The sequence below is a fragment of the Peromyscus eremicus genome, chromosome 10, assembly GCF_949786415.1.
Source record: "Peromyscus eremicus chromosome 10, PerEre_H2_v1, whole genome shotgun sequence".
NCBI lineage: Eukaryota > Metazoa > Chordata > Mammalia > Rodentia > Cricetidae > Peromyscus > Peromyscus eremicus.
In genome coordinates, this window is record NC_081426.1 from 96,704,997 (window position 1) to 96,776,533 (window position 71,537).

Consider the following 71,537-nt stretch of genomic DNA (forward strand, 5'->3'; position numbering starts at 1 on the left):
TCTCTCTCTCTCTCTCTCTCTCTCTCTCTCTCTCTCTCTCTCTGTCTCTCTCTCTCTCCACAGTGTTCTGCGCACCTGGCTGATTCCTAGATAGGACAGGAATGTTAGAAGAAGGCACACAAGGGAGGCAACCCGTTGTCCGGGTGCTCTGGCTTAGTTACAGATCCAGATAGTCGCTTTTTCGAAGTGTTCTCAAGTCCTGCAGACGCAGTTTCTCCAGATTGCGGCCTCTGACCACGCCTTCTGACCCACCTCTCACCCTGTGGCCACGCCTCTGAACTCCACCCCGCTTGTCTTGTCGCGCCAACTTCCTGAGTCAAGCGCTGCTAGCACGCGCCTGCGCCCTCTGGCCCCGCCTGGACCCCACCCCTATAGGCTCCGCCTCCCAGAGGCCCCGCCCCTCCCATTTGCGAGGTGGGAGCTGAGCTACACACTGCGCATGCTCCAGCCGCGGCGCCCCCGACTCCGCACTCGGCTGGATTCGGGCATTTCCGCCTCTTTGTTTTAAACTCCGCACGGCTTTTTTCTCCTCCTCTTGGGGGGGACCCAGAGGGAGCGGCGCCCCCTCCCCCTCCCGGCGAGCCCCCGCGTGCGCCCGCTCGCCCGCCGCCCGAGACGCAGGTCAGTGAGCCCGCCCCGCCCGGCCTGGCCCGCGCGCCGGCTCCTCAGGCCGCGGCCTCGGCCCATGGTCGGCAGAAGGCTGCGAGCCCAGCGCCCTCGGCAGGCCCGGGAGGCGGGACCCTAAAAGCTTGCCAGAAGGCCAGGACTTGGGAGGTCTGGACCTTGGGAGGGTAGAACTCTGGGCCATTCTGGATCCCGGAACAACCTGGACCTCGGGAGGACAGGAACCGGGACCAGACAGAACCCTGGGAAGACAAGAGCCTGCACCAGGCTGGACCCTGGACCAGGCTGGACCAGGGATAGGCAGAATCCTAGAGCAGGCAGAACACCGAGCCAGGCTGGATTCCAAGCAGACCGGACCACGAGAGAACAGAACCTAGGGAAGACAAGGATCCCAGACGGGCTGGACCAGGCACCAGGCAGGATTCCAGAGAACAGGACCCCGGAAGAACAGAAGTCTGGACCAGGCTGGTTCCAGGGAGATCAGAACCTCAGACCAGGCAGGACCCAGAGCAGGCCAGAAATACTGGGACTGGGCAGATCCTCATAGTGCTGGGACCTCAGGACAGGTAGAGACCCGACCCTTGTATTGGTCCCTGGGGGAGGGTCAGTACTAGAGACCCGACAAGATTCTAGGAAAGGTCATTGAGGAAGACTGGATCTCAGGACCCGACAGGACCTAGAAAAAACCAGAATCACTGAGATGGTCCAACTCTAGATAGATTACAGAGGAGGGTTAAGACCCTGAGACCACCCCATGGAGGGCCAGGACTCTGGGACAAGGCCATAGGAAGGTCAGGACCCAGGGACAAATCAGCTGTAGAGAGCTGGGAAACCAAGGCTGGCCCAGAGGAATCTGGACCACTATGGCGGTCCTTGGAGCAGTTTGGTGCCCCCGAGGGTAAACCGTTAGAAGGGTTCAGAATATAGATAGGCTTCAGGACCAATAGAACCAAAGGTGGGTCACGTTAGGGTGAAAACCTTGGGACTGAACCACGAGGAAGGTCCTCAGGGAGTACATGGATAATAGTTGGAACTTCAAGGCATGGAGGCCTGGGACTCCAGACATATAGACCTCCAAATCTGCTGAAAAGATCCCTAGGCATTGGGGATCCAGGGGTGGCTCAGCTCTACCCAGCCCACACTGGGCCCTTTCTGTGAAGTGCTTACATGTGGGTTTCTGGTTATTTGAGCCCAAGGATTCAAACCCTGCACTTCGCACATGTCCCCGAGCACCCTGATGTTATGGAGTGGGTGAGGCTCTTAGTATAGTTACAAGGCAAAGTTGGAGCTCTTCATCACTCCAAGGACTCAGGACTTGCTGCTCCATGTCCCAGCCTCCAAGCTACCTCCCCTGCTCTCCCAGCTCCTACAGGACTGTGCCTTTCCCTAGTCTTGGCCACAGGTCAGTGGCTGCACCTTTTACCCCCTTCTCTTTCCCCAGAAGGTCCTGATGGTGTGTACAGAGGCTAGTGGTGTATCCAAGGGGGGAGGCACCCCAGGAGTAGATAGGAAGGTGAAGTTAATGGGCAGAGGGTTGAGGGGACTGTTGTGTTGATGACCAACTAGCACCCACATTCCTGTTTCATCCCTAAAAAGGAAAGAATTAGAGGACCTTGGGAAGAGGTTTTTGTTTCTCTGAAATCCTCCCAGTCTGTCATAGAGAACACAATGTTTGTGGAAAAGTGAAATGTGTTTTTGCTGCTGTGGGAGACATTAAGAGATAATAATATGCTGCTCTTGACTAGGGCAAATACTAAGATGTCCACTGAAAACCTGCTATGTTTCAAGATGAAAAGGCTAGGGGATTCTGGAGTGGCCAGGTTTCCACACAGATCTGGGGTAGTCAACAATGGGTGTGTTCCCTTGCTCTGTTTGATTAGGCTGCACTTAAAAGTGCTGGCTATAGGGTGAGAATAAACTCTGGGCTATTTAGATTTACAAGAGATACTTGAACTGGTCAATTCCATGTTTCATTTTGAGCCACTTTACTTCTTGGTTCCTCAGGAAAAAAACAAGTCTAAGTTCCTTAGCACTGGGTGGGGTGTCAACTGAGTTGTGCTTCTGAATGGCCCAAAGTGGAAAGTTGTATTTGCCAAGTGTCCCTACACTTGGGACCCTTGTAGTCAGAGCTTGCTTCTGGTTTGTTCTTTGGTTATGCCCCTTACTGTAATTTGCTGTGTGAAATTTTAGAAAAGAATGAGAATTTGTTTAGGTTCAATGATGCTCTTCATCTTTCCATGCTTGGACTTTAAGCATGAGCAGTGTTGAAGAGTTATATTATTTATATGTTGCTGTACAACATGTTACCCCAGAATGTAGTGCCCTGAGACAAAAATTGGTTCCAGTAGAAGGTAAAGAGCCCAGGCCTGACCTTGCAGATCTTCTGGCCAAGTCAGGGTACTAGGTCTCCTTTGGGGATTCCACAGGGATCCCAAACCAAGCTCCCTCCTACACTGCCAGCTGGAGACCCAGTTCTTTTCCTGGGGCATCTCAAAGGACAGTAGAGAAGGGGCCACTGATAGAGCAAGGCAGCCTCTGGAAGGAGGCTACAGGCTTTACAGTGTACCCTTGGAAGTGGTATGCCATTACTTCTGAATTGTTTTTTAGAATGAAGACACAAGATCCTGTGCACAGTTGGGAAGAGAAAAATCCCACAAAGTGGGTGTACCAGAAGGTGAATCAGGCTTTGCAGTATTGCTATCAGCCAGAAATTTATCAAGTTTTAAGTATCATATGTCCTATACCGAAGAAAATTTTATAAGTAAATTAAGAGTTGTGTGTAGCTCCGATGTGGTGGCTCACACCTATAATCCTAGTGGGAGCTGAAACAGAAGAATTGCAGTGAGTTTGAGTTTAAGGCAAACCTGAGCTACAGTAGTGAATTCCAGGCCAGTTTGGGCTACAGAGTAAGATCCTGTCTCAGAAACAAAAGTAGTTGTATGTAGAGTGGTATGTTAGAATGAGGCTTCTAAATAACGTATGTCTAATGTCACTATAAAAGTTCAGATGATTGTGATGCATATGTGTATCCTATTTAAGAGGCATCTGTTACAAATAGAAAAGTTCCTGCTAGTTAACTTACCATTTGGAACGCTCTGGCAAATAGACCCCTGTGAACAAAGTGGGGTGTAGGGGCATACTGTCTAACCTCTGGGTGAGGGATTTCCAGTATTCTGAGAACCCTGCCATGTTATTCTGAAATACATTATAAACCAGCCTTCTAGTTTTTCTTAAAACCATCTTAAATAAAAGTATCTTTCCTGGTACATTGGACCTCATACACTTGATTATAAGTGGCTTTTAAAAAATAGTGTGTAAGATGTGAGGTTGGGATATTTGTCCTTGTGGGAATCTATGCTCAGAGATGTCCTGCAGACAGGAGCCCCTTCTCCCCATCCCAGGTCTTGTGAGTAGGCCTGGAAGATGGCTCAGAGTACTTATCCAAAGTCGCTCTGGATGCTCTTGCCCCTGATGGCCACTTCCCTATCATTTCTAAACTTTGGGAGGTTCCACCTCAAGTTCACAAGGTCATTGACTAGAATTGTTAGGGTTTATTTGTGCTTTAAAACAAGGTTTGTCTGGGTCTGTGTTGTTATTCTTTAATGACCATATTTATTATTTGCTGCCTTGTTTGTTTGATGTTCAGAGTTGGATTTAAAGGTGAAGATGTAATTTTTTTAATTTAGAAATACATTGGAGTTGAAGGTCAGTTTCCTGTTGTCTGTTGTTACCCTTACAATCTTACCGTTCATATTGGAAGAATGCTGCACAGTACATTATGCTTCAAAAACTGGAACTATTCCTTAGTTCTGTGAGTTGATTATCATTAAATTTAGCTAGACATGGTAATATATGCCTATAATCCATGCTACTACTAGTGAGACTGAAACAAGAAGATCTTTTGAGTTCAGAAGTTGAAGACCAGTCTGGGCAACAGTGTAACCCTGTTTCAAAAAATAAACTAATTAGTCAATCACAAAGATGGATGAAGCCTTTAAAAACAAGAAAACACTCTTGTCTGCCACATACCTTCTTACAGAATTAAATTATACAAAAGCCAGAAGGATAGGTAATAAGCTTACCCCACTTTTGTTGTAAACTACCCACTGAATTGAGCAGACTCCCACTAACAGGAGCAGCGCTTGCTGGAGACACTGTCTCCCTCAGTCTGTTGTTGGCTGTGTGTTGTATTAAACAGACTCGACAGTGTTTAGTTGGACCTCAAGAATGGAGGTTAATTGGATTTTTCTTTTTAAAAGTTCACTGATATTTGGTGGACTTTGCTATATTATCAGTAAATTCTACAGTAAGAAGCATATAGATGGTGAGATGTTTATAAACTTCCCTAAAGTTCCTGATCAACCCCGTGTCTTATGTGTGTCTCATTGGGCCTTATGGGGTCTTATGCCTAGAAATCTCATGGGTCCTGTGTGGGTTTACTGGCTTTTATGGTACAATGGAACTTACCTGTGAGCCCTATGTGGTTATGTGGTTATTGTAAGGCCTCATGGAGGCCTCTGGGTCACATGAGTTTGTAGTGACTTTCTGTCTCCTGGTTCCACAAACGTATTAGGTGTTCAGCAAACTGTAGCCTAAAGCAAATCATAATCAGTGGCTTTTATAGCTTTGTGCTGAGGATATGTGTCAGCTTGGTTGCTGAAGTCCTCAGGACATGCTCTACAAACCAGGAATGGGGATTAAGCCATACATACCACAACTGTCCTTACTTCAAGAACTTTTACTTTTTTAAAAAAAAATTATAATTTTTGTGTGAGTGTATGTTTCGAAGTGCAGAAACACTGAGCATGTATGGATGTCAGAATATAACTTTATGGAGTCTTGTTTTCTCCTGCCATCTTTATGTGGGTTCCAGGAATTGAACTTAGGTCATCAGTCTTGATGGTAAGTGCCTTTACCCCCTGAGCCATCTCACCAGCCACTACCTTTTGCTTTTTTATCTAATGTTTACCAGAGCAAACCACAACAACAAAACCTAGTGGAACAAAAATGCAAGAACTAGCCGGGCGGTGGTGGTGCACGCTTTTAATCCCAGCACTAGGGAGGCAGAGCCAGGCAGATCTCTGTGAGTTCGAGGCCAGCCTGGTCTACAGAGTGAGATCCAGGACAGGCACCAAAACTACACAGAGAAACCCTATCTGGAAACGCCCCCCCCCCCAAAAATGCAAGAACTATATATAGTCAATGGGCATCTGCTGTGGCCTGGATGTTGTTTTCATTCCTCCCAGTTTTTTTTTTTTTTTTTTTTTTTTTTTTTTTTAAAGATTTATTTATTTATTAAGTATACAGTGTTCTGCCTGCAGGCCAGAAGAGGGCGCCAGATCTCATTACAGATGGTTATGAGCCACCATGTGGTTGCTGGGAATTGAACTCAGGACCTCTGGAAGAACAGCCAGTGCTCTTAACCACTGAGCCATCTCTCCAGCCCTATTCCTCCCAGTTTTTTAGGTTGAAATTATAACTCAAAGATGACTGCATGAGAAATGAGCTTTGTGGGGAGGCAAAGACAGAATAAATGCCTTATCAAAAATTCTGAGAGCTCTTCCATCCTTTTTGCCTCAAAGGACTTGCATGGCGATTGGGTTTGAACAAGCTGGTTCTTTCCTTCTACCATGTGAGTCCCGGGGATTGAACACAGGTTGTCAGGCTTGGCAGCAGGCACCTTTTTGGGCAGAACATAATATCTTATGGGCCATATTTTCCTCTTTTAGTCATTCATATTTTTGCATCTCACAGAACTGGGATAAACTGAGACTCTGACTAGGTAGGTGTTGACTAAAGTTAGGGCATGTGACTCCCATCCCCAGGGAGGCTACTGGGTGGAACCCACAAGCTAGACAATGTGCAGAAGGGGAAGAAGTGTTCTGGGCCCAGGCCTGCCATAGCAGGGACACTGTTTGCTTATAAGGAATATGAGTCCCCTGTATTCTCATTCATAAATTCCCCTGTATTCCCTCATTCATAAACGTGCACAGGGCATATGTGTCATTGGGAATACAGCACATGGCACCCACCCTGCAGTAGATGAAGACAAGTGACCAACCTGCTTGCCTGCCTTCATGGTAGTTTCTATCCCACTGTTATGGTTTGCCATGTCCACGTGCATGTTGTTTTTGTGACCACAGGTGTGATGATGTGCAATGTAGCAAGAAACCAAAATAGATGATTCTTGGAATGCATGGAGAAGACACCAGGCTGGCCATTTGGCCACATGATATAGTAGTGGTACTGGTACTTAGCTCATTTTTGAGTGCTGGAGCCTCCAGAAAACACTGGTATAGAGTTTGGTAGGGTGTGTGTTGCCTTTACCACAGAATGCCAGCCTTTTTTCTCAACACTGTACACTCATGGTACTTGGTACCATGGCCTACTACTCACCATCACTCTCCATTTTGTGAGTCTCATTGGATTTTTAATTTATACTTCCAGTTTAGTAATAAAGTTGATCAGCTGAAATCTACTTAATTTGGACTTTTTCTTTAGTGAATCTCTTTTCATTATTTAGAGCAAAAGTGGACAAAGTTTCTCTCTAAAAACCAAATAGTACTTTGGCATAGCTGGCCCTGGGACACTAAGTAGAGCAGCAACACCCCCCTATCCTGAGGACCTAAGTTTGCTAGCCCATTATAATTCTAATATGTTGTAGATGTGTGCTTCTCAGTTCATAATAGAGCATAATGCAATCATGAATTAAAAAAGGTAATAAATACCCCTGAACATGGCACCACATACTGTGTTGAATGTTAGTATTTCCTTGAAGGATCGTGGGTGCCTGTGATCTGGTGTCACCCTACCAATTTGTTTTAAATTGTAAGATACTCTTTTCATCAGTTTATTGTGTAGGTGGGGACTCAAGACCTCTTCCTGAGACCTGTGGGCCACCATTGCTGGCCAGCCCATAGCAGGCAGCTCACCTTTTTGGAATCTTGTGTCCCATGAGAATGGCATTGTTATGTTCTTTGTGGGCAGTTTTCTTCTCTACAAGGAGCCATGCATAGCCAGAAGCACCCTTTTCTTCCTCACTGCCGAGGAACAGCTGCGAGATGGGGCCCTGTCTTCTATGGGCTGCCTGCTGACGGGCGTCCTCGTCACCTCCATCTGAGACTTTTGTCCGTGGAGCTGTAATTGTTCACATCTGAGTTGTTGAGCAGTCATGTATATGTCTCCTTCAACAGGGTTAAAAGTATTTAGTCTTCTAGGATTCCTAAAAATAGTGAATGGATGGTTTATAAAATAATTTTTACATGTCTTTTGGGAAGATCATATGTTGTTCTATTTTTACCTTTTGTGGTAAGTGATATTTTTCCTTGTATTTTTGCCTAGCTAATTTCCCTAGGATACACCTAACTTGGTCCTGAACGACTCTACCTTTATATACTGGTAGATGAAATTAGCCAATGCTCTGCTTAGGGTCAGATAGGTCTGTTAGTTTTCGTCCATATCTCACCTTGCTAGAGTTTGGTGTATGGCTAGTAGTTTCATAAAGTGAGTTAGAGGGGCTAGAGAAATGGCTTAGCAGTTAAGAGCACTGACTGCTCTTCCAGAGGACCTGGGTTCAATTTCTAGTACCAGGAAATCTGACTGCTCACACAGACATGAATGCAGGCAAAACACCAAAGCACATAAAATTTTTTTAATTAAGTAAAATGAATTAGAGATCCCTTCTTTAGCTGTGTATCTGGGAATCTGAACTTAGAACCTGGTGGTGCAGGATAGACAAATGCATGTTCTGGCCCCAAATACTTTTAACACCTGAAAGGGTGTTTTGTTTTTTAGCTTTCGTTTTTTTGAGACTGTGTTTCTCTGTGTAGCTCTAGCTGTCCTGGAACTCACTCTGTATACCAGACTGGTTTTGAACTCAGAGATCCACCTGCCACCTCCCAAGTGCTGGGATTAAAGGCGTGTCCCACCACTGCCCGGCAGCCCATGAAGAAAGTTTTGTGACTACTTACTCAGCTTCTATAATAGAGAATATTTTGGGTGTTCATTAGTCTCAATTCAGTTTTTCACCACCACTCATGCCCCACCCCCTCAGGAATTTATCCATTTTGTACAAACTTCATTTTAAAAAATTACATGTAAACCAGGAGGGGTGGCACACACCTTTAATAATCCCAGCACTGGAATTAAGTACAACTAGAAAGCCATGTATGGTGGCTTATACTTATAAGCCCAACACTTGAGAGGCTGAGGCAAGAGAATCACTGCAACTTTGAGGTCAGCCTGAGGTCCATAGGGAGTTTTAGGCCAGCCAAGGCCTAAAATATGTGATGGAACCCTGTCTCAAAGCAATAAATGAATGAATGCCATAATCTGATTCTTTTGTCACAGGAGCACCAAATTTCAAGGGACAGCATTTTTATATGGTCAGTGGCCTCCATAATAGGCAGGGGCTAGTTTAAGATAGTCCTGGCCTTGAGCTGGCTCCACCTCTTCCTCTAAATGTTTCCTCCCTTGGTTTACCTGATAGGACATACTCACTTTCTTTCTTTCTTTTTTTTTTTTAAAGATTTATTTATTTATTATGTATACAGTATTCTGCCTGCACATATGTCTGCAGGCCAGAAGAGGGCACCAGATCTCATTACAGATGGTTGTGAGCCACCATGTGGTTGCTGGGAATTGAACTCAGGACCTCTGGAAGAACAGTCAGTGCTCTTAACCTCTGAGCCATCTCTCCAGCCCCATACTCACTTTCTTCTACCTTCCCATTTCCCTTCTTCATTTTGTACAATTTCCTGGGTTGATTAGTTAATGTAGTTCTGAGGCTGGAGAGAAAGCCTGGTGGTTAAGAATGCATACTTGTCCTCCCAGAGGATCCAAGTTCCTTTGTTAGCACCCACATCAAGCAGTTCGTACAGCCTGTAACTTCATCTTCGGGGGATCCAATTCCCTCTTCTGGCCTCTGCAAAACACTCATACACATCTTACATACATTCCCGCAGACAGACACAGACACACACATACACAGGTGTGTGGGTGCATGCGCATGTGTGCACATAAATAAAAACTTTAAAAAAAATCAAGTTCTGGAAAATTTTTAAAGTTGAAATTATCTGAGTTGCATTTAAGAGTAAGTTCATTCCAGGACATGTTAGGGTACACCATGTCCAGGTTGTAATCAGTCCTTAAGCTACAAATACCTGGAGCTCAGGTACTGTTCTAGTTAAGCTTCCAGGTACATTACCAAGCCCTTTACCAGCATTGCCTGTTCCTACGTGGTAAGACCCGTGAACCAAGGAATTCACAGCCAGGCTCCTAGGAGCCTTCAAAGTACCTCAGTCAAGAAGCAAACTGCCTGCGTAGTTATTCTTGGGAGGTCCCAGACCACTCTACCAGGATTTCTCCAGCTGCTGCCATCTCCACATCCTGGCATGAATATCTGGCTCACTGGCCTCAGCCCACTGAACCTAACCATGGTACAGTGCCCACATGGGCCCAGAGAAAATTCAGTGAGTGGGTGGCAAGTTTGTGAGTAGGAGAGACAGTGACTTAGTCTGGGTGTGAGGATGTAAAAATGAAGTGAGTAATGAAGTGCTGCTCATCGTCCTCCTGAGGTTTCTCGGGTCATCCCTGAAATCCACTGTCACCTGGAGCTTCCACAGATACCTCATTCTGCCTCTTGGGCCCCAAAGCAAGTAGTGGAGCCATCTTCTCTTTCCCTTACACCGTAAGCTGTGTATTTGCTCTGGACTGGGCAGGAACTCTGGGAGGTGTCTCCTCAGCAGAGCCACCTTCTTCACCATCATTTTAAAGCAAGTAAATAAACAGACACGTTTAACCAAACAGCACTTGAGAATTGCTAGAGGGTGAGACAAGATGCTCCCATGGTAACACCCTTCTCTGCTTCTCCACAGACTTCACAATGTAGCCCCGATTCCAGGCTATCATTCACAGGTAAGCATAGCTGAAGCTGATCTTCTTTTCTGGCTACCTATGACTCAATATAGTGACTGCCTCGTATTTCCTTGAAGTTTGGTCTCTAGCAACTGTCTGTAGAGTTATTTGGTGGTTCTTGATTGTCTTCCAGCATTTCTAGTGTACCCTGTTCCGTGGTTTAATATGTAGTACTTATCTAAGATGTAGTAAGGGTTTAATGTGTGATTGTGTGCAGGATTGGCATCAATGTGCTTTGAATTAACAGTGCCATTTTTGTGCTAGAAAATGGAAAAGGAACAAGGGACAGAAAGAAGGTGCAGAAGCCAGCCAGAACTCAGAGTAAGGAGGGATCATCGCATCCACTTGGTGGCCTGAAGCCTCCATGCCACCGGGTGAGGAAGGACTCACAGACATCCAGAGGAGGTGAGGTCTGGGATTCTCCCAAGGGGCCATGCCATCTGAAGAGTGAGGAGTTTGGTCCTATTTATGCTCTGTATGCAGGCTCTAGAGTACCATTAATTCAGGGTGTGGTAGGTATGTAATATTGATCAGTCAGTTGACTAAGAGAGGTGCGTAGCTAGAAATGGTACCATGAGCCAGATGGACTTTTCTAGGGCTGTTATGGCCATGCTTAGCCCTGAGTACAGTATCTAAAAGGCATAGAGGTGGCCATACTATGCTAAGAGGCCGTTGGTGAGTCTGGAGCTCAGCGGGGTCTAGGTGATGACTTGGTGTTGTAAGTTAGTTTCATGTGGCATTGAGTGAATATCTAACTGTTCCCTCTCATAAAAAGTACAAGGGTGTATAGACAAATTTCTAAAAAGTCTTATTAAATAAGAAACACAGAGCCAAATACAGGGGTAATAGCCGAAGAGATCAGAGAGTTAGTGAATAGCCACGACTAGCCTTAGCTTACCACCTCGCAGTAGCTTCCCCAGAGAGAGCTTCTTCCTGTCTAACCTGTGCTTTTATTGCCTTCCTTTTCTGCCTTTTCACTGGCTCTAAGCCCAGCCACATCACTTCCTCGTCACTGCCTGTCTATACAGACCTCCAGGTCTCTATGGTTGGTACTGGAATTAAAGGCGTGTATCACCACGCTTGGCTATGTCCTTGACCACACAGAGACTCTGCATGCTATGTGATCGGATTAAGGGCATGAGCTACCACCGCCTGACTTCTGTTTATGGCTCACTATAATCTCTGATCTCCAGGCAAACTTTATTTATTAACATACAAATAAAATATCACATTTCAGCACAAATAAAATATCAACACAAGGGTGAGGATGGCTAAATATCTAAGGTAGGATTGGACCCAGATACCAGCTGTGATGTTGAAAGGCCATGTGGTAGATCCAGGTCAAAGTGGCTGGTGATTAACTTTGGATCCACAGGACTTAATCTAGACTCTTGTTGGGCTCTGTGTCTTTCTGGTAGACAGTATAGTGGCTAGTGGCAGTCCCTTGGGTTGAGGTTCAAACCCTACTAACCACTGAGGCCTGAGGTGGGTCATTATTTAATGATAGGATGAGAAAAGATGGGTCATGTGTCCAACAAAAAGGATGGTACATCTATGAGTAGAGGGAAGGCAAGCTGGGAATAAAACAGATACCTGTGTACTAGTCAGACAGGCTGTGGTCCAGCTAGTCCAACAATGGCTGTCTCCCAACAGAAAGTCCAAGAATCCAGTAGTTTTTCAGTCCATGAGGCTGGATATCTTAACTGATCTTCAGTATACACTAGAATCCCAAAGAAGTAGGCTCCAGTGCCAGTGAAGGAATGGATTTACCAGCAAGAGCAGGCAGACAAAGAGAGCAAGCTTCCTTATTTGGGGCCCAGATTAATGGTGGATCTTTCCACCTCAAAAGGAAAATGGGCCGGGCGGTGGTGGCGCACGCCTTTAATCCCAGCACTCGGGAGGCAGAGCCAGGCGGATCTCTGTGAGTTCGAGGCCAGCCTGGGCTACCAAGTGAGTTCCAGGAAAGGCGCAAAGCTGCACAGAGAAACCCTGTCTCGAAAAACCAAAAAAAAAAAAAAAAAAAAAAAAAAAAGGAAAATGGGTCTTCCTACTTTAATTAAGAAAAAAATTCCTCACAGGTATATTCAATCACTTGGGTTTTAGTTAATTCTAGATGTAGTCAAGTTGACAACCTAGATTAGTCATCATTGTTACTTCAGTGTATTTCTCTTGCAGAAGCCAAAGATGTTGACCAGGAAGATTAAACTCTGGGACATAAACGCCCACATCACTTGCCGCCTGTGCAGCGGCTACCTCATTGACGCAACTACAGTGACTGAGTGTTTGCACACATGTGAGTACAGCCAGTTCTACTCTGATCTAAATGGGGTAGGGGGTGCTCCAGCACATTCCTTAGGACTTTAGTGTGGGCACAAGGGCAACAGGGCCAGGAGAAGAACAAAGATCTTGAAGGGTGATTGGAAAACTTACCTTCAACTAGGGATGCTACAGGTAACTCCCTGGAGGGAAGTTTCTGTCAGGAAAGCTGAACCAAAGAAAACTACCTTTTTTTTTTTTTTGTCTGCCAGGTTGGCCACTGGTGGAGTGATACTGTTTTCTAGCAGGGCAGTACTTGTGTTGTGAAATTTCAAGTGAAGTCTTTTCTTTTTAACAGTCAAGCACCTGTGGGATTTCAAGAGTCAGTATGGTACCTATTGCCTGTTACTCATTCTGATTGTCAGGCCTGGACTTATGCAGGACAGGATTTTTTTTATTATTATTGTTGTTATTTTAATTATTTTTTAATTTTTGTATCTATGAGTTTAGCCTGTGTGTATGTATGCGCATTACATGCTTGCAGTACCAGCAAAATCCAGAAGGTGGTGTTGGATCCTGTGAAACTAGAATTGCAGACAGTTGTAGACCACCATGTGGATGCTAGAAACTGAACCTAAGTCTTCTTCAAGAGCCAAGTGCTCTTAACCACTGAGCTGTTTCTCCAGCCCCCTAAGATTTTTTTTTCCCTGTCTCACTGAAAGACAGATCTCCTGTGTGGATCACCTAGAGGCATGACTGCTGCATGAAAGTGCACATAGTGACCAACACATATGACTTGTATACATTTTGCATTTTTGAAGATGTTTTCCATTTTTAAAGAATTTTTAGGCTAAGATTAATTGTATTGTTAAAAACCGGTGGTACAGTTTTGTGTTAGGCAGTTTTACTGACTTTTACCTAGTTTTGCTATATAAGATAATTTTATCATCTTTTAAGTCAAAATGCAGATTTTTAAATATTAATTATATTATTATGATCTTGCCACATAGTGACTTAGACAACCACTCCTTAGTGTTTTCTTCTCCAGTTAGTTCCTAGGCCAGGAGTGTGTAACAGGTGGGTAACGCACAGTGCAACCCAAAGGCACTTTCTTTTCAGAGGTCAGGAACAATGTAGAGGAGGTTTGTGCAAGTGCCCTCTTAGCACTCTTGGAGTTGGCTGGGCATAGTACCAATTAGCACCTCTCTTGTGGGTTGCTGTCGTTCTCTCCCTTTGGATAGTCTGCAGGAGCTGCCTGGTGAAATATCTGGAGGAGAATAATACCTGCCCCACTTGCAGGATCGTGATTCATCAGAGCCACCCACTACAGTATATTGGGTGAGTAACAATGTGGGCTGGTGCTCCCTGGCCATGATGTCCTTACATCTGCATAGTAGTGGCCACCTTGTTTCTGGCCCCCAGATAATACACTGCAGGTGACCAGGGCCATGCCAATGGATATCTAGTAGCACCTGCTCTGGAGGGACCATGAGAACAATTGAATCTTACAAGTTTTCTTAAACTAAAAGTTGAAAGTAGAAGGGACCCCGGACCTCCTTTCTTTAGAGTAGTAACTTGCCCCTGGGCTGGAACTTGAGCTGAGGAAGCAAGGGCCTGTAAGTGGAATTTCTGATTTCAAAGGTCATGCTGAAGGAAATTAAGGCACTGACACATATGGCATGAGGGAATCAGAGAAAATGAACTAAAAGGAAGAGGTGTTTGTTTTTCACTTTAAAGTTGTATAGCATGTCACAGTCATAGCTCAGTCACATGTGCAGCTCGTAGTAGTAGCAGTTCAAGTTGAGCTTTCTGACCTTGGAAGCCCCTCCAGACTTCTAGACAGCACTGCTGATGCCACTGTTTCTGCTGCCCACACTGAGATGAGAGTGTTTTCTGTGTGCCTAACTTCATTGCTGAATCATTTATTCATAGAATCTCTGGAGAAGACCTCAGGGTCTACATATCCTATGTGGTGGACCTATGGCAATGTCTAGCAGTTCTTGGTGTTAAGTATTGTCCTGAGTCTTTGCCAGTGTCCCACATGTGGAATGGGTGGGGGACATCTGATTTAAGGAACTTCTGTCCAAATTCCCATTGACTCTTGAACCAAGTTCCAATGCTCTGTGTTCTGGACAACCCTGTATAATGGTATGTTTTTAGTTTTGTCACTATAGTGGCTCTAGGCACATCTCAGCCCACTACCGTAGTTATCCCTAAGCTTGGTGCCTTCCCATGCATCAACTTACTGTTGAGACTTCCTTGTGATACCACTTGTCTCAGGCTCTGTTCTGCGTTTTCTGTCCTCATGGGATAGTACACGCTGTGTCACCTGCTTTCTCTCTGGGGTGTAGTTTTGTAGAGCTCAGAAGCAGGTTCCCCACTTAAATTGTTGCTGACAGGAGTGGTGAGGGGGCTCTCTTAGGGCTGAGAGTTGGAGGCTGGGGACACTGCTGCCCTCTTTAGGGTTGCTGGAGTTTGCTGTTGGAGGAAGAACACTAAAGAGCTATTTTGTGGGCAGATCCTCTCATGGAAGTTTAGATTGTTATGCAAACAAAAAAGAGAATTAGGGGTGGAGCACAGTAATGGACCTGGAGAGGCTCTTAGTCTCTTTCTCTCTGGTTTAATTGACATAGGGTTTTATGTAGCCTTGAACTTCTGATCCTCCTGCTTCTACCTCCCAAGAACTTTGATTATAAGTGTTCTACCACACACCATATATACAATGCTGGGGATCAAACCTAGAGCTTTGTGAATGTAAGGCAAGTATTCTCATTTGAGCTGTAGCCCCAACTCTCTTAGCCCCTCTCTCACTGGTAATGTCAGGGTTCCATCTGAAATTGTCTAGGGTGATACCTATGCTGGTGCCATCCTCTGCTCCTGACTTGGTTTCACCTAACCCCACCTCTTGCCTGATTCTCTACTTACAGGGACCAAAGAGAGGAAGCCCGTGGGCCCTTCAATGTCATGTAGAAGGGATTTTCTTGGCTTCAGAATTTACATCTCAAGATTTAGGGTGGAAAGATGTGTAGCCAGAACTAGCAAGGATGATCCAAGCAGGTGGTAGAGACATTGTAGAGTGTTAAAACATGCCACTATGAACCTGGAGTGTGATCATGTTCACTTTGCAGAAAGCTCCACTTTGAGAGCCTTCCATCCAAAAAGTACCCTGTGTTATGTTTCTAACTAGCCCCCTTGCTAGGCCTCTAAGGTAGGCAAAGCCTGGCATTCAAATATGGAGCTCTGGCCACTAATTCCACTCAGCATGGGGTCTAGCAGAAGCTAAGTGGGTGTGGTAAAAGATGTCAAGGGCATCAAATGCATGGAGGGCCATGTCTTAGTTTGCTTCTCTGTTGCTGTGATAAAACACTAACCAAAACCAACACCGAGAGGAAAGGATTTATTTAGCTTATACTTCTAAGTAATAGTTCATCACTGTTAATGTAAGAATCGGGGCTTACTGGCTTATTCTCCATGGCCTTCTCAGCCTGCTTTCCCCATACAGTCTTGGACCCCTGATCAGGAGTGACAGTTACACAGTGGGCTGGACTCTTCTATATCAGTCACTAATTAAGACCCTACCCCCACCCTTGGCCACAGGCCCAGTCTGGTGGGGGCAATTCCTCAGTTGAGGTTCCCTTTTCCCAGGTGACTCTAGTTTGTGCTAAATTGGCAAAAAACCAATCAGCACAGACCCCAGATTTGCACCTGAGTGGACCATGCATCCTGGTCTAGGTAGTAGAAAGGAGGTTTGGAGCTCTGTGTGACCACCTTACAGTATACAGTTGGGGCTCATAGCCAAGAGCTTCCAAAGCACAGTAAGTTGGTTCATGCAGTGAGTGATGATCTTAAACAGTTAGGTGGCTACAGTTGCACTAGGACTTGCCCATGAGTAGCCACTGGGCTGAGTCCAGGTTGGCTAGATTCCTATGCATTTGTTGAAGTGTAATCATTGGCCAGTTACTGGATTTATACAGGCTTATACAATAAGGATTAGAAGTTAAAATGGCTTTGAAAATTAAGAAATTCTCTATTTATTCAAGAAAAGAAGTTACTTGACATAATTATTTTTTATGCTTAAAAATAACAAACTATAATAAGAGCCATATTGTAGATAAAGAAGCTCTGCACCTTCATGTTTTCCTGTGTCCAGGAAGTTGAGCCTAACCCTTTGTCCAGAGTGACCTTTTCATTCCAGGAGGCTGGACCCTAAATTAAATGATGCATCAATTCAAGTCCTAGATAATTTTTAGAACATGTTTTTCATTGCAAACTAGAAGGAAAAATCTAACCTCAAGTTAAGTAGAAGATATAAATATAGCGTTTACGTTGGTTGACTCCCCCCACCCGCCTGTTTTCTTTTTGCAGTCATGACAGAACCATGCAGGACATTGTTTACAAGCTGGTGCCAGGCCTCCAGGAAGGTGAGTTGAAACACTGCTCAGCCCAAGTTCATAGCTAGGGCTTTGGCTCTTGGACCCAGGCCCCTTCCTCAGCAGCATCCCTATTTCCCACATGTCTGTTCTTAGTTCTAGATTCTCCATTGTCTTCCTGTGATACATAGGCTGTGTTAGTTTTGGGAAACAGCAACGCCTCAAGATAAAATGCTGAGATCTTCAGAAACATTTACAATAGTTTTATAAGGATATAGCCAAGTACATGAAGATCTCTGTATACTGTGATCACTGATTTTTGTTTATGCTACTTTGCTGAAAGTGTTTATCAACTATAGGAGTTTCCAGGAGGAATTTTTAAGGTCAGTTATGTATACAATGGTATCATCTGCAAATAAAGATACTTTGACTTCTTTTCTTCCAGTTTGTAACCTCTTGATCTCTTTTATTTGTCTTATTGTTCTAGCTAAGACTTCTGTTACTGTATTGAAATAGATATGGAGAGAGTGGATAACCTTGTCTTGTTCCTGATTTAGTGGAAATGTTTTAAGTTTCACTCTATTTAGGTTGATGTTAACTGTGGACTTGTTGAGGCCTATTATGTTGCAGTATGCCCCTTATGTCCCTGATCTCTACAGGACTTTTATCATGAAAGGGTGTTGGATTTTGTCAAAAGCCTTTTCTGCATCTAATGAGATGATCATGTGGTTTTGTTGTGAACCACCCCTGAATCTCTGGGATGAAGCCTACTTGATCATGGTAGATGTTCTTTTTGATGTGTTCTTGAATTTGGCTTGCAAGTATTTTATTTATAAATTTTGCATGTTCATAAAGGAATTTGGGCTGTTTCTTCTGTTACTATTTTATGGAGTAATTTGAGGAGTATTGGCATTAATTCTTCCTTGAAAGTCTGGTAGAATTCTATGCTAAAACCATTTGGCCCTGGAATTTTTTTTATTTGATTGGGAGACTTTGTTTTGTTTTGTTTTTAGTTTTTTTGAGACAGGGTTTCTCTGTGTAGTTTTGGTGCCTGTCCTGGAGCTCGCTCTGTAGACCAGATCTCGAACTCACAGAGATCAGCCTGCCTCTGTCTCCCGAGTGCTGGGACTAAAGGTGTGCGGCACTGCTGCCTGGCTTGGTTGGGAGACTTTTAAGAACTGCTTCTATATCACTAAGGGTTATAGGTCTGTTTAAATTGCTTATCTGATGTTGATTTAACTTTGGTAGATGGTATAAATTGAGAAATTATCTATCCATTTCTTTTAAATTTTCCAATTTGGTGAAGTACAGGTTTTTAAGGTATATTCTTATGATTCTCTGATTTTCTTTGGTGCCTGTTGTTATGTTCCACTTTTCATATCTAATTTTGATAATTTGGATCTTCTCTCTCTGCCTGGCTAAAGATTTGTAAATCTTTTTATTTTTCTCAAAGAGCCAACTCTATTTCATTGTTTTTTGGTTTTTGTTGTTGTTGTTGTTGTTTGTATTTTTGTTTGTTTCTATTTTATTGATTTCAGCCCTGAGTTTGATTATTTCTTTCCATCTACTCCTTTGTGTATTATTCCTTCTTTTTGTTCTAGAGCTTTCAGGTATGCCATCAAGTTAGAAATATGAGATCTCTCCAATTTTTTGTTTGTTTGTGTGTTTTTTAACACAGGGTTTTTTTGTGTAGCCCTCAATATCCTTGAACTAGCTCAGTAGATCAGGCTGGCCTCAAACTCACAGAGATCCCCTTGTCTCTGCCTCCCAATTGCTGGGACTAAAGGTGTGTGCCACCACTACCTGTCTCAATTTTTTAATATAGTCACTTAGTGTTATGAACTTACCTCTTAGAATAGCCTTTATTGTGTCCCATAAGTTTGGGTATGTTGTTTTTTCATTCAGTAGTGACTTGTTCAGTTTCCATGAGCGTGTAAGCTTTCTGTTGTTTCTGTTGTTGATGATATCCAGCTCTAATCCATGGTGGTCAAACAGGATGCAGGCTGTTACTTCAGTTTTCTTATATCTGTTGAGACTTGCTTTGTGTCAAGTTTGTGGTCAGTTTTAGAGGTACTGAGAAGCTATATTTGTTTGTGTCAGGGTGAAATGTTCTGTAAATATCTGTTAGGTTTATTTAGTTTATGAGGTCAGTTAGCTCCAGCACTTCTCTGTTTAGTTTTTGTCTGCATGACCTGTCTGTTGGTATTGAAGTCACTCACTCTTATTGTGTGAGGGCCAATATGTAATTTTAGTTATAGTAGGGTTTCTTTTATGGAGTTGAATGCCTTTGTGTTTGTCCATAAATGTTAAGAATTGTAATATTACCTAGCAGTGGTGGCATGCGCCTTTAATCCCAGCACTTAGGAGGTAGAGACAGGTGGATCTCTGTGAGTTCAAGGCCAGCCTGGTCTACAAAAAAGAGTTCCAGGACAGCCAGGGCTACACAGAGAAACTCTTATTTTGGGGGAAAAAATGTAAATCCTCTTGATGAATTTTTCCTTTGTTGAGATATATAGTGCCCTTCCCTATCTCCTTGGATTAGTTTGAAGTGTATTTTATTGGCTAGATTGGCTTCTTTCTTGGGTCCATTTGCTTGGAATATCTTTTTCCATCCTTTTACCCTGAGGTGATTTCTGTCCTTGATGTTAAGGTATATTTCTTGGATGCAGTAAAAGGAATGGTCCTGTTTTTGTATCCAGTCTGTTAGTGTGTGTCTTTTTATTGGGGGAATTGAGACCACTGATGTTGAGAGTTATCAATGAGCAGTGTCTATTGATTCCTGTTATTTTGTTGTGGTGGTGTAGAACCCCACCCCCACCCCTTTTGATTTGCTGGTCTTAGATTATATATTCTTTGTGTTTTCTTGAGTGTGGTTAACCTCTTCCAATTGAAGGTTTTTTTCTAGTGCCTTTTGAAGAGCTCTATTTGTAGATAGGTACTGCTTAAATATGGTCTTATTGTGGAATGTCTTTCTTGTGATTGAATCATTTCTTGTGATTGAAAGTTTTGCTGGGTATAGTAGTCTGGGCTGGCATCTGTGGTTTTTTAGAGTTTGTAGAACATCTTCTCCAGGTCCTTCTGGCTTTTGGAGTCTCCATTGAATAGTCAAGTGCTGTTCTAATAAATCTGTCTTTATATGTTACTTGATCATTTTTCCCTTGCAGCTTTTAATATTCTTTCTTTGTTCTGTATGTTTAATATTTTGATTATTATGTGTCATGGGGAATTTCTTTTCTTATCCAGTCTATTTGGTGTTCTGTATGCTTCTTTTACCTTAGATAGGCACCTCCTTCTTTAGGTTAAGGAAGAGTTCTTCTATGATTTTGTTGAAAATATTATCCATGCCCTTGACCTGGGTTTCTTCTCCTTTATTCCTGTTATATGTAGAGTTGGTCTTTTCATAGTGTCATAGATTTCTTGGATGTTTTTGTGCCTGGAGTTTTTTCAATTTAACATTTTCTTTGACCAAGGCATCCAGTTCTTCTACCTTGTCTTCAGTGCCTGAGATTCTCTCTTGCATCTCTTGTATTCTGTTGGTGAGGCTTGCCTCTGAGGTTACTGTTGAGTTTCTGAATTTTTCATTTCCATGTAGCATGAATCTTAAAGAGTCTTATTAACAAAAACAAGCCCGGAGCCAGGTATTGGGGTGAACGCTGAAAGATCAGAGAAACAGAACAAACCACAGCTACCTCACCTTGCCACTTCCTCAGCTGATCCTGTTTCTTCAGAATGGAAGCCTCTGAGTCCTCATCCAAATGGATCTCAGCTGAACTGTTGCTCAAAAGCCTAAAAGCTTAACCAGCTCTAGTTCCTGGTCCTCACGCCTTCAATACCTTTCTACCATCACTTCTTGGGATTAAAGGCGTGAGTCACCATGCCTGGCTGTTTCCAGTGTGGCCTTGAACTCACAGAGATCCAGATGGATCTCTTCCTCCAGAAGGCTAGGATTAAAGGTGTGAGTGCCACCATTTTCTGGCCTCCATGTCTGTCTAGTGGCTATTCTGTTCTCTGACCCCAGATAAATTTATTAGGGTTCACGATATATTGGGGAACACAATATCACCACATTTCCATATCCCTCAGTTTGGGTTTTCTTTATTGATTCCATTTCTGCTTTCACATCTTGAATAGTTTTCTTCATTGCATTCCATCATTCATTTATATTTTCATAGATTTCATTAATGGATTTATTCATATCGTCTTTAAGGTCCTTGAGCATATTCATAAAGGCTGTTTTAAAGTCCTTGTCTTGTTCTTCAGCTATATCACATTTCTCATGTACTACTGTAGTAGGGTTGCTGGGCTTTAGTGGAGATATATTGTCCTATTTGACCACCACTGATTAAAGCTGAATATCAACAACAGAAAGTTTACAAACTCATGGAAACTGTACAACTCACTACTGAATGAAAAATGAGTCAGGATAGAAATTATTATGTTTTTATCTTGATGTCTAGGCATCTGGGTTTGGAATAATTGCATTTCTAGTTTGTTGATATCTAGTATTGTCTTTGTTGAGTGGGCTTTCCATTTTTTTGACTTCTGTTGCCCTCTCTAGATCTTAAGAGTGTGTGGTGGCTGTAGGTTTCCTGGTAGGGAGTGCTTCTGAATCCCTGTAAGGTGTGGCCACTGGGGGTCCCTGGGTAGAACTTGTTTCTAGGTATTGGGAGCTGACACTCAGGAATGGGGATTGGATAGAAGGGTGGGGAGGGATGGATGGAGAGGGTTTACAGGAGGGGAGAAAGCTGGGTCTGCCATAGGGCTCTGTGGAGTCCATAGTGAATGGAATAAGAGAAGACTGGCCCCACAGGTGGTCTGCTGCTGAGCTGGGAGATGAAACTGTGACTACAGAATTGGAATTGGAGGATGCCAAGGAGAGTGAAGATCGCCTGCCTGTCTCTCTGGCCAGTGTAGTCAGTAGGTTTCCAGGGAAAGACTACCTCAGGTGTTGGTGGGTGAGACAAAGGGATGGAGTGAGGAACTGAAGCAATAACTTTTAACCACAATTAAATCAGTATTGTCCCCCAAAAGGATTCCATTCTTCTTATCAGTGAGCTTACATTAAAAACAAAAACAAACTATACTTCATTGTCATTACTGTATTTTGATTGACAAATGTTCTGTGGCTAAACTATATCTCCAGTCCCTTAGTACTGAATTTTGAATTTCATCCACAAGAAGCTTTGTACATGTGGGGACACGTGTGTTCCCTGATGTATGTGCTGTGGTTGGATATAGAAGTCGGGACAACTTGTGGCAATCAGTTCTTTTCTTCCACCATGTGAGTCACAGTAGCAAACTCAGGTTGTCGGGCTTGGTGACAGGCATTTTAACCACTGAGCCATCTCTCTGGTCCAAGAACATTTCTTGGGCTGAGCCCTTCCTTTCCTCCACTCTAGAAGGACTCCTTTTCTGACCAGGTTCACAGCTTGCACATCTTCATATGTGTACAGTCAGGTTTTGCAAAGCATCTGTTCAGGCTGGACATGTTCAGAACATGTTCTGGGCTCTCTAGAGGTTCCTGATCTATAGGGAAAGATAAATGTGCAGATGAAAAGCTTAAAAAGGCCAGGCATGATGGCACATGCTTTTAATCCCAGCATTCAGGAGGCAAAAGCAGACTAATCTCTGTGACTTAGAGGCTAGCCTGGTTTACACAATGAGTTCCAGGCCAGCTAGTGCTACCTAGTAAGACCCTGTCTCAAAACATAAGTAAAATTTTAAAAAGTTTAATGAAAAATTATTTCTTGGTTGACTACATGTAAAGTATCTTTTATAGAGTTACTTGTAAATTTTTGGTTTGAACAAATCATTTTAAGTTTCCTTTGCCATCTGTATTCTGAGTAGTGACCAGGATCTGATGCATGTCATTTGGGTCTGAATTTTAGTCTCACGAATGGAGCTTTTGCTGAAAGTCAGAAGCTGCTTTTGTCTCATGTAATTGATAATTTCCTCCAAGTACAAGATATCAATCTGGTCTAGCCAGTGGGGGTTGTATGCTGACCATCTAAGGACAGACCATGCTGCTTTATTGGATAATGATCCAGAGGAGCATAGTAATCTGAAACCCTGGACAGCTTCATGACTTAGATGCCTGCCTTTAGGAATAAACTTTCTCTGTAGTCTGGAGGTTTCTGTTTCCTCTTTTTCTTACATTTCTTTCATGGCCACTGCTGCCCACAGCCACTGGAGGCAGTCTTCACCCAGTACAAGACAGACATGGCCACTGGCCACTGCCCGTCTCTGATGTGACCAAGGAACCTTGGCACACAAACACAGGTTTCCAGGACAGGGTTGTTCTGGGTCTGTCCTTGTTTTCCAGGTGTGTCTACCACCTTCAGCCTAGTGAGAATTCTTCTGCACTTGATGGCAGCCGTATGGTTCTAGATTGTGACCATCATGGCTACAGGGACAGTGGGAGCACTCGGCAGTATGTGTGGATTGCCAAGCTGCCTGTGCCAAAGTGGTATATGTACATAGAAATGTACTAGCAGCCTCAGTGTTAGTGATGATGTATGAAGGGTTATGCTCCAGGTGATGAATAACCCTACACCATCTTAGAGGGCTGAGGAGGTTGGGTCATAGTGCTGGAACAAGATCCCTGCAGCTCCAGAGCCTGTCTTGTTGCACCAGTTCGGCACACCTGTGTCCTGTCTCAGTGTTCTCAAACACCTGCAACTAAGGCATTAAGGTTTTTCATTCTGACCTGTGCTTATTTTCTTACTAGTATCATTCTTCAGACTCATCTAACTCTGCAAGTTTCTTTGTGTAACATTAGTGAGCAGTTTTACTATTTAAGTCCTTTCCTACTGAATATTAAAATTGTCTCCATTCTTAATAGCGGAAATGAGGAAACAGAGGGAATTCTATCACAAACTGGGCATGGAGGTACCAGGTGACATCAAGGGGGAGGCGTGCTCAGCAAAACAGCACTTAGATCCCCGCAATGGTGAGTAGCTGCATTAGACCACCATGCAGTTCAGAGGCTCATTTATCAGGCTTTCCCCCACAGAGCACTTTGTCTCAAGGCTTAGGTGGTTTTGACCATTTTTTCTGATGGTTGTTGAAAAGGCTCTTCATCAACCCTGGTAGCTGGACATGTGGGTTAGACTACAAGAGATACTAGAAAATGCCTAGGGGTCATGTGGAAGAGAACAGAATTGGACAGAGGGCCTAGGAAAAAACTATAGAAGGTAGATATCCTTAAGATTCTGACTTTGCTTGCTTTATGATAAAAAGGCCAAATGGTAGTTGGATTTGGGCATAAAATTAATTGGTACTTTTAAGTCTGTATTTAATAAATTACTTAAATCTTGAGTACTGGCACTTTGCTACTAGGACCATGTAAGTTCCTGAGAAATCTCAAGACCAGCCTGTATATGCTTAAGAGCCTAAGGGGAGTTGGTGCTCAGGTTCCTATGGGAGCCAGACTAGACTTGGGTGAGAGTGGGTAGGGTGGATAAAAGTGAGAATCTATTCCTGAGTATTTATCCAAACAGTAAGGTTCCATGAGCCAGACTACTTACAGAAGTAAGGTTGCTGTGGTGAGTGCTGAGTGGACCCAGAGGCTTGTCTCTGCTGTGCTCACCAATTTTGGTCACTGTCTCCATCTTCTGAGTCCCTTAAGACATATTAGTCCAAATCTACGAGTCTCTCAAGACACATAATCCAAAATCTGCCTCACCCAGCTGCAGCCATAGGTCCTCATACCACAGAGTTGCTTAGATCCTTAGCAAACATGCAGAATGGTTTTAACTGCTATCACTGGACATACGTATGCTCTCAATAGAATGAATATCAACATCATTTTTAGTATACTGTGAACTTTTACAAATATTATAACATTTTGGATTTCTTAATATGGGTTTTGCTAGTCCAAAATGCTTGGAGCCAAAAGTGTTTCAGTATTGGATTTTTTTTTTCATTTTGGAAAAGTTGCATATAATATTTTAATTCTACCTTTTTCTACATACAACCTGTCATATGGGGTTAAGTATAAAAGTTTACACTTACACCTCAAAAAGTTTTACATACTAGAACTTTTGAATTTTGGAATAGAGATATTTCAACCTGTACAACATTTTCTATTTGTGCTAAAAGGTGAAACCAAAGCAGACGACAGTTCCAATAAAGAGACAGCAGAAGAGAAGCAGGAGGAGGACAACGATTACCACAGGAGTGACGAGCAGGTGAAAACTGGCATCAGTTCATTCCCGTGTTCGCATACTTCAGTGTCTCATGAAGTTGTAACAGGATAAAACATCATAAAGTTTTCCTCCTGTTAATTCCTTAACTTTTCTTTATATTCCTATTGTTTATTTGTTTTAATTACCAAAGCAACACATGGTAACTGTAAAGCATTTCAGACATACAGAATTACAATTCATAGTCAGATTATGTTTTATACAGCCCACTGCAAACACTCACTATTGGTGGTTTGGTACCTTCTCTGCTGTGCCCCCAAGGGAAGTGACCCATCAGCACGATGAAGGGAAGTAAGCATGCAATGTTGAGGACTTTCCATGTCTCATTTGCCACATTATCAGCTAAAACAAACAAACAAACAACCCAAACCAAACAAAAACCATATCATCACAGAAGTGCCATAAAAGGGTCTAATAAAACTCCGTATCCCTGTCTACAGAACTTCCTAGTTTGTGAGTTCTAATAGTTGTGATGCTTTTGATGAAATAGGATCATTGTCTTACTAAAACAAGGAGTAAGGAAATGCCATGACTAATTGGCTCTGTGTTTAGAAGTCCTCTCCCAATGGCAGGGAAACAAGAATGAGGCACTTAAAGAGGAACAAAGATGCTATTATTCCTAGGTAATGCTGTCTTACATAAAACCTAAGACAATCCACTAAAAACAGAACTTACTTTGCTCCATGGGTGATTGGCTCAGCATGAAATAATTAGCATATGTTGGGAATTGGCAAAGAACCAACACACACCACCAACAAAAATTTTGGTATGATTTCCTTGGAAAAGAGAGCTCCTTTCCCCAGTCTGACTTTAAACATGATGCCAAGGTTGACAGGAAACAGCCACTATACAGCTTACTGGGAGATGAATGTGCATCAACAGCCATGAGATTGCTGTACATGGTGGGGGTGATCTTGGCCCTATCAGAAGACATAGTAACTGAAACAGTATATTTGGGGCTAGAATGGTGGAATCTTATTTTAACATGTCCATTTCTGCAGTTAATGATAGTTAGCACCACAGAATAGGGATAGGTTTGCAGATAAATGTGGGATAAGCATTCTCCTGTGGTGAGAGGACCACTCTGACTACCCTTGTGTACACAGGCACTACAGTCACCTTGGAGTGAGTGGCCCCTCGTCTCATCTGTTTTACTGATTCTGAGCATCAGTAACAGAAATAATAACAGTAGGTATTGTCTGTAGGTACCTTGGAACAACTCTCAGGTAATATCCCCAGGTTTCACAGGCCCTGCTCTGTAGGCCATGTGCCTGCTAGCCTTTCTGGAGCAATCGTGTTCCTTGCCTGGACTCATTACTATGCTTTTGGAAGCCACTGGGTCTCTAGACCTTGCCCAGGCCTGGGTGTTGCTTGTGTCAGTTTTCTATAGTTGGCATAGAATTGTTGAGAGTATTTTCTCTAATCTTTTACAGTTTAAAAAATTGCTATTGTTGACTGTTGTTAATTTTTGCCTTTTCCTTTTTATACCAAATATGCTACTTGTTTGTTTCTTAAAGCATATGTGAAGAGTGAATTTTGTTTTTCTTTTTTGTATTGGTCTAGCCTTTGGAGCTAAACTCTGTGTATATTCTTGATCTCACACAGGCTGTACACTTCCTGGGTGCCTTGGGTACATCCCTGGCACTGACAAGTTGTGCCTTATAATCCTATTTCTGGAGAGGCATGAAGGCCATCATCTTACCATTCTAGATAAGTGTTCTCAAGTGTCCACCTGAATACCCTGCTTTGGCTGTAGTACTTTTTATTTCCTTTCTCTCGTATTTAGAGGATGCTGTCTGTGCTGATCTCTGCATGGAGTCCTTGCTCCTCCAGTGTCCAGGTTCTGGTTTGCTCTTTTGTTGCTGTGGTAAACAACATGACCAAAAGCAACTTGGGGAGGAAGAGGCTTGTTTCATTTTTCACTTTATGGTCCATCATCAAGAGAAGCCAAGATAGGATCTCAAGGTAGGAACCTGGAGGCAGAAACTAAATCAGAGACCACAGAGGAACACTGCTTATTGACTACCTTCCTCTGGCTTGCTTACCTAGATTTCTTATACAACTCAGGACCACCTCCTTAGGGTAGCACTGTCCTCAGTGGGCTGGGCCTATCTCCATTAATTAGCAGTCAACAAAATGCCCCACAGACATTCCCACAGACCAATTTGATGTAGACATTTCCTGAGTTGAGGTTCTTTCTTCCCAGATGTGTCAAAAAGACAATCAAGATTAGCCGTAACAAGTCTGCTCTTCCTCAACTAGACATACAAACATATCACTATTAAACCATAGCCTTTCCCTGTTTGTTTGTCCTAGGATCTTACGTTGATATGAGAGTATAAAATACAGTACAACTTTAAAATCCCATGGTGTTTAAGAAGTTTCATCACTTAAAAGTTCAGTGTCTTGGGGACTGAAAATATGGCTCAGTGAGTCTCTTTAAAAGTCAAAAGTCTTAATTCTGCATTCCTGTAAAATCAGAGTTGTTTCATTCTTGTTTCAAAAGGAAAGAACCAGGTTATAGAAAGAATCACAGTTGCTGGGTGGTGGTGGCACATGCTTTTAATCTCAGCAGTTGTGGGCAGAGGCAGTCAAATCATGACTGGCCTGGTCTACAGAGCAAGTTCCAGGACAGCCAGGGCTACATAGAGAATCCTTATCTTGAAAAACAAACAACAAAAAAATAATCACAGTTAAGGGAAAACCAGAGTCCAGCAGTGTAGCTCTAAAATCTTATAGTTCAATGTCTGGCATCTTGGTCTCAGACTCTTATGGGTTCCAAAGGGCTTGGGCAGCTCCACTTCTTTGACTGTCATCCGTGGCACACACAAGTTGTCTCAGGGTAGGTTCAGGCCAACTCTATTCCACACTCGCCTCTCTTCCCACTGTCCTAGTATCTCCAGTTTGCAGAAGTCTACTGCAACTGAGGCTGCATCTTCATCAGTAGCTCTCCTGGCCTCTCACCTGGGGGGCTCCAATACTTCTACTTGGTACTAAACCTCAGATTCTCTCCATGACTCTTCCAGTCCTGGAGTTTCCACTGTAACTGAGGCTGCACCTTCGCTAATTGCCCCCCACCACACACACACTCTCTGGCCTCTCTTTAGGAAGATGCCAGCCCTGCCACACTGTGCCAAGCCTCAATTGCTCTTTATGACCTGTACATGCCTGAAAAACCAGTATCATGTGGGAGACACTTCCACATCATATGCTGAAGTCTGCTGCCAGCTTAATGTGCAGCCTTGGTCTCTCACAATGTACCATAGTTTCTGTGTGTGACTCTAAGGAAATACTTGGAAGATTTCACCTTCATGATGCTGGTCTCTTATTGACCACAGCTGATATTTTTAGCCCCAGCTAACCAGCAATGATTGTCCCAGTAAAGCAAAAGGTTTCACTTCAGTGGTGCTGGTCTCCTGTTAATCACAGTTGTTCTTCAGTTCCAACTGACCAGAAATCACAAATTCTTAATGAAAAATATCATATAAACATTAAAGACCAGGCATGGTGGCTCATGCCTTTAATCTCAGCACTCAGGAGGCAGGTGGATCTTTGAATTTGAGGCCAACCTGGTCTGTATAGTGAGCTCCGGGACAGCCAGGGCTACACAGTGAGTCTTCGTCTCAAACACAAACACACACACACAGTCTTCCTCTCCCTCTCATGGAGTCTTTGAGCTACTCTCACATTTCTCTCTGAAACTTCACTAGCCAGGCCTTCACTGTCTGCATTTCTCTCAAATTATCTTCCAACAGCTCACGAAGCCCTGAGCACTCAATGGCTTTTCCAGCCCAAAGCTTCAACATTTTCTGCCTTCATCCCATAAAACAGTCCAGGACATTAAAGCTACAGAGTCAGGTCCATCACAGTACCAGTTCCTGGTACCAGTTTCTGTCTTAGTTAGCTCTCAGTTGCTGTGATAAAACACTGACCAAAAGTAGTTTGAGAGGCAAGGATATATTGGCTTACAGGTTCTAAGTCCATCATGGAAGGCAGCCAAAGCAAGAACCTAGAAGCAAGAACTGAAGTAGAGACCTTAGAGGAACACTGCTTGCTGACTTCCTTTCCTTGGTTTGCTCACCTAGCTTTCTAACACAACACAGGACTACCTATTAAGTGGTGATATTACCCCTGGTAGTCTGGCCTGGCCCCACCTCTATCAGTTAGCAATAAAGAAAATTCCCTACAGATGTGCCCATATGTTGTTGATTGTTTTTGCTCTTTTGGGGGGGCCCCACCACCTAGCTACCAAATAAATCACACAGAGGCTTATTCTTACTTAGGAATGCCTGACCTTAGCTTGGCTTAGTTTGTTGCTAGCTTTCCTTAAATTATCCCATCTATCTTTTGCCTCTGAGCTTTTCCCATTCTCTTACTTCTGTATACTACTCTTACTCCATGGCTTAATCTGTAGCTGGGTGGCTGGCCCCTGGAGACCTCCTCCTTCTCTGGCTTCTAGATCCCTTTTCAATCCCTCTTCCCAGATTTCTCCTTCTATGTATTCTCTCTGCCTACCAACCCCGTCTATCTTTTCTTCTGCCTTGCTATTGGCTGTTCAGATCTTTATTAGACCATCAGGTGTTTCAGAAAGGCACAGAAACACAGCTTCAGAGTTAAATGCAACATAAACAAAAGTAACACACCTTAAAATAATATTCCCCAACACCCATAGAGCAGTTGAAGGAGGCAGTTCCTGAGTTGAGGTTCCTTCTTCCCAGGTGGGTGTGTCAAGTTGACAACCAAGATAAGCCCTCATAGTCCAGTTGTGCAGAGAGCCCAGAAAAACTTCAAGTCACCGATGTGGTTAAACACATGGGACCTATAGCCCCATCTTCTCATGTCCTAACCCTAACCTTAAGCTGCAGCTACTTTCATAAGCTGACACTCTGCCATGCCTGTTTCCTTGCCTGTGAAATGGGTGGTGCTTATGTCTTCCCAAGGCTTCTGTGGGGTACAGTTGAAGCATGTGATGGACAATAAAGTACCAAGCCAGCTAAGGATCAGTTAGTGTTGGTTTCACACTTATTTTCTCTTATTAGTGTCCCCTGAATCATCATTGCTTTCTGTCAGTCTCTCTCTGTGGTCCTTGTAGTTGTTTGTCTTAGGGAACACTGGCTGTGACTGGCCCACGTTCTTGAATGTGCTGTCTCCCAGTTGAGTTCTCCTTTTCTATACCCTTTCTTTGCTTTGGTTCCTGACTTTTCAGGCTCTGATGTTGCCACTTTCTTTGGTGTCTCTCTAGACCTTTCCATGTCCTGATGCTTTAGGTATGTATGTAATATAGGATTTTAGTTGCATTTTTAAACACATCTTGAAGATCCTATTTAACAGTTGTGTCCATTGGAGTAGCTGTCTTGTTTTTCCCTTTCCTGTTGACCCATCCTTAGGTTGTTTCTTCTCACCCAGTAATTTGGAAATACTGTATCTTTTTAGTCTTTCATGGTACGCTTAAATTTTCGAACATGCTTAAGTTTACATTTTTAAGTAATCTAATGCTTTGTTTCAGAATTTTTTTTTTTTTTATGAATCAGAGTTGGGCTTAATGAAGTTATTTTGATTTTAGTATAGGCTTAGGCATAAGGGGTAAGAGAAAGAGAGATGTCAGGAGGAAGTAAGACACATCCAAAAGCATGAGCAGCCTTCTCAGAGGAGAGTCATGGTCGTTGTAATTTTTTATTTTATTTCCCACTACTGTTATTCCATAAACTGTTGCTTATTTTTACTAAAATTTTGGCATAACCTGGTGACTCAATACCTGTAATCCCAGCACTTGGGGTGGGAAAATTATCACCATTTTGAGGACATTCTGAATGAGACCTTCTCTTCAAAAAATAGGACTTTAAGGGCTGGAGAGGTTAATCTCAGAGGTTAAGACACTGGCTGCTCTTCCAGAGGTTCAGGTTCAATTCCCAACACCCACATGGTAGTTTACAACTGTCTGTAACTCCAGTTCTAGGGAATCCAGTGCTGTCTTCCACCTTCAGAAGGCACCAGACATACACATACACTGATGTACATACAGCCAAAACACCATACAATATAATAAAATCATTTTTTAATTAAAAAGCAAAACTTTAAAAATATTTTAATGACCAAAATCATTGTATGAAATTCTGAAAGAATTAATAGCATTTAAAAAAAAAAAGAAGAAGAAGGCCGGGCGGTGGTGGCGCACGCCTTTAATTCCAGCACATGGGAGGCAGAGCCAGGCGGATCTTTGTGAGTTTGAGGCCAGCCTGGTCTACAGAGCGAGATCCAGGAAAGGCGCAAAACTACACAGAGAAACCCTGCCTCGAAAAACCAAAAAAAAAAAAAAAAAAAAAAAAAAGAAGAAGAAGAAAAAGGGAAAAAAAATTTTTCTTAAAAAAGAAAAATTTAACCAAGCCAAAATAAAGTTGGTTTGGTTTTGGGGAGATTGTTTGTTTGTGACAGGGTCTCACATAAACCATTCTAGCCATGAGCTCACTGTTTAACCAAGGATGATCTTGAACTTCTGATCTTCATGCCTCCACTCCTTATTTAAGTGCTAAGATTACAGGCATGCACAGCCTGTACCAGTTATGTTGTAGGGATCAAAGCTAGTGCTTTGTTAAGCAAGCACTTAACCAAGAAAGCTGCATTCCCTGAACTCTTCTCCAACAGTAAAACTTAGATGCCAAACTGATAGTTGTATAGATTTAGTTACGTTTCATGCTGTTGTTGAGTTTGGTATTAGTTTTGTTTGTGGTGCAACTAGGGTACAACTGAGAGCTTCACACACTCTAGGCAAGTGCTTTACTACTGAGCTACAGCCCTCTTCTCACTCTACTTTTCATTCTATGACAGGTTCTCATTAAGTTGTTCAGACTGGCCTTGAACTCAGGATACTCTTTCCTCAACCTCCTGAGTAGCTAAGGTTAGAGGTCTGTGTCACCATGTTTAGCTCTTTGGGTGTTTGTTTTATTTTCCCACAATGTTGGATTTATCTTCAGTCTTTCTCTTTTGTGGGTTCTGTTTTATATGTCATTTCAGAACAAGTGTGTGGATAGTAAACATTTCAAGTTCTTGTGTGTTGGCGTATTTATTACTGTCCACATTCACAATGAATTCTAAATTCAAAATAATTTTATCGATTAAAGGTGTGCACCACCACCGCCAGGTTGTCTTGTATCTTTTAAGACATATCTTTTCAACTGGATTGTCTCTTAAACATTAAATATTAAGAACAGAAAATGGACAAGGCTGGTTGCACATACCTTTAATTGCAGCACTTGGGGGATGGGGACAGAGGCAGGCAGACCTCTCTGTGAGTTCAACACCAGCCTGGTTGTACATAGTTCCATTCCAGTCAGAGCTACATAATAAAACTATCTCAAGAAGGAAGGAAGGAGAAAAGAAAGAAAAATGGCACACTAAGAGAGCTAAGGATGTAGTTCAATGGTAGAAAGCTTGCCTGGCATGCACAAGGCCCTAAGTTTGTCTCCCCCCACCCCCGACCCAGGACCAAAAAGGAAAACAAAAGAAACCATTAAAAGGCAAACTGCCTACCCCATGTGTATGTCAGTCTATCTCCTCTTGTGTTCCCTGTTAGCTTAGGCGGGATCATCTCCTGGCACTCAATGGCAGAAAGGTCTAGACCTCTCTGTGACCACAGCTGGGTAAAACAGGAGAGCCCTGACCACTCTGGACCATGGCTTGACTCCAACTCTTGTGTTTGGTCAGTCAGGGTGTTGGATGGTATCCTGTTCATGGTGGCCTCTGAATTCTCGGACCGTACTTACTCCTCTTTCCTCTTCCTCTCTCTGAACAGAAATTGCCCCTACTTTGTCCCCTGTCTTCACTACTAAATAACCCCAGGAACAGGCTTGTGGCCAGTAAATGATTTACATGACCTTAGTTTTCCCATTTCCTGGGGCAAGGGATTGAAGGGGCTCTTTCTGTGGGAGCCTCACCTATCTGTAGGTGATCAAGCTCCCCATCTGATTCAGTCTTAATTCTGTTTTGGGAGTTCCCAGCTATCTATGAATCTGCCTCATGGTTGTTGTTGCTGTTCCACACGAGGAACCTTTATTCCTTCTGCTCTTCATTTCTTCTTCCTCCTCTCAACTTTGCCCCAAGTTGGGAACTACTTGGGTCCCTTTTTCCTTTCTTTTGCCCTTGTTCACAGTGAAAAGGCCGTCTGGGCAGGATCATTAGCTGTGCCACAGTCTCTCTGTAGATGAGACATGTATTGCTGCAGGTCTCTTTTCCTAAGGCTGGGTTACTTCTTTTGGGACAGCCTGAGTAGCAGGTGGTTGGTGAGTGGGCAGGTGGCTCTAATCACCTCTCTCTCTCCTCAGGAGATGCCTTCTACAAGATATTCTCACACCCAGAAACCCCACCTGTGGTCAAGGGACATCTGGGGTGGAAATGTGAGTCTTGTTTCCACGAAGGCCCCTCCTTAGCTCCCCAATGTCTACTATGATGGGGCTTTGGGTGTTTTTTTTTGTTTGTTTTTTGAACAGCCATTATGGGCTTTAGGGGTCCCCAACATACATTGATCCCTGTCCTTCTCTTCATGGGGCTCTTTTGTAAGGACGGAAGGATAGGCTGTCACCTCCTGCAAGAACACGTAGGAGCACCAGGTCTCTTTCTGTGCCCCCCGCCCCCGTTTCAAGCTCATCTACCTCAATTCAGTCTATTTTCATTCTGAATTCTCCTTTACTTTCTACATAGAAAGACCTTCCCAGAGCAGCCTCTGTACACAGTAGCTTTTTAGCTGTTTTCCCACCTCTGCAGTTCCAGAGGACAGCAGTGGCAGTGCTGCCCTCACCCGTGGGGAGGCAGCATTCTGCCTTTAAGTTTCTTGCAGCTGGTGTAAAATCCAGATGCTACATGGCAAGAGGGGAAGGCGTCAAAGAATGTGGAGCAAGTGCAGGGGTAGAGCAGAGGCAGGAAGTAAAATCCTGTGGCCTGGTTCCCTGGACAGTCTCTGTTGCAGACAAGAAATTCTGTTACCTGTAACAAAGCATGTCCTCAACTCTAAGGTCTCAACATCCCCCACATACACCTTGGAGTCTGGACAGCAGTACCTGTGTGGGGAAAGATTCATATCAGTTACTCCTGACCCATCTGCCCTGATGCCTCACCTCCTGAGTCTTATCTCAGACCTGACTGCTGCAGGTGGTCACCTTTCCAAGGTGTTAGTTTCTTGTTTGTGAAACTTTACAGGCACCTGCTCTTGTCTCACAGATGGCTTAGACCCATAGTCCTGTGGAATGAATGCATTCTGCTGTTTGTGTGCCTCAAATGAAGCACACCTGAAGCATAGGTGTGCTTCAGACATCTCGCTCCCTGGGGGTCCATGGCCTTGATCACACCTTTCCTGAATACACCTGAGTCCAGCCAGAGCTAAGCACAGGACTACATACCTCACAAGGATGCAGACTCTGGCTAGAGCACACTATAGCTCACAGCTTACAGCCATTTGGCTAAGTAGGTGTCAAATGGGGTTACTGTAGTCCATTCACAAAGGTCACTAGATGCGTGCAAGTTTTTTAAAAATTCTTTTCTCATATATTACATCTCAACCATTTTCCCCTCCCTCCTCTCCTCCTATGGTTGAAAGAAAATGGCCCCCAAAAGGAGTGGCACTATTAGGAGGTGTTGCCTTGTTGGAGGAAGTATGTCACTGTGGAGGCGGGCTTTGAAGTCTCATTATGCTCAACCTATGCCCAGTGAGACAGACCAATTCCTGTTGCCTGTGAGTTAAGATGTAAGAACTCTCAGCTCCTTCTCTAGCACCATGTCTGCCTGCATGCTGCCTTGCTTTCCGCCATGACGATAATAGACTAAACTTCTGAACTCTAAGCAAGCCACCACAATTAAATGTTTTCCTTTATAAGAGTTGCCATGGTCATGGTGTCCTTTCATAGCAATAGAAACCCTAAGATAATTTCCAGCCCTTCCCCCATCTTCCCTCTCCCATGCAGATCCACTCCTGCTCTGTTTCCCTTCAGAAAAGGGCAACCCTCCTAGGGATATCAACCAAACATGGCATATCAAGTTACAATGAGACTAGGCACATTCCCTCATATTAAGGCTGGATGAGGCAACACAGTAGGAGTCCCAAAAGAGTCAGAGACAGCCCCTGCTTCTACTGTTAGGAGTTCCACACCAAGCTCTACACAACCATAACATATGTAGAGGACCTAGGTCAGACCCATACAGGCTCCCTGATGGTTCAGTCTCTGTGAGCCCATATGAGCCCTGGTTAGTTGATTCTATGGGCTGTTTTCTTGTAGTGTCCTTGACCCATCTGGTTCCTACAATCCTTCCTTCCCTTCTTCTGCAGGATTCCTTGAGCCCCATCTAATGTTTGGCTATGGGTTTCTGCATTTGCTCCAATCAATTGGTGCATGTAAATTTATAAACATTCCTTAGGGAATGTTTTCTTAGGGACATTTTTTTCTATTCAAGTCTACCTTATCTCTTATTAACTTAAGCTAGATTTCTTTTGGTTAATAATCTGGTATTTCAGCTTATTAAATATCTTCCTCTAATATCTAACATTGACTAGATTTTATTTAATCAAACCAGAATTTTTCTCTTTTTAAAGATTTTTTTTTCTTATGTGAGTATTTTGCTTACATGGATGTATGTGCATCATACATGTGCCTAGTGCCTGAAGACTCCTTGGAACAAGAAGCAAGATGGTTGGTTATAAGCTCTCATGTGAGTGCGAGGAAGCAAACCTGAGTCTTCTTCAAAAGCAGCAAGTATTCTTATCACTGAGCCATCTCTCCAGTCCCTAGAAAATTTAGATGGCAAGTTAGTTATATTTCCCATGACTACTGATAAACTGATGCTGATTTCTACTTTAACTTAACATGTTTATTTTGTTCTTGTTGCTTCCCTTTTTGGTACTAGGTAAGGTTGATGGCAGAGAATTAATGTTTTCTTTAATCTTTTTTTTTTTCATGTCTGTTTTGCAAGTTAAACGTTCTTACTTTACTAGTTACAAATTGCTTAAATGAATACATACATTTTCAAAAGTCCATAGCTGATGATAGTCAGCACCTTACCCCTAAGATTCCTCCTGTCTCCTTCCTATCCATCTTCGTAAACCAGTCTTTTCCATAGTTGTTTGAAAGGCGCTCTTTTTCATTCTTGCTCTGTAATGTGATTTAGTAATAATCTATTTTCTGATCACTTGGCCAGTATCTCCTTTCTCTCGTTTTGGTTTTGTTTTGTTTTTGGAGACAGAGCTTCACATAGAGCAAGCTGACTTGAAAATCTCTGTAGCTGAGGTTGACCTTGAACTGATCTACCTACCTCTACCTCCCTGAGTACTGGGATGACAGGCCTATGCACTGCATCCAACAGATGTGTCTTAGCAATGCACTACCTCACCTCTATGTCATTTCTTTTTATCTTCTTTTTTTTTTTTTTTTTTTTTTTTTTTTTTGGTTTTTCGAGACAGGGTTTCTCTGTGTAGCTTTGTGCCTTTCCTGGAACTCACTTGGTAGCCCAGGCTGGCCTCGAACTCACAGAGATCCGCCTGCCTCTGCCTCCCGAGTGCTGGGATTAAAGGCGTGCGCCACCACCGCCCGGCTTCTTTTTATCTTCTAATAAGGTATTTCAAGAAATTTGTCCTTTTGTTTAAGTTGTGCCTCCCCCCTTTTCTTTTTTTTTTTCTTTTTCTTTTGTTGTTGTTGTTGTTTTGTTCTTTGAGTCAGGGTTTCTTTTTGTAGTCCTGGCTGTCCTAGAACTCGCTTTGTAGACCAGGCTGGCCTTGAACTCACAGAGATCCACCTGCCTCTGCCTCCTGAGTGCTGGGATTAAAGGCGTGGGCCACCACTGCCCAGCCTTCTTTTTAGTGTGTGTGTGTGTGTGTGTGTGTGTGTGTGTGTGCGTGCAGGTGCCTGTGGAAGCCAAAAGAAGGCATTAGACATCCTGGAACTCAAGTTACAGCTGGTTGTGAGCTGCCCAGCATGGGTTCTGAGAACTAAACCCTTGGGTCTCCTGGAAGAGCATCATGTACTTTACAAAGAGGCCATCTCTCTAGCCCCTTTGTTTTTATCTGATCATTGCTTTCCTGGTCTTCCATCCTTCAGGGGACTTACTTTTAAATTCTGACTTCCCTTGCCCTTCCCTCTGTGCAAGTCTGTCTCTATCTGTCTTCCTTATTGGCTTCCTTAATTCTGATACTTTAATTTGAATCTTTGCCTTTAAATTTAAATTCTCACTCGTAATTTCCTCAAATGATCTTTGAGAAAGTTTTTTTGTCTTGAGTAGTTAAGGTACCCAGTGTTTTTAGCTTCAGTGAATGTGTTTACTAATTTTAGAAGTTGTGTTGTATTTTTATGCCTGTAACATGTTCTTTACTCAGTATCTTATGTTTTTAATTCTTCCTTTTCTATTTCTTGTGATTTTATGATACATATTTCAGTTACTTTCCTTTTTAATTCTTTTACCTGAATTTTCAGAAATTTGAATGAACCCATGTTGGAGATGCTTTCTCTACAGTCCTGGGATAAGGCTTTGTCTCCCTGAAGCAGATCTCCATTTGCATTGCATTAGGATCCAACAGTTAACTCCACTTGTAGGTTTCCATCCCACACCTGTACTCTGTCTGACTCTAGAAAATAATGGCTCATCCAGAGCACCCATCTAAGTGTCAGGCCAAGGCTTTGCTCATGGCCTTTCTGTCAAGAACACACCTCTGTTTCCCTCACAAACCTTGCTCAGTACAGGACTTGTCTGGACAGGGTAGCCACTTGAGAACACTTAAAGACTCAGTGCCCTTGGCAAATACAGACACATAACTCTCAGGGTGACTAAGTTAAGAAGACCAAAATTGACAGGCTAGAGTGTTTCTCAGCATCACAAAGACTCTGAGGAGGTTTTAAAAGGAGGTATAAAATGACTGAGGTAGAAATCCTTGTACAGTGTTGTTCTGATTTCAAAGACCAGTACTCATAGATGTAGAAACTAGTGCTCGTCCAGGAAAAGTCTGAGAGTTGGCAGTCCTGACCTCATATCCTTTCTCTTCCAGGTGAGCATCTGTCTGGAATGCAATAGCAGCAAACTACGGGGCTTGAAGCGGAAGTGGATTCGATGCTCAGCCCAAGCAACAGTGCTGCACCTGAAGAAATTCATCGCCAAGAAGCTCAATCTCTCCTCCTTCAATGAGGTAGTCATCAGCCAAAGATCTGGGATGGATTCTTCTTTGCCTGTCTTGTTTGTTAAAATAACAGCCAAAGACACACACATCCCTCTTTTTTTCCCCCCGAGACAGGGTTTCTCTGTGTAGTTTTGGTGCCTGTCCTGGATCTCTTTCTGTAGACCAGGCTGGCCTCGAACTCACAGAGATCCGCCTGGCTCTGGCTCTGCCTCCCGAGTGCTGGGATTAAAGGTGTCTGCCATCACCGCCTGGCTGTTTGGAGATTTTTTAAAAAATGTTTTTAATTAGATTTATTTAGTGAGTGAGTGAGAGAGAGAGTGTGTGTGTGTGTACATGGGCAGTGACAGCTTGCAAAAGTCAGTTCTCTCCCTCCACCATGGAAATCCTGGTGATTAAACTCAAAGGTTGTCAGGCTTGGCAACAAAGTGCTGACCCCTTATATAGAAATCAGTTTGTTTGTTTAATTTATTTACTTGATTCTATTTATTTATTTATTTATTTATTTACTTTTGGTATTTTGAGACAGGGTTTCTCTGTGTAACAGCTCCTCGGTGCTGGGATTAAAGGCATGTGCCACAACTGCCTGGTTCATGCCCAGATTTTTATGTGAGTACTAGGATCTGAACTCAGGGCCTTATGTAGAGCAAGTACTCTTAACTACTGAGCCATCTCTGTAGTCCCAGAACTTCTGTTTTTTAATTTGATGAATGAGGGGTGGTGGATGGATGAATGAACAAGTGGTGGGTACTTACAGATCAATAGCTGAAACCCAAGTAGACCCACAGACCCAGAGCTTGTCATCGGGGCTCACGGCAGAGACTTGTATGTACATGTGCTCAGAAACCCAGGCTGGTGTGGTACTTGAGCAAGAACAGCAGGAGCTGGTCCTGCTGCACCAAGGAAGGGTCAAAAGAGTTCTGAGGCTGTGTGGAAAAGGACTTAGAGGGCACATAGACCCCTGTCAAGACAGACGGTCCAGTAGGTTGCAGCAGGTACGTGTGAGTGGTGGTTGAGAATAGTTTGGAGAGTAGTATATACAGCTGTGCTAGCCATCGAGCCTGTGTCCCAGCGGGAGCCTGTGGATATGACCCCACTGGAAGAAGGTCTTGGCAGATGTAACATCTTAAGGATTTTGAGATGAAACACCTCAGATTGTCTACTAAGCCTAAACCCAGGGATAAGCATCCTGTATTAGTATGCAGTAGAAGAAGATTTTAGACACAGGTCAGGGGAAGCAAGATAGAGATAACAGAGGCAGGGACTGCAGTGACCTGGCCACAAGACCCTAGAAACCATAGGGCAAGAGGATCTTCTTGTACTCAGTGTCCCTCAGGTCCATGTGCTGAAAACTCCATTTCAACCCCATGGTGCTGGGAGGCAGGGCCTTGGGGAGGTGTTTAAATCATGACTGGTACCTGGGGAATCTTTCATCGCTCTGTTATAGCTTGCAGTGACAGCAAGTGCTTACATTATAACCAGAATTCCAGCCTGTAGCACATATTAGCTGTTAACCAGTTATATATTAACTGTTAATTGTGTTATATTAAAATATGTTAATGTTGCCGGGCGGTGGTGGTGCACGCCTTTAATCCCAGCACTCGGGAGGCAGAGGCAGGCAGATCTCTGTGAGTTCGAGGCCAGCCTGGTCTACAGAAAGAGATCCAGGACAGGCACCAAAACTACACAGAGAAACCCTGTCTCGGGGAAAAAAAAAAAAAAAAAAAAAAAAGTTAATGTTTTGTTATATTAACATATTAACTTCATCAGTTGCCCAGTCTGTGCTGTTTAATTATAGCCACACTGAAAGACACTCCTGGCAGTCTTGCCACAGTGCTCTTCAGAGCTGTGTATCAGACCCAGGAACCAGAGTTTTGGACTGTCAAGCAGCCCAATGCTCAACCCTGAGCCAACCACATGAGTGGTTGGGAAGGAGGTGGCAGACAAAGAATGAGGATATAACTTGATACTCACTACCAGGAGCCCACAGGAAAAAGAAAAGAAAGTCTAGATTTGGTTTATTTGGGGAATAAGGTAGAGGAGAGACTTGGACCCTATGAAGGTAAAGATGTCCATCTTGACTTGAAGTGGCTTCTATGACTGTACAGAGCCAGGAACATCAGGCAGTTCAAGGGGAGGCTGCCTTCCATGTGCAGGAACATTTCTTCACGGGGACCAACAAGAAGTGAAGCATTTTCTTAATTTTTTTTTTGTTTTTTTTTTATTTGTTTGGTTTTTTTTGTTTTTTCGAGACAGGGTTTCTCTGTGTAGCTTTGTGCCTTTCGTGGAGCTCACTTGGTAGCCCAGACTGGCCTCAAACTCCAGAAATCCGCCTGCCTTTGCCTCCGAGTGCTGGGATTAAAGGCGTGCGCTACCAACGCCCGGCTTGAAGCATTTTCATTGCACCTGGCTATCAGCTCATGAGTATCCCAGGTGGATCTCACACTGCTCAGAGCCCTGCAGTCCCTAATGCTGTGTGAAGTGTGGGGAGCATTGTCATGGACATTGGATAAGGAAGGGGGACAAGCACTAAGGGCAAGTCATAAGAACTGGGTGAGGGCATTATGCCTTGCTGGGGACAGGAGCTTATATGCAGTTTGTGTATCACAAGGTAAACACCATTTAGTAAAGATGACAGCAGACAGTTGAGCTTTCATGGACCCAAAGGCTGGTCTGTCTACAAGAAACACACATTCCTATGTGGCCTGTGAGAACAGCCTTTGTCCTCTGCCTAGAGAGATACCAAGACCATCTGGGTCATTGATCACACACTTAAGGAAATACAAATTTAAAAAACAGTGAGACATCACCATGCACCTCCTCAAGCACCCATGTGCAGATTATATAATGGCAAGTGCTATCCAGGTGAGCCTGGAGAAGTGGAGGGCCAGTGCTGGCCAGATACACCTATAAGCATTAGACTTCAGATGAGGAGACACAGAACCACAACTAGGTGCAATGGGAATAGACTGTTATAGGAAGATGGCAGCCAGGTTGCTGGCTCCTCACAGACTGAATGAAGTACAGGATATATAACCCATATGCCTAACAGTCTAGTCTCTGTGGGAATATGTATATGTAAGATGAGGTGAGGGAGCCTAAAACTGTTCTCTAAGTAGTAAAGTCTATTAAATAAGTGAGAAAAAGTCCAAGAGCACATTTCCCTCACTGTATTGAGAACAGGATAGCTAGAAGTAAGGGTCAGTGGGCAGGGTAGCCATGGTGAAAGCATCCTGGTCTGAAACCCATGATGGTGTAGGCTAGCAGGTGGGTGTAGATCAATCCCTGCAGCTGTATGTGAAGAAGGCCCTGTGTGCTCTATGTGGTAAGGTTCTGTATGCTCTGTGTGGACCAGGCCTTGTGTTTTGTATGAAGAGAAATTATCTTGTGACTTCTTTAGTATACCTTCCCACCTTGCTGTCTAGGTAACCTGGAGTCACTGCTGTAGCTTACTGAACTGTTGATGGTGGCTAGGCCCTTCAAGGGTCAGTGGGTAAACACAGGAATTTATATCTCACTACCACTTAGAGGGAGGACAATGGCTTGAGGTACAGTAAGTGGGGATCCAGGGAGGGGTCCACATTTTGATGCCTCCAGAAATTCATTAGAGAAACACAGAACAGGGGTAGGGACAGAGCAGGCATCGTTGATGCTCAGAGCAACTAGGCTGAGCCTCTTGGAACCACTGCAACATAGCCATGATGTACACCACTGTATCTTTGACCCCTGAAGAAGTTTTGGTCTTAATAGAAATGCTCCTTTTCTGTTATACCTCGTGTTTGCAGCTGGCTTCTATATTGGAATAAGCAGGCAAGCTATATTCCCACATGACTGGGGAGGGGCTTGTTTCAGAACATATGAGAGTATTGTTCATATTATTACTGCTGGCCTCATTCTCAAGATAGGTTGAATATGTACCTAATTGAAGCCCCTTCTCCCACCAGCTGGACATTTTATGCAACGAAGAGATCCTGGGCAAGGACCACACTCTCAAGTTCGTGGTTGTTACAAGGTGGAGATTCAAGGTGAGACTGGGTGGTTCTTTTTGTTGTTTTTTTTTTTTTTTTTTTTTTTTTTTTTTGAGACAGGGCTTCTCTGTGTAGTTTTGGAGCCTGTCTTAGATCTCGCTCTGTAGACCAGGCTGGCCTCGAACTCACAGAGATCCACCTGGCTCTGCCTCCCAGGTGCTGGAATTAAAGGTGTGCACTACCACCACCTGGCATGAGACTGGGTGGTTCTTTTGAATGCCAGGTTTTAGATAAACTCTTGATCCTTACTTGCTGTGCATGTCTTCTGTTTGCAGACACTGCTGTGGAACAGCTGTCTTTCTTGAATCATCCACCCAGCCAGGGTCTTTACTCACCACCCCTGTCAATCCCCTGAGTCCAGGGGACCAGATGTGGTAGCTGCCACAGTTGGAGCAAACTCAAACTTTGGGGTACCTTTCTGAGTCTGGAAACTGGTGTTGCGGTCCCTGCCCAGGACTGGAATGCAGCTCTTCCACCTCTAGCTATGTTGCTTCTCAGGAAGAAGGGGACGGAGACAACTGGGCCAGCCAAAGACCGGGATGACCAGTAGTTGATGCTGACCAGGACAAGGGTTGGAGAGTGTAAGAAACTGTATAGGAGAGCCCAGAGCTAGTTTAGTAGGCATGAGGAGCAAGTTGAGGTTCTGGCTGCACAGGCTCTGTCATGAGCCCCAAACACCCACACAGGTGACCACTGGGTTACCTGAGACCAGTGACAATTGCTCCTTGTCCCCAGAACTGATTCAGTTGTGGCGCTGCTGGTACGTGTGTGCCTGTGGTTTGAGTGCACAGTCTAGGCCCCCTGTACCTCCCTCAGCCACCCTTGTTTTTGTCTTGCAGAAAGCGCCCCTCCTGCTACACTACAGACCCAAGATGGACTTGCTGTGAGCCCAGCCAGACTCAGCCCACACCCAGCGCTCTACACGGCAAAATGTGTCGTGGAATGTTGCCTCTGGGTGCCATGTGGACCAGATTTCTGAATAGAGAATATTTATAACTTTTGTATGAGAGAATCCACTCCCAACAAGACACTACCAGCACGCGTTTACAGAGGGTGAAAACACTTCGCAGTTCGCTCGTCTCTGCTTCAGGTCTACAGGCCAGAGAATAAGTGAAATGTTGGCACGGCCCACACCGCGTCTGACATCAGCGCCTCTGCTTGCTTTCCAGGTCTTGAGAATCTGAGTCCGTTTTGGTTTAATTCGTGGATTAGGTTTCATGATAAGCCTCAAAAATACTTGTACTTTCATTAAGTCCTTCCTAAGTTATTGAAAATCTTTTCATGGTATATATTTATGTTGCCTTTAGCTTCCTGAAGACTTAAAAGATATATAAAAATTTAATTTAAAGCGCACCCAAAGAGGCTTGCAGTAATACTATTATTTAGCCATGGTATTTAATTTCCCACCTTCTAGAGCACAGCAGAGGCCCATTCCCAAGTTTAAGTCTTGTCTTGTGCATCCTGGGATGATGGCCTGTGCTGGCTGGGCAAGGCAGGACCCTCATGACTCCCCAGTGTCATGTGGCTGCAATTCCGGCCCCCGCAGTAAGGCAAACTAGAGGAGGTCTGGCAGTGCAGCACTGGCTTCTTGAAAAGTTCTTGAAATAATTTCCTTGGAAAGGCCATCACTGAAGTTCCTGCCTTTCCCTTTTTGTTTTCCTTCTGCTGGCAAGATGTGGTGATGGCTGTTTGTCGCTGTCAAACGACACAAGCCATCCTGTGGGGAGACCTTGTAAAGACACTTGGGAGGTGGCCTGTAACCTCATGTTCCTGGTAGTTGGTATTTCCAGGCTTGCCTTCCTGCTCGTGGGGTTAACATGCATTCTTTGGGTCCCTTTTTCATGCAAAGTAACTGAGCAACCCGTTAAGCAGAGGTTGCTTTTTTGGTCACAGACAGGATACTATTTGGTAACCTCCCCTTTCACATGTAATTTTTGTTGTTGTTGGGTTAAAGACTAAGATGCCAGCGTATCCAACTTTATTCTACCTTAAGGGTATGAAGGCAAGAGTATGGAGAAGGGGTACTGTCCTGGGGTTCCCAAGGACCTCTCTCAGGCTGGGTGCCCTCTTACCTCCCCCACTTCCTGCCCTTCCAGGCCCCATGGGAATTGTAGAACCCTATAATCCTAGAAGTACCTCTGCTCTTAGTGGGCAGATGAGGATCTTAGTGTGTCCCTTAGGCCAGGCTTCTGAGTCTTCGCCTTAACAATTGGAATTTTTCTTGAATTTGCTTTGAGAGTTGAGATTGGGTTTATCAACACCCACTTTTTTTTCTACTTCCTCTTTCACTTACACAGTGTCAGAAGCAGCGACTAGTGAGACCTAATGTTACTAAGGATAAAACATCCAAATTAACTGAATCTTTAATGTTTGCCCTTCTAAAATAAAAGCAAGCTCTTTGTTTGGAATTGATCAAAATTCACCTCTCTATTTAAGCCCAGGACTGTTTGGATTATTCAGTTTCCTGAGTTTGCTATTCATCCAAATCATTTCTAGAGTTACTACACAAGGGTTTGTGCGTAAATATTACCTGTCTACCTCAGAACACAAGTGCTGCTGAAGCATTCTGCAAGACCGTGTTCTCACACTGCAGTTACATTAGAATTTAGGTATTTTCCCATGTGGTGAAATTAAAGAAGAGTTAAACAGTTAGAAGCCTCCAAATTAAAATAAAGTTAATTTACAGTTCAGATCAAACTTAGTATGGCTGTATAATCTCATGATATATATTTGTAACTTTGTAGCTACTTTTAGAATCACTTGACTTTGCTATGGTGCTAAGTTGATAGATCTAAGTATTCAGCGAGGCGGACATGGCAACTGATGTCCTAGCTGGGCACCACTGCCCCAACAGCTCTGCTTCTGTCACCACGTTAACCTGATAAACCTCAGCAGCAAAAATACCTATTTTTCTAAGATTCCATCACGCGCCTGTCTGCACTGCAGACAGTTTCCCTATGCCCTTCTGCCCTTTGGTCTGACCTGTAGCCTTACCTCGCTCATAGATGAAGCAGAGTGAGCTTGCGTCAGATGGAAGTTTCCGGGCGCCTTGTTTCACTCCTGCCAAGCTCCATGTGACATCCAAGGCCGAAATTTTATTTTTCCAGCATGAACAGTAGGATCAGTTAGTGATTGGTCCTGTCCAGCTTTCTCAGCAGGCGGAGCTCCTGTGAAGTTGTTTTCATAGCTGCCGATGCTAGAAATCGGGTGCGTCCAACCGGCAGCCCCGGGACCAGCCTCCCAGCACGTGGTCTCGCTCAATACCATTTTCACGAAAATAGAAAACTCAGATAGAATATATAATATTGAATTTAAGACTTGGGGGGTTAAAAAAAGAAAACTTAACTTTATAAAATTATTTATTCTATTTTAAGCCTTCTATCATATTTTCCCATCCACTTGTTTGGTTTCCGTGGTCCAGCTTTATTTACAGGCATATAAGATAAAATTGTGAGATGTTTTGCAAGCTTCTTTTACTTTTTTGTAGCCTTTGGTTTGTATGTTTTTATAGGGATGAAGAGCATTTTTATGCTTTTGTGCAATAGGTTCCAACATGCATTTATTAGAGTGTTTAAATTGTGATCTAGCATCAATTCTACTAAATTGAAAGGGAATATAGGTGGAATTTCAATATCTGTGCATTCAGCTATTTGGTTTTGCCTTTTTTATTGTTATTATAAGAATGTTGTTACTGGGAGAGTGTGTGTGCGTGTGTGTGTGTGTGTGTGTGTGTGTGTGTGTGCGCGTGCGCGTGTGTGTGTGTGTGTGTGTGTGTGTGTGTGTGTGTGTGTGTGTTTGTGTTCGTGTTCCATCAATATTAAAAGATAAGCAGCCAGGAAGGAAGTGATGAGGTTGCACCATGTTAGGTTCGTGTCTACTGTGGGTACACCCAAGTTCTTGAGCTGAGTCTGTGGCTGAGCCATCCTGGGGGTTGGGATTTCCTTGTCTCCACTGATGAACCTGGCAGTGTTGCCCTTGACAGGCTTGCTGGCCTCTGATGCCTGCCCTGGCATCTGAATCTTTGCAGGCTGGTATGCTTTGTTTCTGAGGGCATACAGGGTGGTGTATCACAGTGCTCTGAAATGTATCATTAGATTAAATGTTCCAAGAATGAGCCAGCTGGGTTCTACTCTGTATATGGATATTGAATATGCTCCTAAAACACTGAATTTAGTGCAGATAGCGAAATCTCTCTCTCTCTCTCTCTCTCTCTCTCTCTCTCTCTCTCTCTCTCTCTCTCTCTCTCTCTCTGTCACACACACACACACACACACACACACACACACACAAGTGTCTGTTTCCTCAGGAAATCATTTTAACCCCAACACATCACATGTGACCTTAACATGAAAACAGAAGTTTTCTCTGCCTTGATATTAAATACACCAAGTAAATAAACTGGGATACATAGATTAGAAAAATCACTGAATTGTACCAGTCTGCATATCTTGTGTTTCTCCAGGCAGGATTTACTACCATCAGGCTCCCATCAGGAACAGCTGTGTGGGGCTGTGGCTCTCACACCCAGTGTTCCGCCTGTCACTTACTCCCATCCAAGAGCACATTTGGAGAAAGAACTGAAATGTGCCTGTGAGATGTGTGTGTCACTTTAGCATGTCAGTTCCAGCTCTCAGCTTGTACCAGACACATTTTTCCCAAGTGAAAGTAACATCGAGTCACAGACGGCAGCACCACCTGGGCTCTCACCTCGGAATGCAGCCACAGCCAACAGTTGTCATGGTGTATGAAATGATGCAGATTCAGATTTTTTGACTGTTTAATTTGAAAGTTTACATTTTTTATGATTGTGTTAGTGTGTAATTTTTGTACCATCAGTGGCTAGTTTTTGTCGGAAATCTTTTTTGGAATATTGCTTAATGTTTTGATTTCATGATAGTGAAGCTTGTATTCAGTGTTTTGCCAATTAATATTATATGCTTGTAATAAAAGCAGAAGAAAAACTTTACTCTCCTGGACTGGAAATGTTTTATCTGAAATATCTGTAAGCTTACGGCAGATAATGTGTTACAGAGTGTGATCAGCCCTCTCTGTCTGTAGACTCAGTCATCCAGGGATGGAAAATATTCATAAAAATACACAGCTTTTTCTTTCTGTCCTTATTCACTAACTGTAGTATAACAACCATTTATATAGTATTCACTTTGGTTTGTTTGGATTTGATTTGGTTTTGGCTTTTTGAAACATAGTCTCTTTATGTAGTCCTTGCTACCCTGGAATTCTCTGTGTAGACCAGACTGGCCTCAAATTCACAGAGATCTGCCTGCCTCTGCCTCCTAGGTGCTGGATTAAAGGTATGGGCCACCATGCCTGGCCACAGTATATAATTTACACAAGTCATCTAGAAATGATTTCAAGAATTCAGGAGGGTGTGCTGTAAAAAAAATTAGCTGTTTTGCCAGGCGGTGGTGGTGCCCGCCTTTAATCCCAGCACTCTGGGAGGCAGAGGCAGGTGGATCTCTGTGAGTTCGAGGCCAGCCTGGACTACCAAGTGAGTTCCAGGAAAGGCACAAAGCTACACAGAGAAACTCTGTCTCGAAAAGGAAAAAAAAAAAAAATTAGCTGTTTTATAAAAGGGAATTGACCCTCCTCAGATTCTGGTGTCTACAGGGGATCTGACCTCATGGAGGCCAAGGGAAAGTGTTGGGAAGTGCTGTCAATGCCATTAAGACATGCCTTCCTCCCTTTGCTCAGGAGCATGCTCACTGTCATAGTAACACAGGAACACGTGAGTGTGCTGGCTGTCCACCTATCTGTGCCCGTGGGCTTGCCACCCCTCCTCTATTCCATACATCATTTCTAAAATGTTAACTCTGGAACAGAACTTCATTTAAATTGACCCAGCACTCGGTACCAGAGTTTGGCGGAAATGCATATGAAGTAACATGTTATTTGTTGACGGGGAGGGGTTTGGTCTGAAGCTGTGTATGACAACAAATAACCTGGAGAAGGGCCTGCTGGTTCTGCCGTTGGACTGAAAGGGTGACGACTTCCTGTTTTAAAGTTTACTCCCAGAAAATGGAAAAAAGCACTTGTCAGACTTACAGTTTCTAAAAGTTAAAGCTTGCAAATCTGAGAAAACTGAGAAATAAGTGACCAAAATTAGATTTTTTGGTTTTTCGAGACAGGGTTTCTCTGTGTAGCTTTGTGCCTTTCCTGGAACTCACTCTGTAGCCCAGGCTGGCCTCGAACTCACAAAGATCCGCCTGCCTCTGCCTCCTGAGTGCTGGGATTAAAGGCGTACACCACCACCGCCCAGCCAAAATTAGATTTTGATGGCCTTAACTGACTAAGTTTGTGTGTTATTGTGTGTGTGTCACGGGCAGATGTTAAATGTCCTACTTGTAGCATGAATCTTAAACAGTCTTTATTAATAAAACCAAACCTGGAGCCAAGTATTGGAGTGAACACTGGAAGATCAGAGAGACAGAACAAGCCACAGCTAACCTCACCTGGCCAACTTCTCAGCTGATCTTGTTTCCTCAGACTGGAAGCCTCTGTGTCCTCATCCCAATGGCTCTCAGCTGAACTGCTGCTCGAAAGCCTGAAGCTTAACTAGCTAAAAGCTTCTAGTTTCTGGTCTTCACACCTTATATATCTTTCCTTTCTGCCTCACTCCCTGGGATTAAAGGCGTGAGTCACCATGCTTGGTTGTATCCTTGAACACATGGATTTCTGCCTCTGGAATGCTAGGATTAAAGGTGTGTGCTACCACTGCCTATCCTCTATGTTTAATATTGTGGCTGTTCTGTCTCTGACCCCAGATAAGTTTATTAGAGTGCACAATATTTTGGGGAACACTATACCACCACATCTACTCTATCACTTTCCACCTTACCCTTGAGATGGGTCTCTCACTGAATCTGGAGCTAGGCAGTGGCCACCAAGGTCTTGTGATCCTCCTGTCTCCCCCTCTCTTGTTACTGGAATTGTAGGCATGCATGACCACATCTGGCTCCTTATGTGGGTTTGAATTCAGGTCCTCAGTGCTTGCACAAGTGTGCTTGTCCACTCAGCCACTTCCTTAGCTCCTTAGCTTCTGACTTAAGTTTCTTTTTTTTATATATTTTTATTTTATAATTGATTTAATTTTACATATCAGCCACGGATTCCCCTGTCCTCCCTCCTCCCACCCCCTAGCCTTTCCCCCCAATCCACACTCCATTCCCACCTCCTCTAAGGCAAGGTCTCCCCTGGAGAGTCAGCTCAGCCTGGTAGATTCAGTTGAGGCAGGTCCAGTCCCCTCCTCCTCCCTGCACCAAGGCTGTGCAGAATGTGTCAGCATAGGCCCTAGTTTCCAAAAAGCCAGCTCATGCACCAAGGACAGGACTCGGTCCCACTGCCTGGGGGCCTCCTAAACAGTTCAAACCAATCAACTCTCTCACTTATCCAGAGGGCCTGGTCCAGTTCCATGGGCGCTCCTCAGCCATTGGTTCACAGTTCATGGCTATTTGTCCCTGTGCTTTTTCCAATCTTTTTCTTGTTTTTGGCAAGTCACTACACAAATTACAGATATTGGGATGCTGCTATACTGTAAGCAAACGGAGGAACTGTCTTAGTTCCTTTTCTGTTACCATTACAAAGCACCAAGGCAACTTATAGAGAAAAAAAGCATTTAATTTAGGGTTCATGGTTCCAGGGGGTAGTAGAGTGTATGACTATCATGGTGTGGAGCATTGCAATAGACAGGCAGGCATCGTGCTGAAGCAGTAGCTGAGCACTTACATAATTAGATAACAGCCATGAGGCAGAAAGGGAGCTAACTGGGAATGGCATGGGGTTTTGAAACCTCAAAGCCCACCCATAGTGACACACCTCCTCCAACAAGGCCACACCTCCTAATTTTTCCTAAACAGCTCCACCAACTATAGAACAAGCATTCAAATATATGAGTCTATAGGGTCCATTCTCATTCAAACCACCACAGTAGCAAACAGTCTTCATATCCAAGTTGGTTGCTGCCATCCACTTTCCGGGTGAGATCAGTGGATAGCAGGATGTGAGATTCCTGTTATTTGAGAGTAGAGCTGCAGCACAAGACGGTTCCTTCAGAGAGATGGTGTCTGTCCCTTCAAAGGCCCTCAGTGGCTACATGGATGCAAGTCCAGGGTGCCTCTACCATAGTAGATGGTACTGTTCCTGTAGTGCTTTTCTGTGTGCTCTAACTGGCCATGTGTGGCATAATGGAGTCAGATGTCATCTTGTGAAGGTGAAAATAGGTGATATTTTGATGGAGTTGTCAACTGTCATCGCTCTTCAGAAGAGGCCTGCCTGAGAAACAAGATGTAATGGAACTCAGATAAAGCCACAAGACACGCAGCGATACATAGATTAGTAGAAATGGGTTAATTTAAGATGAGTGAGCTAGTTAGTGATAAGCCTGGGCCATAGACCAAACAGCTTGTGATTAATATAAGCTTCTGTGTTTAATTGGGACCGAATGGCTTCGGGACACAAGAAAACTTTTGTCTGCAGTAAAGACTGCTCTCTCAGATCAGCTTAGCTTCCAGGATGAAGCAAAGATAAGAAGCCTTAAAGAAGAGAGCAGCTGATCTGCCTAGAAAAAGTTCAGACTAACAGAACCACTAGGGAAGGACCACACATCCAACCTGTTGAACTGCCAGTAGGTTGTTGAGTGTGTTCCAGGTTTCCAGCTTTTATAAACTCGTCACCTGCACTGGGCTGGGCTTTTGGTGATCCAGTTGTCTGAGTAATTTCTGCTTTTCTAAGTAACCCCAGTAAAATGCATTTGTTCACCAAGTTGGACTTTGGTGATACTTGTACTTTGTTCTGTCCTTGGTTTCCTGTCTAGGGTGAGGAGATGTTTGTAAATGTCTCCCCAGAAGCCAGATATTGGGATGAAAGCTGACAGATCAGAGAAGCAGAACAACCAGCCACTAGCTTACCTCTACAAAATCCTCAGCCTCAAGAGAGCAAGTTCCTGTTTCCTCATGTCTTATATACCTTTCTGTGTCCTGTCATATTACTTCTGGGGATTAAAGGCATATGTCACCACTGCCTGGTTCTGTTTCTATCATGTTATCCCAGTGTGGCCTTGAACTCACAGAGATCCAGAGGATCTCTACCTCCCAGTGGTAGGATTAAAGGTGTGTGCCACCACTGCCTGACCTCTATACCTAATTAAGTGGCTGGCCCTGTCCTCTGATCCCCAGGTAAGCTAAATTGGGGTACACAATGTATCACCACCTCCTATCTTTGTAAGTCTAAAGTTTTGTATCTAATGTATCTTTTATCATAACTAAGGAAAACTATAACTATCTAGTCTTCAACTCCATCACAGACCAAAGAAGGATATAATATTACCTGAGTAAACAGGAAGTACATTGCAAGCAACTTCCAAAATTCTAGAAATGACAGAGACATCTGGCTCCCTGCACAGTCATCCAAAGTTCTTTTGTAATGTTGGGGCATCCATCTTCAGCCTACAGGCCTACAGTATCTGGCATATTTTTTAGTGAAGCAGGAAATTGAAGGACTGTTCTACCTATTAGCAAAGTTCTTCAGTTACTTTTTTTTCTGTGTCATGCAGAATGTCTGGCAGTTTCTTGTATGAAGCAGGAACCTGAAGGACCATCTCGCCTTGTTTTAGCAAAGTTTAATGGTCACCTTCCTATGGGTCCTGCATGTCCAGTTTATACAACATATTGTCAAGCAGTCCAGGCAAGAGCAGTTTCTTACCCAAATGGCTAGCCTTTTCCACGTTGTAAGCAAACTCCATAACAAGTTTATTTGATGCCCATAATCCTCTTTGAAGTAATTGGTGCTTCCAGGAGCAGATGTGTCTCATTGTCCAGAAAAATCTTAAGTTCTAAAAACATTTTAAATGCCATATTTTGTAGGTCTTTGAAGTGTTTGAAGATTACCTACCTAATTAAAATGTATCTTTGTATACCTAGAAAACTTAACTAATATAAGATTGATTATCATAGATGACTAATTAATCTATATTTCTTAATTATACATTACAATTTTAAATGAGTTGCATAAACATAATACCTTAAACAAGAGTAGAAATATACATACAGTATAACAAAATTGACCTTAAATTTGTATCAATAAACCAAATCCATATCAATATAAGGTATTTTGAAATTAACAGTTGTTTTTAGGATCAAAATATGTTCAATAATTACATTTTTTCATCATTTCTATATCATAAATTATGTAGGATATCTTTCTGTACACTGTGAATATGTGTTGCTACCATTGGTTAATAAAGAAGCTGCTTTGACTATGGCAAGACAGGAGACAGCCAGGCAGGAAATCCAGGAGAGATACAGGAAGAAGGAAGGCGGGGTGAGAGGAGACGCTGTGAGCCACTGCCTGAGAAGCAAGATGTAGTGGAACTCAGGTAAAGCCACAAGACACACGGCGATACATAGATTAATAGAAATGGATTCATTTAAGGTAAGTGAGCTAGCTAGCAAGAAGCCTGAGCCATAGACCAAAGCAGCTTCTTTATTAACCAGTGGTAGCAACATATATTCACATCGTACAGAAAGACATCCCACAAAGTTGTTTACCCACATCCTCTTGAGGTCTTGGAGCTTTAGCCATTCCTCAGAGTAAGGCTGTGTCTCATGCTTCTGTTGTATGTGTGTAGAAAAATCCACTGATTTCATGCTGGATCTGGTAGGCATTTTTTGGGTCTCCATGTGGGGTTACATCATCTGAAACCTCTAGTCCCTCTCTGAAGAGCAAGATTAAGCTGCAAAACAAGCAGGCTATGGAGTCCCGGTGTTCATGAGGATTTTATAATGTCTTGTTTTAAGCATGATTCAGGTTATAGTGTTTTGATAAATACCATTTACCAAGTTGAGAACTTCTCTCCTGTTATTGATTATGAAAAGGTTTAATCAGAAATTTGTACTACTTGTCAGGTGGTGGAGGCAGAGGTAGTCAGATCTTAGTGAGTTCAAGGCCAGCCTGGTCTACAAAGTGGGTTCTAGGACAACCAGAGCTGTTACACAGAGAAAACTTGTCTTGAAAAAACAAAGGACAAAGGAAATAAATTTGTACTGCTTGTTTATTAAGTGAAAAAAAAAAGAAAAAAGTACACAGTTTTGCTTTTATTTGAAGATTTAACACATACGGATTCATGTAGCCTCCAATCTAATCAGGAGGCAGGGAAGTTCTGTTACCTCAAGGAACTCTTTAATGCAAGCCCACTGTTATCACATCCTAGGCTATATGCTCTTTTTGAGAATGCCATTAATAGAATTGTCCATTGTAACCTTTGCAATTTGATTCCTTCACTCTACTAAATATCTGTGAGATACATCCTATCGATTGCATCAATACCCCTCATTTAAATACTGAATGGTATTTCCCTGTGTGAGCACAACAGTTTGCTAGTAACCTGATGTTATATATTTTCATTTCGGTTGTTTTAATTTTTTTACGTTTATCTTATGTGTATGAGTGTTTTGTTTGCATATATGTATTTGCATGATTTGTTTGTGTGGTGCCCACAGAGGCCAGAAGGCAACACTGGGTCCCCAGAGCTGGAGTTACAGACCATTGTGAGCCACCATGTGATTGCTGAGAATTGAGCCTGGATCCTCTGGAAGAGCAGCCAGTGCTCTTATCCACCAAGTCATCTCTCTAGCCTCCAGAGCATCTTTTTTGTCTATTTATCATATGACTACATCTTCTGTGCAGTGTCTGTCCAAGTCCCTCCCCCTTTTTAAGTTACTGGTTCTCTTAACTATTGAGTCTTAAGAAATCCTTGCATATTCTAAGTGATTTGCTAATATTTCTCATCTCCACTTGTCTTTGTTTTTCCCCCCTTGACATTTCTGATAGATTTTTCTCTAATAAAGTCACATTTATAAGTACATATTTCTTGGATTCCTTTGTGGACGTCATGTCTAAGATCTCTGCCAAATGTCAAGTCACAGAAGTATTTATCTGTTTTATCCCAAATGTTTTTATAGCTTTATGCTTGCTACTTATATATGATAGATTTTTGACTTAATGGTATAAAGTGCGAGGTTTAGATCAAGGTTTTGTTTCCTGTCTGTGGATACCAGTTGTTGAGAAGACTGTCCTTCCTCACTAGCCACTTTGTATTGCTGTGAAAGACCCAGAGGCTTTGTGTACAGGTCTATTTCTGGACTCTGATCCCTGACCTATCTGCTCCTTTGCTGAATACCTCACTGCCTTAGTGGTTGTTACTCTAGAAGTGTTAACTATAAAATATGTGGTTCTTCCAACACCATTAAGCCATACACTCAACCTCTTCTTTTAAAATTATCATCATCATCAATTATTGTGTGTGAGAGAGAGTACGTATGTGCACATGCCACAGTGCACACTCTATTGTGTGAGTTTAGGGAATCCAATACCAGTCATTGGGCTTGGTGGCAAGTGCCTTTACCTGCTGAGCTATCTTGCCAGAATCTTTTTTCCTTTGTTCTGAACTTAAGAAGAAAACATTCTCCTTAATTTTTGCAGAGTCATACACGTGTAAAAGTTTATAGAACTGCACACTAAAAATCAGGGCCTGGGGGCCTGGAGAGATGGCTCAGAGGTTAAGAGCACCGACTGCTCTTCCAGAGGTCCTGAGTTCAATTCCCAGCACCCACATGGTGGCTCACAACCATCTGTAATGAGATCTGGTGCCCTCTTCTGTATACATAATAAATAAATCTTAAAAAAAAAACAAAGTTTTAAAAATCAGGGCCTGGAGAGATGGTTCAGTGTCTAAGATTACTTTTTGCTCTTGCAGAGGACTGAAGTTCAATTACTAACACATCAGGTGGTTCACAACTGCCTGTAACTCTGGCTCCAGAGAATCTAATAGTCTCTCTGTACATTTACACAAAGACAGATAGACAAACACACACACACAAATGAGTAAATGTAGCTTGAGTTTTCCTGCCTGGCCCAGAGTCAGGGCAAATCTCTCTCACCTGCCAGTCCCACAGCCACTCAGACCCAACCAAGTAAACACAGAGACTTATATTGGTTACAAACTGTATGGCCATGGCAGGCTTCTTGCTAACTGTTCTTACAGTTTAAATTAATTCATTTCCATAAACCTATCCCTTGCCACATGGCTCGTGGCTTACCAGGATCTTCACATGCAGCTTGTCATGGTGGCGGCTGGCAGTGTCTCTCTGACTCAGCCTTCCACTTCCCAGCTTTATTCTCCTCCTTGCCCCGCCTATACTTCCTGCCTAGCCAACGGCCAATCAGTGTTTTATTGATTAATTAGCAACACATTTGCCATACATCCCACAGCAAGTAAATAAAAATACTTTTAAAAATTAGTTTTAGTATGATTTTTGAAATTTAAAATACAACATCTACCAGAAGTGAACAATTAGAAATCCCCACTTGGGAGGCAGAGCCAGGCAGATCTCTGTGAGTTCGAGGCCAGCCTGGACTACCAAGTGAGTTCCAGTAAAGGCGCAAAGCTACACAGAGAAACCCTGTCTCGAAAAACCAAAAAAAAAAAAAAAAAAAAAAAAAAAAAGAAACAATTAGAAATCCCTCAAAATTAAAAATACAGTATCAAGGCAGGTGAAATGGCCATCTTAGTAGAGATGGTCACTTGCTGCCAACCCTGACCGCCTGAGTTTGTTTCCTGAGCCTCATATAGTGAAAGGAGAACAATGACTCCCACAGGCTCTCCTTTGACCTCCACATGTACACTGTGGTGCATGCACCCCCCCACACATAAATAAATAAATAAATAAATAAATAAATAAATAAATAAATAAATAAATAAATGTTTTAAAAAACCAAAGCATCATTTATATTAGCAGTAAAGGGGTGCATAGATGTACATCTTGCAAAATACATACAAGATCCATACAAGGAAAGGTATAAAACTTTGATGAGAGGAATAAAGGAACTAAGTAATGGTACAGCTGTTCTCTGTTGATGGATAGGAAGACAATATTGTCAGAACATTAGTTCTTTTAACTTGTGTAAAGCCCGCAAATCCTAAACAGAATTCCAGCAAGTTTGGTCATGGATATTGTGATAGTGCTAATTTTTAACTTCACAGGATCTGGAATCTGTTAGGTCTCAGGAAGTCCATATATCCAGAAATGAGCTCAAGCTGAGCTATAGAAGAATTTCTGGTGGTTAGATAAAAGCCAGCATTCCTCAGGAACTTGTAGGACTCCTCAAAAGGAGTACCTCCTCCCAGTTACTTATCCTCCTTATAATTTGTAGGATGTGACTACCCCTCCCCACACACACACCCTGCTCTCGTTCTCTCACTGTGCTTTACCTCTTGCTCTCTGTTCTCTCCTGCTCTCCCACTTCCCCATTCCTGCTTTCTTTTCTCTGCTATGGACTCTTTCAGATGCCTCTGGATATTTTCTCTCTTTTTCCTACAATAAAAACCTTTCCCCTAATGGAGCCATCATGTCAGCAATTTCTTCTTTGTGCCCCCCTCACATACAGAATCATCTAGGAAACAACCCTCCAGGCACACTTAGGAGAGTTTGTTGAGCCTCTGGCAATGCCTGTAAGGATATATATTAGATTAGGTTAATTGAGGTAGGAAGACTCAGCTTTAAACTGGGCAGTACCATTCCCTGGGCTGAATAAAAACAAGAAAATGAGCTTAATACAAGTTTTCATCACTCTGCTTCCTGATTGTGGATGTGATATGACCAGCTGCTTCAAGTTTCTGCCCCATTGGCGTCCCGATCATGATGGACTGTACCCATGAACTGTGAGCCAGGGTAAACCCATTCTCCTTTAAGTTGCTTTTATCAGGATATTTTTTCACAGCAACAACAAAATAAATGAAGGCATACCAAACTGTCTGGGATTAATATTCAGAGCCAAAAGACACAGAATAAAATGCCCAAAACTGAAGGGGAAGAATGAACCTGATTCCCAAGACTTAGAGTGATCAAGACAGTATGGTATTGATAGGAGAAAAAACCAAACAAACAGATAACTGGAATGGAACAGAGATTTGTATACATACTGTTAGAAACATAACTTAAAAACGATTTTGTGTAACTCAAAAGTCATTTTGTGCTGGGCAGTGGTGGTGCAAGCCTTTAATCCCAGCACTCAGGAGGCAGAGGCAGGTGCATCTGTGTGAGTTCGAGGCCAACCTGGACTACAGAGTGAGTTCCAGGAAAGGCACAAAGCTACACAGAGAAACTCTGTCTCAAAACACTAAAAAAAAAAAAAAAAAAAAAAAAAACAACCATTTTGTGTGACTCGGGATAATATGATGCCTCAGCATGCCACAAGGTAGCTCTGGTAAGCGCTAGGTCTTAAAAGCAAGCTCCAGGCAGGCCACCCAAAAGATCAGATAGGAGACTAGCCCAGGACAGGCCTTGACATGCTAATGAAGTAAGCCCAAGGTGCTGTGGATATGATAGCCCCAAGCTGTGAGCTACTTCCAATGAAATGATAGAAAAATTGAAACTTGGGCTAGAGAGATGGCTCAGAGGTTAAGAGCACTGACTGCTCTTCCAGAGGTCCTGAGTTTGATTCCCAGCACCCACATGGTGGCTCACAATCATCTGTAATGAGATCTGGAGCCCTCTTCTGTATACATAATAAGTAAATAAATCTTAAAAAAAAAAGAAAAAAGAAAAATTGAAACTTTAAGAATCATCTCTAGGATTTCACTGCTGTACTCCCAAGACACAGCTTCTCTAGTCTCATTGGTGATACCCATCAGCAAGAAGACTTGAGAATCTGTGTGTGGCCCTGGCCTCAGTGACCAGTGGACTTCCAGCACTGTCCTGAGGCCCATACATGCCTTCTTGTCAGTACCAGCCCTTGGCCTAGGCTCTCAAGGACTTCCTGGGACCTTTATCAATGCCATCCTGTCAGCCTGCCACAGCTTCACGTTGGAAGTGGGCTGAGCCTGCAAGTTTCTGAAGCGTCCTCACCAGAAAAGATTCCCCAGTAGAACTTTGCAGCAGTATTTCTGCCCAAACAACTGTTTCCCGCTTGGTGATATGTCTGTTTAAATTTTATGTATATTGTTTTTCGAGACAGGGTTTCTCTGTGTAGCTTTGGAGCCTGTCTTGAAACTCACTCTGTAGACCAGGCTGGCCTCGAACTCACACAGATCCTGCTGCCTCTGCCTCCGGAGTGGTGGAATTAAAGGCATATGCCACCACTGCCTGGCTTAAGTTTTATATTAGCATGATATTGTACGGAATGTTTGTGTGAATAAATGGAGCATATACAAAAGACAAACCTTGTGACATTTTGCAGACATACTAATTGCCAAGCACCTTATAGCCTATAGGTCCATTCTGTCCACACAGACCCATAAAAATGCAATGGCCATTTGGTTTGGAATACAGACTTTTAAGAACAGGATAGGGGCCGGGCGGTGGTGGCGCACGCCTTTAATCCCAGCACTCGGGAGGCAGAGGCAGGCGGATCTTTGTGAGTTCGAGGCCAGCCTGGTCTCCAAAGTGAGTTCCAGGAAAGGCGCAAAGCTACACAGAGAAACCCTGTCTTGAAAAACAAAAACAAAAACAAAAACAAAAACAAAAACAAAAACAAAAAAAACCAGGATAGCCACTTACTAATGTAAAACTCAACACAGTTCTCACATCTCTAAAGTTAAATCAAAATAGATCATCTTTAATCTGAAACACAAAACTATATAACCTCTAGAAGATAACATAAGAGATTAAAAATCTAGGTGTTCTTGGGTTGCTTCCTGACAACCATGAGGAGAGCAGCTTCTGCCTTATGCTCTTGCATAAGAGTTCAACCAAGTCTCAGGCTAAGAGTGATGGATCCAGACACGCTTGGACTGAAATTTCTGAAGCCATGAGCCAAAAATAAATGTTTCCTCCTTTAATCTATTTCTCGCAGCAATAAAGGTTTCAAATAGGACCCAAATTATTTGAAAACTTATATTCATGTAGGACACTGAATAAATTTCTATAAGCACTTTTCATAGTTACCATAACCTGGAAACAACCAAAATATTCTTCAAGAGTGAATGGATAAGAATACTGTAGTCTGATGCAGAGACCCACAGCCAAACATCAGATGGAGCTTGGGGAATCCTACAGAAGAAGGAAGAAAGGATTGCAGAAGCCAGAGGGGTCAAGGACACCACAAGAAAATACAGAATCAACTAACCTAGACTCAGAGGAGCTCACAGAAACTGAACCAACAACCAGGGAGCCTGCATGGGACTGACCTAGGCCTTCTGAGTGTATGTTACAGTTGTGTAGCTTGGTCTTCTTGTGGGACTCCTAACTGCGAGACCAAAATGAGCCATCTTAGAAATAAGACCAAAATGCTTTCACCCAAAAACTAAGGCCTAAGATTTCTCCTTCTAGGAATAGGCCAATAATTACTGAAACAAGTCAGTCCAGATTCCAGAAACCAGGAAATGTAAAAGTATAGAGTCACAAGGTAGTCACGAGGTAATGACTGCTGGACTATAGAATGTTCCAACCCTGGTTTCCAGGGTAACTGACCATAAAAATGTCCCCACCTGAGGGCAGCCAATGAGCAATGGTGGCGGGCAACCACCCCCTTAGAAGTAAGATTAAGCCATGATTTCTAGAAAGCCCCTAGAAGCGAGCCAATCAGAATTGTACCCATACTAGCACCCCTAAATGATGTAACCTTGTGATTTTTCCCTTTAAAAACTGAGCTTGCAGACAGGCGGGCACTTCCTCCAGCCTCCACTGCATTGGATGTATTGAACAAAGTCCCTGCGTAGGCTTGTATATCCAGAATTAAACCTTGCTTTTGCATTCCTGCATTCTCATCTTTGGTGGTCTCTCTGGGGGTCGCGATCTGGGTACAACACAACAATGGGAGCGGGGCTGTCTCTGACTCTTGCTGGCTTTTTGGACCCTGTTCCTCATATTGAGTTGCCTTGTCCAGCCTTAATACAAGAAGAGGTGCCTAGTCTCACTGCAACTTGATATATGTTTGGCTGCTGTTCCTGGGAGGCCTGCCCTTTTCTGAATAAAAACAGAGGAGAAGTAGATGGGGAGGGAGCAGAAGGGAGGTGTGTGTGGGGGGACTAGGAGGAGAGGAGGGAGGGGAAACTGTGGTCAGGATGTTAAATAAAATCATTTTAAAAAACAACAATGAGGGTTGGGGATTTAGCTCAGTGGTAGAGTGCTTGCCTAGTAAGCTCAAGGCCCTGGGTTCGGTCCTCAGCTCTGGGGGAAAAAAATAAAAAATAAAAAATAAAAAACAACAATGGGGGCTGGAGAGATGGCTGCTGACTGACTGCTCTTCCAGAGGTCCTGAGTTCAATTCCCAGCAACCACATGGTGGCTCACAACCACCTGTAATGAGATCTGGTGCCCTCTTCTGGTTTGCAAGGACACATGCAGACAGAACACTGTATGTATAATAAATAAAAATAAAAATAAATCTTTAAAAAAAATAAAATAAAAATAAAAAAACAACAATAAAAAAAGAATAAAGATTGGTCATATTGAGATTAGTATTAGAAAAAAATTACTGTAGCCTATCAGATAATAGAATATTATTCAGAAATAAAAAGAAATGAGGTGGTGCTGGAGAGATGGCTCGTGCTTAAGAACACTCCTGTTCTTTCAGACCACCCAAGTTCAGTTCCTATAAATCCAGCTCCAGGGGATCCAAGGACGCCTTCTGGCCTCCACAGGCATTCACATACACATGGCATGTATTCACCCACACACACACACACTCACACATGTACACACAGAGAGATAAAAATAAGAAAAGACTGGAAACATGGCTCAATGACAGAGTGTATGCTTAACATGCACAAGGCCCCAGGTCCAGTCTATTTTACCATGACAAAGGAAAAGGAGAAGGAAGAGGAAGAAGTAACCAAGCCCCCCCCACCACCACCACTACACACATACTTAGCTTAAATGCATATTACTAGCTAAAGGAAGCCAATCTGAAAGCTTATATACGTGAGTCCAACTTTATGACATTTTGGAAATACGTTGAAGGCTTAAAAAGATGGGAGTGTGTAAATGGTTGCCAGGGCGTTGGGAAGGGATGAATAAGAGAGCACACACACACACACACACACACACACACACACACACACACACACAGGCTTTGGGGAAGTGAACTACTCTGTTACTCTAATGGTACACGCATATCATAGCTCTCTGAATCCACAGACTGTCGAATATGAAATTAAATCCTATGTAAATTAAGAACTCATATTAGTCAGTGTCCTAACTGGCTCATTGTAGGGAGTGGAGGAAGCGCTGAATGTATTGTTGACATGGACATAGCATGACAAAGACCAAAGCCTTGGGTCCATGGGAAATTGGCAAAGCTCTTCTACATATTGGTCAGACTCAAAATTGGCACAACCTTCTTACTCTGATCCAAGTAACTCTGAGTGTTTATCAATTGATTGGTGTGTACAAAAACTAGCAACTGCAGCTTCCTCCCCCCAGATGTTTGCAGTCTGAGATTGCTTGCCTACAGAGACTCCTATCAAGATTAGCTAAACCCTCCCCCTGTGCGGACTGTACATGATAAGCAAAGGCAGGTTCTGGGTGGTGGTGGTAGCAGGTGAGGCTCCGTCAGACCACACACAGCCCACCTGACCCCAGTTTTTCTGTACATGTCTGTCTGTCTGTCCTTTCTTCATTTTCTTTCTGCCATACTCAGATTTTCCAGAAAGGATGTGGGTTTCTTCTTTTAGCTGTTGTTTTGGTTTGTGTTTGTTGATTTGAGACAAGGTCTTCCTATACAGACTAGTGTGGGCTTAAACTAAGTGCCGACATTAACAGCACATACCACCATGCTCAGCACTTGGGTGAGTTTTGAAGATCCATAAGGAGTCAGAATTCGAGCAGCACTCCAGTCTTAAACTGAAGTCTGTCTGTCCAAGTAGCCCTTTACCAACATTCTAGGCTCATCACTTCCTCCTATTCCAAAATGGCTAATTCATCTGTAGAAATCCTGGCAGCTTCAAATGCATGTGCCCAGCTGTTTCACTTGGCAGTTGTATAAGCCAGGCCTCCATTCAAGTTGGGATCCCCCCTCACAGAGCTCCTGCCACCTTCATACAAACCTGATACTGGAGTTCTTGCCACGTGACTCCCCTGCTTTTGACACTTCACAGTCTGTCACTGATAGCTCTTGTGGTACCCTCCCAATCAGATTATTTGTATGACTCTTTACTCCTTCCCCAATGATTTGGTGTAATGGTACTGTGAGTGTTTAACTCTAGCACCTTCCAAGCCATGTTTTGAGTCTGAGTTTTGGATGAGGTTTCATCCCCTGATATTATCAAAGGGCCAGATACAAAGTGGCCTGCAGTGAATGACTTCAAGGTATTTCCAGTGCCCTGGAGCTGTCAGAACACACTTAAGCAAGCCCAACCTTTCAATTCTGAGTCAGTTTCTGCTCCCAAGTGGGTAAAATGTTTTGTTATTTTTAAATTTTTTATGTACACGAGTATTTGCCTGCATATATATTTGTGTACCATATGTGTACCTGGTGCCTACAGAGGTCAGAAAAAGGTATCAGATCCCCTGGAACTGGAGATACAGATGGTTGAGTCCCCATGTGAGTGCTAGGAACCAAACACAGGTCCTGTGCAAGAGCAACAAGTGTACTTAATCACTAAGCCACCTCTCCAGCCACACACACAAATTTACTCTTTAAAACCCTCTGAATAATATATGTGATGACATCAAAGCCTCTGCCAACCTAGAAACTGACCAGAACTCTGAAAATTTCTTATATAAATACCAGGTCTGTTCCATGTATTTCCCACACCAGGATTCTGGGCAGAGAACCTGACACCTCCATTTATCTTTAAATTTTCTAAAATAGGAGTCTTTTTTTTCTCTGTCATTTCAGGGTGCTGGGGAAAGGAACCAACAAGAGCCGTATGTTAAAATAAGATGGGTATTGGAGGAGTCTTGGACAAATTAATGAAGAACCCACCCCTCTTCTGTTTGAAAAGGCAATCAGGTCATGTATGCCCAGTTAAAACTGCTCTCACTGTACACCATTCTGGAAATTAACACCCACAACAAACAGCTGCCTATGAATATGTCAAACCCTAAATGAGTGTTTAAGTACATCACTAGGAAAGGGGTCTCTGTTGTCTGGAGAGCTAAATACTCGCTCTATGCCCTCCAACAATGGGTAAGACTGGACTAGGATTGCCGAGGATGCAGTGGTGGGATGCTCAGGGGACACAGGCCTGCTTCAGGCTGAGGCCTGCATGTCTCCACTACCTGCTCCTCAGTTACTCAGATCCTGGTTGCAGTTTGTGTGCTCAAGGCCTGGGTTTAAGCCCCATGGGTGGAGAACCCACTGAGAAGTGCTGCAGTGTGTTGTAACCTTGCAGCAGAGGCTCAGAGAAATCACCATGGTAACTAGAACTGAATTTAACCAAATGAATGTTCTTATTGTGTTCTGTTTTCCAACCACTTCCCTCATGTTTACACTTGATAGTTAACTGCCTGCTTGTTTCTCTGGCTGCCTTGCTCAGTTTTCCCACTTTGCTCCATTCAGAATGGAGTTCCCATTTGTACTGTGGTAAATTTCAACTCTTCTCAAAAACTTGTCTCTCTATAGCCATTTCCACCTTGTCCGTCTAGAAGGGGAGAAATTCAGGAAGAAGACCTACCCCAACTGACCATCTTCCAGGTAGCTACAGCCCTGCTGGTGGCTGGACACTGGAGAGTTGTACTTCCCAATCTTATGTCTTTCACTGCCTTCTTCATGTTATTTGTGTTAACTGCGTTGAATAATATCTTTTCCAGCTAGTAATTTGTTCTTGTTGTTGTTTGTGTGTTTTGACATAGGTCTCACTATGTAGTGTGAACAAGAATGCCTAGAAAGAAGCTGTGTCTGCAGACTAATTAACTAATTAGAGCTGCAGTAATGTGGAGAGATTGGAATGTGGCATGTCCAGATGCTTATTACCTTACCAGGTAGCTTTAGGTCCCGAATAGCCATCCTTGTCCACCTTTGTTGGAACTAACATCCTATGACTAATAGACAGTCTTCTGAAATCTGTTGCCTCCTTGTACAACTTGTGTCCCAGAGACCTGATTGGGAAATGAAGAAATGACAGATATTAAAGAAAGGACAGACACATGGAGACACAAGCTGCGATTGGGTGATCTAGGATCTGGGGTGGAGAAGCTGCAGCCCCTCAGAAGCTCAGCAAGGAGATGTTATTGCATATGGTTGAACAAGGAAACAGGCTTAGCTAATCTCAGTTGGGAGCAGTCTTCAGGCCCTAAACATGGGGTGGGGGTGGAAAATCTATGGTGAACACTTTCTGTGCATTGTCAACACTCCTACTTGGACCGGAGGAAGGCTTTGCCATCCCTCTGAGCCTCATCTGGGGAAGGCTTTGCCACTCTCATGGGGCTGACATATTGGGGTCCTTGACAATTTACTCAGGAGTTCACTTGCTTCCTACAGAAACCTATGAACTTAGTACATCACTTGCTTCCACCATCCCAAAACTAAGATGTCATCACATAGCATCTGAGGCCTTGGAAGAGCGGCTCCCATCCTGCTGCAACTGCCTCTCTGATGTACCCACCAATGCACTTTAAACTTGACCTGATTTATGACTTTCTTTGTTCTTTAAAATTATGAAACTGCTTCCATGTTGGAACATGGAGTTTGAGGTAACCTAAATCTGTTCCCAGGTCATGGTCACTTATATTTATTTGACTCTAGAATAAACTTTTATTCTCTTGTGAAGGCAATATGAAGGCCTAGACTTGACTTTGCAGACTCCATTGTAGGGAAGGGCCACCATCTTAGACCACCTGGTGACCAGGGGCTGCACTCAGTTCCAGGAAGACCCTCAGGAATGTGCCATGACAACGAAACTCGAACTGATAGCCTAGAAGCAGCCAACTAGTTTCAAATGTGGGTTCATGCTGAAAATCTAGACCAATAGCTTCAAAAAAAATCACCCTGCCCCATGTCCCTTCACCCAATCCCAAATGCCAAGGCATATAACTCCCGGTTGGCAGCTTTTCCCTTTAAAAACTCTTCTACCCCTGAGCTTTGAAATTGGGATCCTTCTGTACTTGACGTCTAGAGTACTGGGATTACTGTTACCATTCCTGGACAGCTGGTGAATTTTTTAAGGAAACCTTTAGTTCCAGCACTCAGGAGGTGAGGCAGGGGGATCTCTATGAGTTCAAGGCCAGCCTGGTATACATAGTGAGTTCCAGACCAACTAAGGATGCATAGTGAAATCCTCTCAAAAAAGAAGAGAGAGAGAGAGAGAGAGAGAGAGAGAGAGAGAGAGAGAGAGAGAGAGATTTTTAATTTCAAAATAGTTTTAGATTTATAGGACAATCACAAAAAAAGGCAGGTCAGAATTCTAGAAGCTACACCTAGCCTCCCAGATCACTATGTTTTTTTTTTCTTTTTTAAAAATAAATTTATTTTACATCCTGGCCACAGTTTCCCCTCCCTCCTCTCCTCCCACCCCCTCCTCCCAACCCCCCTCTGTTCCCACCCCCAGTCCTCCTCTGTTTCTGTTCAGGAAAGGGCAGGTCTCCCATGAGTATCAACAAAGCATGGCATATCAAGTTGCAGTAAGACTAAGCACCTCCCCTTGTATTAAGGCTGGGCAAGGTGACCCAGTATGAGGAGTAGGGTCCCAAAAGCCTGTAAAAGAGTTGGAGACAGCCCCTGCTCCCACTGTTAGGAGCCCCATTGTAAGCACTCTGTACTTCATCAGCAGGCAACTGCTGGGGTCATCAGCAGGCGACTGAGTCCCAGCCTAAAAGCAGACGTGCACTCGCAGTCTCTCTGTCTCTGTCTCTCTCTCCTTCTCTTAATAAAGCTCTAAAAAGTATCACTGGGTCCTGTCGTGACTATGACCTTTTCACACGGTAGCCGCGGCCAGGCACAAGCGCCGCCGTCTGCCCTTACCACCCATAAGAGGACCAAGCTACACAACTGTAACATACACTCAGAAGGCCTAGGTCAGTCCCATGCAAGCTCCCTGATTGTTGGTTCAGTCTCTGTGAGCCCTGATGAGCCCAGGTTAGTGAAAGGACCAAGCAGACGCCATAACAGCTCAGTCTTCTCTCAGAGATCAAGCTTCAATTTCAGTTTCCTGAGACTCCAGCAAGCAGTTTCTGGGAAGGCCACGAACAAAAGATATAGTCCTTGCAGTAGCTCCCTTTTTGTACGTATTCTGACTACTCAAGGTTCAGCCATTTGTTTACTGTCTGGGACCCCTCACCAACTTAGAGCTATGTGCATGGGTAAATGTGAAAGCCTAGGCCACTGAGTCAGCTTCCACAGTCAGTATGTGCTAGGTTAGCCAGCCTCCATGGCAGTTCAAGGACAAAGCCTGGTGTTTGGGTGGGAGCTCTACCTCAGTCCCTGGCACCCTGGCATCCTATACCCAAAGAGTTTGGAATGTTCTGATGGAAGATCCACCTCAACTCCCCTCCTCCATCTCTTTCCCCAAACCCGTCCCTTCAAAGCCCGCCAAACACAGCTCCTCCCCCAGAGAGGCCCAAGACCACTCCCACAGGGTATTTAAGCTGCATCCCAGAAAACAGACACGTGGTTTTCCAGTCTCTCATCCCCATCTCCTCTCTGGGGGGCCAAAGAATCACCCAGGAAAGCTTTACTCATTAACCTGGGGCATTTTCTAATTCAGTCTGATTGGATTGCTGCATCAGCGGAGAGGCCTATCGGTGTGCAAAAAAACTTTATTACCTGGAACTTGTCTAGGCCTGCCCAAAAATGGTAACTGTAACCCCCAACCAACCCTAGCCAATTAAAAATTACTAATATGGGGGCTGGAGATTTAGCTCAGTGGTAGAGCACTTGCCTAACAAGCGCAAGGTCCTGGGTTCGGTCCTCAGCTCCAGAAAATAAAATAATTAAAAAAAATTACTAATATGATTGCCCCTCATATAAATCAATCCTGAGTCTGTTCCTATGTGGTCTGTAGACCCCAAGTCCCCTTTGCTTTAAAAACTCTGCCCCATTGCTATTCGGGGTCTCTCCTGCTCCACTGCTGTGTCCCAAGTTAACTCACAACAATATAAAGACTCTATGCTTTTGCGTAGAGTTGGTCTCTTGGTGGTCTTTGGGGGACTCTGGATACAACTGTTAGTTGATTCTATGAGTTTTCTTGGATCGTTAATGTTGTTTTTTGTTTTGTTTTTTTGGTCTTTCGAGACAGGGTTTCTCTGTGTAGCTTTGCGACTTTCTTGGAACTTGCTTTGGAGACCAGGCTCGCCTCGAACTCACAGAGATCCACCTGCCTCTGCCTCTCGAGTGCTGGGATTAAAGGCATGCGCCACCACGGGCCGGCTCTAATCGCTAATTCTAAGGTAATTAGTCTCTGGACCAACAATATTTCAATCTTGCTCACTACTGCATCTTTGATCATTCAATACACCCAGTGAGCCAACAAAGACAACGCTAACTAAAGCCTGTCTGATGCACTGCTTCCCTTAGTGTTCACTTCCTCTTTTTCTCTTCCCAGCCAAGAACACACGACAAGCTGTTGCCACATCTCCTTGGGCACTTCTGGACTGTGACAGCTTCTTAGATTTGCCTTGGTTCTAGTGACCTTGACGGTTTCCAGGACAGCCCGACAGGAATTTTGTAGAATGTTAAGCAACTGGGTTGGTTTACAAGGTTTTCCAAATGATTAGCCTGGGGTTTCCTGAGGAAGAACATGGAAGTAGCATGCCCTTGAGGAACAGTTTGTCAGGTGCCGCTGGAAGACCAGCTTTCAGCAGAGAAACTGGAAGGGAGTATGATGTCAGTGGAGCTGCATGCACACATAGGAGACTTTTTTTCCTGAGGGACAAAGCTTAATTCTTTGTTTTATTTTTCTCTCTGCTGGATGTTCTTTGTCTGTTTTACGTTTTTCCCTTATCCCTTTTATACCACCTAAGACAAAGATTTCTGGGGGGCTGGAGAGATGGCTCAGTGGTTAAGAGCACTGGGTGTTCCTTCAGAGGTCCTGAGTTCAATTTCCAGAGACCACATGGTGGCTCATAACCATCTCCAATGAGATCTGGCGCCCTCTTCTTGCCTGCAGGTGTACATGCAGGCAGAATGCTGTATACATAGAAAAAAAAAATTCTGTGCAAGAAAAGATTACCTCACGACCATGTTACATATTTTCCAAAAGCAAATTAAAATCTTTACATAAGAAGAAATCACATTAAGATCACAAGTTACATGTTTTCCTTTAGAAGTCCACAAGTAGCTAAACATTTTCCTTTGTATTAATTTTCCTACCATAACATCTTCACTCCAAAGCAATGATTCTTTTATTTATATTTATTTATCTATTTATCTATTTATCTATTTATCTATCTATCTATCTATCTATCTATCTATCTATCTATCTATCTATCTATCTATCTATTTATTTGTGTTTCAGGGCTGAGGACCGAATCCAGGGCCTTGCGCTTGCTAGGCCAGTGCTCTACCACTGAGCTAAATCCCCAACCCCGCAATGATTTATTATTGATTAACAAAGTTTTAAGCTAGCCAAGTCTGTTTCAGCCAGTTCCTTTGTACTGGCAGGCAGCTGTTTGTGGTTTCAATGTAGCCGATTTCTATTCTTATTTCTACTCTAGAGAAACTTTAAACCAGTGGTCAGCTAACCATCTATTTTTCTTTACATACAATAGAGTCATTTAATTTCTTTTTATAACTTTGTTTTTTCAAGGTGCATACCAGGGCCTGTGGTTAATTCTGTAAGTTACATGACCAAGGAACTCAGGCCTAACCTTGGGTGTAGGGACATAACTGTTTTCTTTGATCATCAACCTGTTTTTCCACAGGCAGAATTTATACATCTGTAATTTCTGTCCTCTGCAAATTTCACATCTAACAAAGGGGAAGGTAACTTTTAGCCTATATTTGCCTTTTTTGTATCTCTTATTGGAGCAATTGGCAGAATAACCTAAATCATGTCTCTAATCATCTTCACCAACTATCCTAACCACCTGTATCTGTTAGGCTAACTCAAAAAGTCCAATTAAATCATAGATCTAACTAATCACTGTAGAGGAGCCCCAAAACAGCTTGACCAGACAGTTGCCATGACAGGCTTAGAGGTCCAGACACAGCTTCTGTGACAAGTTTACTGGCAGGCAACACCCAGACCCAGGAAAATCCATAAGCTGACCCCACCCAGGGAGGGCCTACATCTAAGGGGAAGTACCTGACATCCCAAACATTCCACACATTAGATAAAGTGGCCAGATGTCCCTGACTCTAGAACACACCTATTTTTGTTTTACAGATACCTCTAGACAAATGTCAGCCAATCAGGGTCCTGAACCCTGGAAATCCCCTCACCCCAACTACTATGATAAAATCTCTACCTCGCCTGAGCTCAGGGCTCTCTGCTCTCACTGCTTCGTTGAACAGAAAGAGAGCCCAAGGCTTTGTTTTTACATATGGGATTTGGTCTCCGTGGTGGTCTTTTGAGGGTTCCCCGCAATCTGGGCATAACAATTGGCATTGTTAAAAAATTGTCTTCAGGCCGGGCTGTGGTGGCGCACGCCTTTAATCCCAGCACTCGGGAGGCAGAGCCAGGCGGATCTCTGTGAGTTCGAGGCCAGCCTGGACTACCAAGTGAGTTCCAGGAAAGGCGCAAAGCTACACAGAGAAACCCTGTCTCAAAAAAACCGAAAAAAAAAAAAATTGTCTTCAGCCGGGCGGTGGTGGCACACGCCTTTAATCCCAGCACTCTGGAGGCAGAGCCAGGCGGATCTCTGTGAGTTTGAGGCCAGCCTGGGCTACCAAGTGAGTTCCAGGAAAGGCGCAAAGCTATACAGAGAAACCCTGTTTTGAAAAACAAAAACAAAACAAAACAAAAAAAAAACCAAAACAGCAACAACAAAAAAAATCGTCTTTATTATGATCTGCAAGTAAAAAGTAAATTGCCCAGTGAGGAGTGGGATTTTCCCAAGAAACAATCACACTGTATTAGATACAGTGGGATCCTTTCACAGATAATCATACCATGCCAAATAAGCAGGAACACTGCAGAGCGAACAGAAGCATAGCAGAAGCAAGGGGCATTCTGGGAAAACAATCCTCCCAGGGCTTTGTCTCTCCAGGAGGCACCCAGAGTAGCTTTATTATCCTCTGGGCTGCATTCCATAAGCTCCATCACTCTTTATAGTTCCTCTGATATGACTGCTGGCAGTCAGGAATTTGTCTGTGCTGGTAGCAGGACATATTACTATTGATAGTCATCTTGACTATCTGGAAACAGTGAAATCCTTGGTGCTTTACTCCTTAAACAAGTCCTCCTGCAAAGACTAACAGGAAGACGGGGTAGATTGTGTGGAATCATCTGCAATGGGAGGCTCATCTATATTCTCTATTATGCATTTACTCAGTTTTTGGGTATGTCTGTGTGTACCTAGGCACATTTTTTTCCCCAAACTGGGTTGTGATCCAGTTCAGCCTCTACCACTGGGTACACTCAGCTGTGACCACATAGCTGTGATGGCACTTCACTGAGGGTTTCTTCCTTTTGGCCCCAGTTCTCGGTAGGTTGTCCTGGTTGATGAACTATGTCTATTTCTGTTCCTTATATTGGAATGGAGGTCACTTTGCAGAGGGTTAGTCTGCCACTTTGTACAGAGCCTCACTAAGCTGCCTCTGCTATCCCAGGACCTGCCAATCAGGTAGGGGAGGATAGCCGAGGGGGTTAGAAAATGCAGTGGGATGTTCTCCACCTTCTTGGTTCCTGCACCTGGACCTGGTGGCCACATATAGAGCCCACACACGTTTAGGCTGATGAACTCCAAGGACTCCTTTAGGAGCATTAGATATCAGGTCACTGTACTGGACCAATAGCCTTCTGTGGGAGGGTGTTATGGATTATGCATGAGCCCTGATGAAGGACAAGCAAAAGAGAGGTCTGTGCCACTCTACTGGCCATGGGCCTTCACTGAGCTTCATCACTCAACTGATTACCTAACAGTGAAGCACAGCCAAACAGCCTTCT

The 71,537-nt window shown here is 43.4% G+C and overlaps 1 protein-coding gene and 1 long non-coding RNA gene across 7 annotated transcripts; both read left to right on the top strand.

The window, feature by feature from the left end:
- The first annotated feature begins 438 nt into the window (after positions 1 to 438).
- Positions 439 to 44,946, top strand: Pcgf3 (polycomb group ring finger 3). 6 transcript variants are annotated; one of them, XM_059274947.1, is made up of 12 exons: positions 439 to 621; positions 10,500 to 10,539; positions 10,804 to 10,944; positions 12,715 to 12,832; positions 14,037 to 14,133; positions 17,161 to 17,216; positions 24,007 to 24,114; positions 25,266 to 25,354; positions 33,688 to 33,759; positions 38,385 to 38,522; positions 42,455 to 42,535; positions 43,378 to 44,946. In XM_059274947.1, exons 4-12 carry the CDS (start codon positions 12,724 to 12,726, stop codon positions 43,423 to 43,425), a joined length of 798 nt encoding a protein of 265 aa, XP_059130930.1. In that variant the 5' UTR covers positions 439 to 621; positions 10,500 to 10,539; positions 10,804 to 10,944; positions 12,715 to 12,723; the 3' UTR covers positions 43,426 to 44,946. The 6 variants fall into 6 exon arrangements, with proteins under 6 accessions (XP_059130930.1, XP_059130934.1, XP_059130933.1 ...); XM_059274950.1 differs by lacking the exon at positions 439 to 621 and adding an exon at positions 670 to 774; XM_059274948.1 differs by lacking the exon at positions 439 to 621 and adding an exon at positions 790 to 1,190.
- A 19,029-nt stretch (positions 44,947 to 63,975) lies between these two features.
- LOC131920890 (uncharacterized) lies at positions 63,976 to 64,557 on the top strand. Its single transcript, XR_009381789.1, has 2 exons — positions 63,976 to 64,189; positions 64,348 to 64,557. It is a non-coding gene; the product is annotated as an uncharacterized LOC131920890 (long non-coding RNA).
- The last annotated feature ends 6,980 nt before the right edge of the window (positions 64,558 to 71,537 follow it).

What these genes read in the sequence shown, in the direction of transcription:
- Pcgf3 (XM_059274947.1), top strand. Translation starts at nt 12,724, where the DNA reads ATGTTGACCAGGAAGATTAAACTCTGGGACATAAACGCCCACATCACT. An exon ending in CACCCACTACAGTATATTGG is followed by an intron (nt 14,134 to 17,160) that starts GTGAGTAACAAT and finishes TTCTTTTTGCAG; the next exon opens with TCATGACAGAACCATGCAGG. An exon ending in GGTGCCAGGCCTCCAGGAAG is followed by an intron (nt 17,217 to 24,006) that starts GTGAGTTGAAAC and finishes CATTCTTAATAG; the next exon opens with CGGAAATGAGGAAACAGAGG.